Consider the following 60,948-nt stretch of genomic DNA (forward strand, 5'->3'; position numbering starts at 1 on the left):
GATATCTGAACAACCGTATTATTATAATATCACGTGGGTGACATAAGAGAATGTTAGAAATAATAAAAATAGTATATATCCTCAATTTATGTTTACAGCTACTTGAGTAAGATGTATGAAATTGCTGAAAAATAGAGATATTTGTAAATAGAGGCCTTAGTAGCTCATGAGATAACGAGAGATATCTGAGTAATTGTACTGAATATCATGTAGGTGACCTGCAAAAACAATTATATTGACAACACTATTAGACATCTTTATACTATATTAAATGAATTAATGTAATAGTTAAAAGATTAACTAGTTACAAGTAACTAGTAGACGTGTATTTACTAGTAGCCAACTTATATTTCATCTTGTAGCCAGTTACTAGTGGCTAGTTTTTCTAACTTCTAGTAGCCAGTTACTGTAGTAGCTCACTTTCTTACTTCTACTAGCCAGTTACTCGTATCCAACTTTTCTTACTGCTAGTAACCAGTTACTAGTTCTAGGAGCCTGTTACTAGAAGCTAACTTTACCTATCTCAACAGCCTCCACCCCCCCCCCCCATAGATATTGAAATGGTACAGTTTGTTTACATGTAAAAATCTCGACTCTCGATCTGGACATGAATTTAACATACTTCAATTTCTGAGGTCAGTAGCATGTTTAAGAGAACGTTGTAGGCAATTAAAGTAACGATATCAGTAGTAAACTGAATAAATAATTTACGGTACCCTTTTTCACAGAATGTGTTTGGAAATAAGGTTACCGTAATTAGTCCAAAACTAGCGCATTTTTTGTGCTACGTAAATTGCAGTTTTTTGCGTGGACCCTGAGGTCCACGCAGAAAATATATAAGCGAGGTTAAACCGGAGGCTATGGGGAAAATTTAGCCTGCGCATGAGCTAGTCTGGTTCCTGTGCGTAATAGGTTGCTCAGGGAACCAGGCTATTACATGAATCAGGATCAGGATTCTATGCTATATGCACACATAAGTTCAAAGGCGCTGTAATTGTAAAGTTGTCGGTAAACAGTAAAGAAACAAAGAATTCCTTTTAAAGAAATGATCGGCATACCGGTATATGAACTGTCAGTATTATGAAATAAGTTAATGTTATGCCGAAACTACAACAGGCATCAAATAGCATAATTTGCAGTGTTTTGTTGTTTTCCGAAAACTTCCCGATTAAAAATTTTTAAGCATTTAAGTATGATTGAATAATTATGTGACTGTATATAATAGATGACTGAATAATTCTGTCACTGTATAAAAGTTAAAATCTCAAGAAAATTACATCAAAATATGAAATTAATTTACACATATAGCTGTCACTGCATAGTTAACAAAGTAGTGCAAAGCGTAATGTTTGCGCAAATAGTAGAATTCGCCGAATGCCTGATACTATACATGCAGTCTTCATTAATAAAGATCATAATTATTTAAGAGGTATGAACCTAAACTCTGAGATAAAAAGTCAGGGCTATACTTATATAATACAACATACATACAAATTTAGTGGCTAAAAGTAGGCGGCTAGAGTCGGAGGAATCTCAGATAATCTTAAGACTTTCACGTTTTCGTTGGAAACACATGCATATGGTCCACGTATTGCAGTCCTTTTTTAAAGGACAGCAACTTGTTGTTACTATAGATGACACTCTAGTTCCCAGGTAGTCCATCCGAACTTTTATGTCTGACAACATGTATATCTCACTTTTATAGATGTATAATATCTCGTAAATATTGTCTTGAATCACGACGATATTGCTATTTTCCATTCCGAAAGACATCATATTATCCTACATCACTGACTAAATCTATATGCACGTACTTTTTAATATGAATTATATAAAAAAAAGTGTTAAAAAAATAAACACAAAAAAAAAAAAAAAAAAAATGAAATAAATAATTCGTCACGAACTGTGAAATTGACGGATATTTGATCCCTCTCTTACAGGTATAAATTGAATAATGAACCGCGTGAGCGAATTTCAAAACGCAAAAGCTGACAGCAATATTATCGATTTATGTGGGCTCATTTTCTTTTGCAAGCGATCTTTCTACATATATATACATATGTAGAACGTAAATGAACGGCAGTCAGAGTTGAGTAGCCTCCGATAGGAATATGAACGAAGCGAACCCACAGAATCAAGATGCCAGGATTTCTCCGGAAGGAACCTCACTGCCCGGTGACGAGCGACATTTGCTGGCGTCTTCAAACATTAAAATGATCAGAAAGTACGTACCCGTCTTGACCAAATCGAAAGCGTCATGCGCCTCGAGAAGATTGCGATTCGTGTATCTTATATGTGGGTGCCTTTTGTTTGCAATATCTCTGGTATTGATGGTGGCCGGTACCATTAGAGTCAACCAATGCAACAGGGATGAAGAGGTGAGAGAGAGAGAGAGAGAGAGAGAGAGAGAGAGAGAGAGAGAGAGAGAGAATGTGTGTGTGTCTTTCCTCCAAAAATTACTTGAGTATTTATCATGTCACTGTTGAAATTTTACATTGATTGATTTCAGGTGGCTTGGAGTGAGCGCTTTATCGAGGAAAATGTCGGTAAGTAATATCCGCTTCTACTGGCAACATAAAGCTAGATTTTCCTTCATTTCCGGTTAATTAACGCCGGAAGAAAAATTAGGGAATCTTTGCGTATCGGGTCGCAGTGATAAAACACTCGATGCATACAAAGTTATTGATTTAAAAAATGCTTGAGAATAAAATTTCAAATAATTTGTTTACATTATATTCTTCTTGCATTTTTCGATTTTTTTGGATGTTCTTTTATAATAAAAATAAAGCATATTATATAAGGTGGTCTGGGACATCTGTCTGGATTAAAGTACATTAAAAATAAAATACTTTCACCAGTTTAGAATTTTCAAACTTTACATCAAAGAATACGTTTTGAAAATTTAAAAGTCCCAGCGGGATTCGAACCGTTAGATGGCAATTTTGGGAAAGAAAAAAAATTATTAGATTATACTAGATTTTAGTGTTTATATCGGTAAAAAATACGTCATAACATGGAGGTGTCCCTCACCACCTTAAGTTTATTTATTACTTACTATATGCAATCGCACTGATTAACATTAAATGTTCTGTGCATGGTTTCATCATTATTCGTTGGGCATACATTTTCGAGGTTTCCGTTGGTCAGCAGATCCCACATATTTAAATGTTCATCGAAGTAAACAGCATGTCAAGAGTATACTTGGTAAATATAATAGATTATCCACGAATTTGCGTTTTCACGAATATGCACAATTTACAAAATTCACCCAAAATTGAAACCTTCGAATATTAACTATATGTAAATTCTAAAGATACAGAAATAGCACAAATGCCGGTAACGGTTACGAGACACATACAGCCTCTCTTAAGAACGTTGGATGGTTGTTGCCATTATTAGGCTATATTTACCTCCTTTTTAAGATCTCTGTATATAGGAAAAATGTTCAAATTTTAAAACAAAAGTTATATAATGGGACTTTTTTTTGGCTAAATAAATGCTTATGGCCCGAAATATCATATATTTTAATAGAGTAGGGAAGATCTGATGATTAATGTGTTGATCATCCAGCCTCCTTAATTTAGGAGTGATGTCGATACGGTGTTGAATGTGCATGTTTACATGTGGTCATATTTCCAGTTTTAGAATTCAAGATTTTAAACGAAATGGTCAGCTAATTTTAGGACGCATAAACAATACAGATATATTTTTTTTCATTTATTTATAATGATACATGTAACAAATTAATGTGCACATGAATTTGAAGTATCGAAGTATCGAATATATAATAATAAATATAATAGTAATAAAAGTAGTAATGGCACCTATTATATCAGTCGATTTAGTATATATGTAAATAAATAGAAAGTTACAAAATTATTATTCATACATCATCTGGCAAAATCGTATTTTTTTTAAATAAATGATAATAGTATTATTATTAATTGATCAAGATATTCTGAATAAAGAGAAATGTACATAGGTACAGTTGTTATATTTGTATACAGTAAATATTTGTGTACAGTAAATATTCGTGTACTGTAAATATTGGACAGACGATATGGTTTTTCTGAGGTAGATCGTTTTAATGTGTATTTTTTTTTTTTTAAAAATCAACACAATTACATAGGTTCTACTAAGTTTTAGTTTTGAAAACTTTGAATCGATCAGGTTTAATATATCGTGGTCCGCAAATGTCGTGAGCCTCAATCTATTTGTTCCAAAATCAAGTGCAATGTGCAGTGATATCTTCTAAAGTTGATTATGGTGGGGTTTTTTTGGTGGTTTTTGGGGTTTTTTCAGAAGGGGGGGGGATAAAAAATACGAGTTTCAGTACATTCATTAGTTTGATTTTTTCGAGCAGATAATCTTAACAACACAGATTCAATATTTTTACATAATACCCAGATTATAAAAATGCGTTAAACACTCATGCTTTTCATTGATTAAAATTGCAATATCAAGATTAAATATTATCACACTCGATACCATGATATAAGAATGACCTTTATTGACTGAATAAGTCTGTACTTATTTCTTTGTCTGTAGTATCATTAAAACAAAACTTTTGTAGATTCAACTTTTCATACTAAATAAATAAATAAGAAATGGAACGTTAAAAGGAAAGTTTTGATTTCAGTACCTGTAAATTATTGCTACATGTTAAAGGGACTTGGACGCGATTTTAGATCAAATTTTTTTTTTTTTTTTTTTTTTTTAATGTATAAAATGGTTTACTTGCTCATTTTGAATGATTGACCAAAATTTGAATGTTGGAAGTCAAGTTATAAGAGAGATACATTGATACATAAGAAATCATTGTTATGTAAACAAAGCTCAAGTCTTATATTTGTTTACAAAAAATGTAAAGTATGGAATTACCATTTCTTTGACCAAATGACATGACTTGCGGGAACAATGTAAACTGATTCAACGTGTTCATAGATAATACAATAAACAGAAAAAAGTAACATTTAATTGAGACTTATTCCAGTAAAAATAAATGTAAACCATAACAAAGCTCAAGCTTTGTATACAGAACAAATATTTTCAAACTCTGTATCTTGCTTATAACTCAATATTTGACTATCAATTTTTGACAAGCATTAAAAATACCCATATTAACCATTCTAAAAATTAAAATTAGAAAAACAAAATTCAAATTTTGAGCTCAAATCGTGTCCAAATCCCTTTAGATTGATATTGTAACATTTTTTGTCCTGGGTTATCGGTGATGATATATCAAATCAATTTTCCTCGAACTATACGAGTTTATTATGATTGGTATAGTAATTGATTAAAATTGCAATATCAAGATTAAATATTATCACACTCGATACCATGATGTAAGAATGACCTTTATTGACTGAATAAGTCTGTACTTATTTCTTTGTCTGTAGTATCATTAAAACAAAACTTTTGTAGATTCAACTTTTCATACTAAATAAATAAATAATAAATGGGCTAATGTATTAGACGGGCTTTCTGTGCCGTTTTTCTATACCCGGTTCCTATTGAGAGAGAGGTACTCGGTGTCTCAATCTTCTTCAGATTTACTACACCAAGCACCTCGCCTCATTTCCCTGGGTTTCTTGCCACTAGTCTTTACCTGACCCTACCTCTCTTTCTATCTTGACCTCTGTACTCCATTGTTCTCTGACGAGTCTCCCAGATTCTTCAGGACAGTTGTTTATATACCCCTGGAGTAGTCCAGTCCACTCCAGATCGAGGTAGTCGGGTCATTCCATTTCCCCACCAAAATCTAATTCATTACAACGTTTATTTTAATAAGGCATAATAAATACAATATTATTAATCGTTTTGCTGGCAACATTTATTGGAAATCTGTGAATGTTCACTGTTTTACTGTCAACCGACAGATCAATTTATTGCCACAAACAACTTCGCTCTTGAAAAACCAACAAAACAGAGTTCTGACCGCGTGACAACAGCTGCCGATGGGTACTCTAGGTTAGCAGTGGATGGAAACAGCGAAACGTGTTCACAGACAGGTAACTTCCGGTAGATATCAACAATAAAAAAACCCAGAAAATCAGCATTTAACTGAATAGCTTTGTTCCCTAACCCTTCTTTAGAATTTTCAAATTTACAAAATGTCTTTAACAGCAAAACATTTCACTGCGCACAAACACTTAAATTTTGTATAATAAATTAAATCTAATTTAGATGAGGAAATATCGCCAAGCTGGTGGGTTGATCTACAGGCTATCCGACCAATCGAGGCTGTGATAATCAAAGGCCCTAATGAAGGTATCGGCAATATGCTGCAAATTTAAGGGATCAGATGGCCATGGCCATTTTTAGACGACAATAGAAACCTCCTAGAGATGAAGAGCTCTGTTTAACGATATAGAACAATGTTCAAAATTTTAAGTAATGATATTTTGAATTTTTCCTAACTAAATAAAATGATAACTTATAGTCAAATACATCATATTAAAAATCTTATGAGAGGTCTAATGAATAATTTTTCGACCATCCAGACTTCTTATTTACTTTTTAAACGAATCTCCGATCTAAAGCAATAATGGGAATGTTTCAGAAAACCATTAAATGCTTTGGAAAGAGAATCACCTAGGTTTAGTAAAAAGGGGTGTGGAAAGGGGTCGATTTGTTTAAACTTTGTACATGAATTAAAACAATGTCTTGACTTACAGGTCTTCAAAATATAAGTATATCGATTCAGAAGACAGAACCAAGTTTCGCCGATGTCAATTCCAAGAGTGGGGCACTTTGTTATCGACAGAGTGAGATCTCGAAATCAATCATTACTAGCTGTGGCCAAAACACAGACGGAAGGTGGGGACATTGTTACGTCATAATTGGTAGTAAAACTAGTCAGAAACGGGGGTTATTACCAACGGGAAGTTGGAATTTAATTGGAATGAAGTTGGGAATGCAAAATTAACTGGTCCATTAAGCCAATCAATGCAAGCTCTGTTCAGATCTTGGCACTACTTTTGTCGAGAATCAGTTTCACCGTCTGCAGGAAAAGGTTCTCTTCTGATGACAGATTGTCAAAAATATTTCACAATTCTTTATACTTTTTTTTATTTTGAATAGAAACTTGTAGATTTAAAACACTGATCAATTGAAATGAAATGTTCCAGTACATAATCATAAAAAAATGGAATGCTTGTGAGCGGAAAAGTGTCCCTCCTGAAACGTTTTCCATTCTCATGTTTAAAAAATCGTTTCTATTCAGTCACTCGGATCATTTTCTTTATGAATATAGGCTCTACGATTACCAATAATCAATCAGCAAAATTGTGCAAATTATGCATATCGATTTTTATTGAAAACATGTTACCAATATTTATGGAAATGGCTTTGAATTTATAATAACATTTGACAAAAAATTTCAATGGGATTTGAATGCTACATATATAATCCTTGAGGGATATATTTAGCAGAAACACTCTAAAAAATCGGTTAAATTGCTCGTATGTTTCGAATCAAGTCACTTTATTACAATATTAAATATAATCTAAAAAGTATTTTAAGGTTCTCCGATCCTCAGCCTCAAAGTATCATTTTCATCCTAAAAATGTTAAACTTTTTTATCCTTTAAACTTTTAAAAATGAAATTAAAAAAAAGAAAGTCTTTCAATTGATAGTATCCATGAATTTTACGAAGTTATTGCAATTTTTCCCACAATGAATATTATGAAATAAATATTGTATTCAATTTGGGATCAAATTTGAAAAAAGGTTGTACCGGTGCAACGGTCGCTTGAACCCCTTGACCTCTAGGTATTAGGTCTCCGTGGAGCCGCTCGTTGAATGACTTAGCGTATATATACATGTTCACTTCAAGATTAATTAAATTTGTCTAGATTTATGCGGATAAAAAAATTCCGGATGATTAAGAGTTATCGAACATTGCTAAGGATCAGAGATTGTTAAGATCTTTGATTTTCCAAAGAGAAATTACCGAAGGAAGACAAACGCCGGACTGATTTTGAGGAGTTCAAATATGGTCGGGATGATAAAAACCAATAAACAGCTGATAAAGCTCGAAGGCATTATTAATGCCATTGTAGGTTTGATCACGCCCGACCATATTTGAGCAAAGAATGATTTTTTATTATGATATTTATATAATTTTCAGCAATTATACGATGAAATATTAAAATATAGTCATTGAAAAATGTACAGGGCTATACATTTATTTTATTAAATCGATTCGTAGTGTTATTACAGACAACGACTTAATTATTACATTGTAAAAAAAAAAAACTCCCATAAGTACTTCCAGTTCTTTGATGTTTAAATGATATTAGTGGTCAAAGAAAATTTTGGGGACGGGGAGAAAAAAATCCTCATCGAGTATATTCATTTATTACTTTCTAAAGCTTATTCTTTTTAAATTTTAATAATTGTTTATTTTTTAAAATTTTAATCATTATTGTTTGTTTCGTAAATTTCGATACTAGTATCGGGTTTACAAAAAAAAAAACCAAACCCCCCCCCCCCCCCCCAAAAAAAAAAAAACCAGCTCCATGAATTTACGCAGTGACTTTGAATCTAATCTTTTCATATACGCGAAAAATTTTAAATCGATGGTTTTTTTTAATCTTTATTGGTTTTTTTCTTCTATTTTTCAAAAGAAGAATATCCATAGAACGTAGAAAGATGTGTCCGTAAGACAATTATACATGAACGTGTATAAGATAGGTTAAAAAGGTTACACTAGTACCACTTCTGTATTTATCTATAGATTATCATTACATGTGTCAGAATAGACTAAAGTTAGTTTATATTCGGGCAAACCTAGTGCTTATGGGGGTTAATAAAAGGTATACACTGTATAAATAACAGTTTAAAGGGGGGGGGGGGGGTTGGCTTGAGGTTGAGGTTAAAAAATGGCCAGGCTAAGACAAAGTCGTCCTTATTCTATATTAAGTTTTTAATATTTTTTTTTTTGCTTTGTTGTAGATACGTGGTGATTCGAAAGGAAACAAATGAAAACAATGCTCAGGCATTGGTGCTGTGTGAAGTCCTTGTAACACAGAGGGTCTAGCTTGGGTTTTTTTTTTTGCTTTATATTTGCTTTTGTTGTCTTTCGTGAAAACAACCAAAGAGAAAATAACAACCAAATCAAACGAATCAATAGCGAAAAAAAATTACCGCTGAATTGGAAGATACAAATCGACCGATTCAAATAATGAAACATCAGGCGAAAAAACTTTTTTTTCCCATTTATTGGATTGCAACCACATCAGAATGTGTTGTCTTATGGTGTCATATGCATGTTACTCGATCAATTTAAAAGAAAAAGCGCCCCAAATGATAGACAAAAGTCTGGGATGAGATAAGACGTGTTCACTAGGCGTCAAAGGTACAGTTTAATTATAGTAACACAGCCTGCCTAAAGGTTACTACGTATAAGATGCGATTGAAACGCAATAGATAAAGATGTCACCAAAAAACCAACGTTACATTCAGTTCTTGGTATCAGCACGATTTTATCTCTTTATTTGAGTGCAATATGATACTAGTTATCGCGATGTTTTACTACATTGATTAGTTATGGCACGTGTTTGATATAACTTACGATTCATGCACCAATCTTCTTGATGATGAATATTAATATTAGACTAATATAATGTTAGTTAAACCTGTTTTCTGTGTTTTGTTCTTTGTGTTATCTATTAACTTTGTCTTTCATTAAAAATTGAACTGTTTGTTTCAATTAAGATTCTTTTCAATGTAGTCCTGACGAATTGTTCTTTTTTTCACATAATTTGGAATGTCGTGCAGTGCTTTCAAACACACTTCATATCGAAATTGAAATTAAACCAATCCTTGTAAACGGTTTTGAAACGTTGTCAACAAAACATAACTTAGGTACAGACTTAATAAAATCAATTTTACATTGTGATTCTTGTAAACGGTTTTAACAACGGTACATCACTTAGGTACAGACTTAATAGATTCAATTTTACAATGTGATTCTTGTAAACGGTTTTAACAACGGTACATAACTTAAGTACAGACTTAATAAATTCAATCAGACATTGTAATTCTTGTAAACTGTGTTAAAATGTTGCAAAAGTTAAGTACTAGTACTGAGTGACTGTTAATAAATTCAACCAGACACTGTGATTCTTGTAAACGGTTTTGAAATGTTGTCAACGGTACACAATTTAAGTACATGTTCATTTGATAAATTCAATCAGACAATGTGATTCTTGTAAACGGCTTTGAAACATTATTAACGGTACATAACATACTTGATAAATTCAATTGTACAATGTGATCATGTAAACGGTAATAAAATGTTGTCAACGGTACATAGCTTAAGTTCAGACTTAATAAATTCAATCAGACACTGTAATTCTTGTAAACTGTGTTAAAATGTTATTAACAGTACATAACTTTACTTCAGACTTGATCAATTCAATTTTACAATGTGATTCTTGTAAGCGGTGTTAAAATGTTGTCAACGGTACATAACTTAAGTACTAGTACAGAGTAATTATTCATAAATTCAATCAGACAATGTAATTCTTGTAAACGGTTTTGAAATGTTGTCAACGGTACATAATTTAAGTAATGTTGTCAACGGTACATAATTTAAGTAATGTTTATTTGATAAATCCAATCAGACAATGTTTTTTTGTAAACGGTTGAAATGTTGTCAACGGTACATAACTTAAGTGCAGATTCAATAAATTCAATCAGGCAATGTTTTCTTGTAAACGGGTTTAAAACCTTATCAACGGTACATAAATTAAGTACAGAATTGATAAATTCAATCAGACAATTTGTGGATTCTTAAAAAAAAATTGCCATGGAACTATTTCTAACTCAAGAAAAGGAAATAGATTGGAATTTCGTAACATGGAATCCACGAGTAGGTCAGCTGAAGTGATAAGGCCCGGCTTTCTTGTCACCGTCAGGGACGTCTGGCGACATGATGTGGCAGGTGCTTGTTTTGGTTTCAATCTGGACTCTCACAGGGGTAAATGCCCGAACACTGAGTGAGGACCAGGCAGAAACATTACATAATCTTCATAAACGTAAGTACATGTACATATATATAGAATTTAACATGTTTTTAAAAGTCATGTCCTACTTCAACATGTTAAACAGTAAAGATAGCAATACTGTCATTCTGTGAATTTTGAATCTACTTGGTGGGTGTAAATAGCTCGCCCAGTAAATTCAAAAGTTATAGTATGATAATACCTCCAACGTCTTTTTAACGAGTGCAGCATCGTTGAAATCGTTTTCCTGTGATTGAATCTGCTCAACAGGCTCTAGTGTTTGCTATGACGACCTTGGATGCTACAGCACGGGAAGTCCCTTTTGGAGCATCCATCGGCCCCTGAACATCCTCCCTCAGAGACCAGAGAAGATCAACACGAGGTTCTTCCTGTATACTAGATCGAACAGAGGACATTACACTCAACTCGTCGCCAATGACTATGACAGCATTCGGAATTCCCACTTTGATAGAACGAAAGACACCAAATTCGTATCGCATGGATTCCTCGAAAATGGTTTCGTCGACTGGATGGCGGTACGTCGCCGTTGTAAATAAAGCATGGTATTTTAGACTGCATTGGAATGTCAATTCCGAGTAAGTTTATCCATTTATTTTTCGCAGAAAATGAAGGATGCGTTTCTGAAGGCGGACGACTTGAACGTCATTCTGATTGACTGGGGCGGTGGGTCTTCATTCCCATACACCCAGGCCACAGCTAACACACGTGTTGTTGGAGCGGAAATTGCTAAGCTCATCAAAGTCTTACAGGTAAGACGGAAGAAAAATACAACCGTAACTATATAACACAGACAAACGTATGAATTCCCAATTGAGTATACATGTGGTATTTAATTTTGGGCTAAACTGTTGTTATATGATCATTCGAGAGGTGTTTTATCATTCAGAGAGTTTCCAATGCCGATCCAACAAAGATCCACGTCATTGGACACAGTCTTGGCGCTCACATTGCTGGGTACGCTGGAGAAAAGACGCCCAACCTGGGGAGAATCACGGGTAACCTATCACAGTGATCGGTCTCTTCTGCTTCACGGTTATAGTTATTGTTTATGCTCCATGGAAAATGCCATTCTTTTATTATTATATTATTATTTTCCAGGTCTTGATCCTGCTGGACCCTACTTTGCAAACACTGACATAGCTGTCCGCTTAGATCCTTCAGACGCAATTTTTGTTGACGCTTTACATACAGACTCCGAGAACTTGGTCCCAAACATCGGTCAGCACACGGCAGCAAAATTTGCTCTTCTGTGGACAATCTAACTTGGTCTCTGTGTACGCTCGGCTACTATGAATATATTATTTTTGATTGTAGGATTTGGAATGATGCAAGCTGTGGGTCACGTGGACTTTTATCCAAATGGCGGCAAAGATCAACCCGGATGCAACGCCGACCCAGTAACCCAAATATTGATACAGGGAGGAATATATGACGGTTATCTTAACTATTCAAAATTTTTCTTCGAAATACTCCAGGGTGGACCTTCAGGTTATATCTTATCTTTATTCGTTATATAACAATGTTTCAGGGACAAAACAATTTATTGCATGCAACCACTTACGAGCTTATGAGTATTTTACGGAATCAATCAACAGCCAATGTCCATTCGAAGGCTACAGTTGTGATTCTTTCGAACACTTTCAGGTACCGCCTATATGCCATCAAAAATCATTTTCGTATTATTTCGATCTTGTTTCCAAGACGTGAACTGCATTTTTGTGACCCATTTTCAGGATGGCACATGTCATTTAGACTGTACTGTACCAGGCGGTTGTGGTAAAATGGGTTACCATGCCGACGAGTTAAAATCTGTAAAAAGCGCTTACGGCAAAAAGTTTTTTATGAAAACAACATCACGAGCCCCATATTGTGGTGAGAAAGCATTTCAATTGTTTCTCGTTTTGAAAGAAAGAAATTGGTAAAGAGAGTGAGGAGAGAGAAGTAATTTCTTCCCCTTCTTTCTGTTGAATCTGGTGTTCAGAATATCACTACGCTCTCCATGTGACTTTGGGCAATCCATCGGGCTCCCATCAATGGCGCGGTGAACTCAGGGCAAACATACATGGCACGAACGGGCAACTTGGTGAAAGAGTGGTCACCGACGAGTAAGAAAGCTACCAAACTGGTCTTTATTTTTTAAAACTACGACCGATTTTTGAATATTTTTTTTTAATAAAATGGCGAATTGAAAAAACAATGATTGGTTTGCATTGTAAACCTATCACCATTCTTCATTCGTAGCTATGTCTATTTCAACCCCGGCCAGAGCTACTCGTTTCTCATAGCCGTGCCCCACAACATCGGCGAGATTCGCGACGTGTCCCTGCATTGGGTTCATCACGGCATCAGTATCAATCCATTCCAGTGGAACCCATTTCATCTCAGACACCCGGAGTTGTTTTTCCAAAGCGTTGAAGTTGTAGCCGGAGATTCTTTTCAAAAGTAAGATTTGCAGAACAAACACGATCTCGGCTTATTTCATATAGATGATCAATTCATATTTAACCAACCTTAACGTCTTGATCAACAAGACTAAGTGACAAAACCATTTATTGGACAAATTATGATTGAAGATGCAGACAATGAGTACCGAAAAAGGGCTAAAGGTCTTTACATGTATATAATTAACTGGGTCTATCAGAACTGATCAGTAACGCAACACACGATTTTTACTATTCATAGTCTTTATTGACCATTATTATACTTTCATGTTAAATACTGATATCTGATTGGTTCAGACGCAGTTGATAATCCGTTCTATTACCCTCAGCGTTAGCAACACGCTTGGCAACGAGTAACACAACAAATTGTTACATGCGCGAAAATTATGCGCGTACGGTTCACCATAGAATTCAGGCCACTTCTATATAAAATCAGTAAAGTTTTCTTGAAAATCAAGACATTCAGTATAATAAAATAAATAGTGCCAGATTAGGAGAGTAAGAGTTAAAATTGACACCCCTCGAAAATCATTGTCAACATCCGCTTCGCGTCGGTTGACAATGGTTTTCTTGGGGTGTCAATTTCAACTCTTACCCTCCTAAACAGTCACTATTTATCACGACATGGCACACTTCATATCAAGAGAACAGAAACAAATAATCAAATGAATATTCATGAGCTATATAAACCACTACCCTTCATTAACACAATCTTGAGCCCAAAATCAAGGTTTAAGGGGATGTGGTCAAATTATTTACAATGAATGTACGCAACTTTCGATAGGACGATGCAAAACCAGTTATTTGGTGAAGATTGGGCTTTGTTGTACACAGCTAAATATTTACATTTACTTTCTTTCCCTCTATTAAATTGCATTGGTTGATTTGAGTGATATTTACGCATAACACAGAAGACCCAATCACCAAAACTGGTGCGTAGGAATACATTCAGTATTCCTTCAGTATTTCTCGAAGAACATGACTGACTCTTCTCGCGACTTCAAACCGGATCACGACCTGATATTATACTTACGCTGATTATAATATTTCATTGATGGTTAAATGAATTCAATTGATTAATTTCTTAGTGTACAAAAAGTAAAATCATTAAATCACAGAAAGAAAAATAAAATTGTGTAATTAGAATTTAAAACGCTGTGCACTATTTTTGTCAGCATAATTCGGCTGTTCCAATGACTCTTCCGTTAATTTCGCATTACTCGTTGAATAAGTCAGAGCTTTTCAAAAACAAATCATATTTGCGGGAAGGAAATAAATGTTTAAAAACGTAAATATAAGCATTGAATCATTATTTTTTGAAAGATGTGGTCTCATAACTGCAACGGTGTGTGCAAACAAATTATCATAACGCGCTAGCGCGCGTTATTCAATTTGTATGCACACACCGTTGCAGTTATGAGACCACATCTTTCAAAAAATAATGATTCAATGCTTAAATGATCAAACTAATATGGACAACAAACTGCGACGCATAAAAATTAACCACAATTGATCAACAGATTGACTAACGACCACACTTTTCATATTTTAAGGACACTGGATGGTCAACAAGTTAACCATCAGATCTACCTATAATTTTAGAATGATGTTTTGGCTATAAACTATTATTTAGTTAGGAAAAAATCCGTAATTTTAACCTTTAAAATTTGGGTATTTTCTATATTTTTATATGGAGCTCTCCTTCTTAAGGAGAACAATACAGTCTAAAAATGGCGACGACCATCGAGCCCTCTTAATGCTTATTTTTTTCTTTTTCATCTTTTGTAGAATTAAATTTTGTGGTACAGGTGGAACAGAAAGCAATTCCCAAAGAACTCTCAGTACCAAATGCTGACGTCACTTGATGTATCTGTATTATTCAGTAGAAATAAACAAACCAACGTTATTCAAACTTGACTTCGATTATAGGGGAATGTATTGTACACCATCTGCCTCCTTTTCCCTCGATGTCTTGCAATTAGCTAATTGCAGATGCAAATACCGTTTTACAAATTTTATTTCATTCAATCGGCTTCAATTGAGGAAAGAAACAGTGACTTTGCAACATTTATTGGCAACAAAACATGATAACAGTTTAAAACATAAGAATACGTATATGACATAAATAACAACGTACTTCAAGCCCGCTTGAGTAATGATTCTTGACGTATATTTGAAATTACTGGTAACATATATATAATTATTAAAATAGTGTATTTAAAGAAATACGTTTTTTTAAGATTAATATATGATTTTACGCCAAGTCCCATTAACCTGCCTTATTTACAACGAATTTTCTTTGAAACGACTTTTTTGAATTTATGTGCTATTTGGTGTTACAGTTTTGTGCAATTCTGACAACCGGGCTTGTGATTGGTCAATTTTAACATAACGAAATGACGTCACTGACAGACACGAAATACTAGACTCAAGCGGAAGCATCACTATGTTGTCTATCTGAAAGCCAGAGGCGACGTACAGAACAGTACACCTTACATTCACACCCCAAAGCACTGAAGTGCGCCGATAGTATGATACCCCTGTTCTCCGCCTTCCTGATCACCTGTATCATAGCAAACAGACAGTTGTCAAAACGTTTAAAAAAAAATCTAATTCAAAAAGGCGCTTGACTTATTTTTTTAATATAGTTTTTGCAGAAATGATGAATATATTTTGATAAAAAAGGTGAGAGAAAAATAAAGCGCGCAAAAAGCTGTTGCAGTTGATATCTCCTACGCCACTCCTTGGCAATAAACACGCCCTATTGTATGCGCCCCCTGTTCCACGGGTTCATTCCCTACAAAAACAATGAACACAAATAAACACAAGCACGAAACACAAACAAGTAATGCTGTGAGATGGATATCGGTGCAAACACGCCACACTTATCACACGTTTGTCCTGAAGACCCCCCCCCTTTCCAACCCCCCCCCCCCCCAAAAAAAAAAAAACAAAACCAAATCTGTAAGAGTGTAATGAGGGAGGCGTGTTTTGTGATATCCAACTAGGATGGGTTTCCAATAGAGATAGTCCATTTGACGATTTCTTTAAGCAAAGTATTAATCCGAGGTCCCGTAAGCCAGTACTGGTCCGATTGTGAGGTAGCCTTCCTCTCCTTCATTCCCTTTAGAAATAAGGGTAGGTTATTTTAGATGGCAACCTATTAGCATTGTGGACGTGTAAAGGAAAACAATACTACATATTTCATTTTAATTGTCTTCAAGGACCATTCTTGCATTGAACTAATGTAATGTTACCTTTTTTGCTGGAATAGAATTAATACAAGTATTGCAGTTATAATTGTACGTTAATATTTGAAAACTTATAATAAAACTATCAAAATACATTCTAATCACGAGTTAAAGTGAACTATTGTTCATGTATACTAAATTATAATCAAATGAATGTTTTTATGTTCGAAAGAAAAAAATACTAAGTAAATGAAAAATTTGTATGCTTTTCAAATATATTTTATATTCTCTCAAATATTTCACCAAGCTGGCGTGCATGTCAACCTTGTAAGCATCGCAAAACACTAACGTCTAAGTAAGGAAATGAAGTGCAAAATTCACTTAATAAGGCTAGATTCTTGTAGACATTTTAGAGTACTTTTTAGCCTCCATTTAAAAGGCAGTATGCTGAACTCCAATATAACTTTTAAAGATTTGGAATTATGTAAATTATATATCAATTGGTAAGAAATATCTACTCGTTAGGGTCTAGCCTCCTTAAGTTACACCATGATTTTGTTTTTATTAAATGCATAAATTTTTCTTATTAAGTAACCGTTTTCAATTTTTTTTTTACCAAATATATCTGAAAATTTATTCTCTGCTGTGGACATAATTCAGCAAAAGACAAAATGAATAGCTCACCTGTATCTCCAGCGCGAAAAGCAAGAATTGGCAGGTCGTCTTTGTACGTGACAAAGCCTTCGTCGGAGCGCCATTCAAAGTCGTTGCTGTCACAGTTACAAGACAATGATTTGTTTGTGCATGTTCCTGTGTCACCGCATGCGCAGTTACCACTTCCCGGCTTTGCTCCGGGGAAGTAAGTCGCAGGAGTGTTGTACTGGTTGAACTCGCTACTGCGATTTGTCCAAAAAGTCGTCCAAGAATCCTTTTGATGAGGGTTATGAATGACCGCGCCTTTACATTCCCATCTCAGGAACTGCTTACAGAATTTTGATTGATCAATGATGGCAATGACGTGATCAGTTGAGACTTCATACGTCACTTTTGCAAGGTAACTTCCGGCCCCTTCGTATCCATTTACATTAGTGCGCGATTCTTTGTCATGGCCTTTATAACAAAAAATTGATGCTGAAGTTTCAACTCAAATCATATTTTATATTTTTTAACAGCTGTGCATGGGTACAATTCTGTGTAGTCTTAATATGCAAAAACAATCAGATTCTATGTTTAAAAGTGGGGACTAGGTTATAGGCAGTGTTAATTACCAAGATCTCTTTTCAGTACTAAGTCTGTGTTTCTTACCTACTACCGTTACTCCTATCCCGCCTTCAGATTCCATATCACAATACAGCCATACTGGCTCTAGTTCCGGCTTTTCCGAGTACAAGTCCCTCCGTTCAGGTTTTAGTTGAACCATACCGCTATCTACCATCCCCATATCTCGTAAATTACTGCATGTGGCAGCTGATTTGAAACATAATATTCATTGAATTTTAGGATTTCAAAAAATCCTAAAATCTGCTGTTTGTACAGATATTTAAATTTTCCACGTCTATACTAGCAAAGTGCAATCATTGTATTTTAAATCCAAACTAAATGCAAAACGCGTTAACAAATTTTTGATATAATTTCTATCTTTATTCTACCTCTAAACAGAAAAAAGTTGACGTGATTAATGAACTATGTACCGTAAGGTCTACAAGGGAACGTGTTGCAATCCTCCGTGCCATTGCTCGTTCCTTCGCAAGGCGCCGTCAAATCTCCATACGAAGTCTCGTTACAATCTCGGGTCCGCCATCTTACACCTGTTCCACAGGTGGCGCTGCATCTCGACCAACCTGACCATGACATCCAGTCTCCAGGAACTATTGAATGTATATAAATAATGTAACTCACTTTCTTCTGGAAAAGATTGCAGAGTTTATTATTGAAATAGAAAAAAAACCTCAGTGGTGTGTATTGGAGGAGAATAGAAAATACAGTTTATGACATGTCTAGAGAGAAAAAAGGTGGAAAAGCGGAGATAGAAGGGTGGCAGGAAGTTGGCGGTGGGAGCACACAAAAGGACACAGCTCACATACAAAGCTATCTGACTTTTTTTTTTCAAATACACATGTATAAAACCTATATAAAATAAAAGAATAGATTAAGTTGATGATTCTTCCGCGATTCAAAAGTATGCGAACAATTATTTTTAAACATGCTTTAGAATAAAAGTAAAAACAAGATTCACTCAAGTTGTCGAACTGTTGTCTTACTAGGGCATGGATTCTTCCCACAGTCCCGTTGTTCCTCGCCCGCCCCCGCGCACTCTGCCCCTCCATATCTAGGGCCGTCACATGACCTATTTCTGTACTGCAGCCCGCCCCCGCACGTCACCGTACAGTCTCCCCACAGGGACCAAGTCATCCACACTCCGTCCTCTGTCAAAGCAACATAACAATATGGCGGAGATTCTAATCAAACGCTTTTAAACAAAGGCTCTTTAAAGTGAACATCAAATAGGTCTCGACAGCACCTTCACCTGTTTAATACTTCCAAAATAATCTTAAGCTAATTAATGTAGATACCTGGGTGATTGATATTAATAGTTAAGTATTTTAAATATTTGTGTAAAATTTAGACTGAAATATAAACTTAATATTGACCACCAATATAATCATCGCCAAAACAAGGTTTGCCGTGGTGACAACCCCCCAACAGGGTACATGTATACTGTACGTAAACCACGCCGATCTTTCTATTATTTCGGAAATTAATTCTGTGATGGAACCAAAAGCTAGACTGCATTTATTTTACATAAAAATATACATTTCATAGTTTAAGCTCAAGAAATTGTAATACCGGTATAACCTTACTATAAAATACTGATTTTATTATTGTTGTAATTAAATCTTGCGTACTGATTTTAGCAATATACATTGAAATGAGTCGATGACCCAACTAATTTAATTTTGACCACGTCAAAACAGTATTCTTTGAAATATCGCATCTTTTGAGATGCAACTTATCTCTTACCTGGGCAATTTTGTGAGTTGCATGTCTGGGTCTCTTCCCAGGCGCCAGAACAGTTTTGACCACCATGGAAAGGACCATTACAAGCACGACTTCTAAGCTGTGACCCTCCCCCGCATGTGACGTCACACTTGCCCCAATCTGTCCAATCCGTGAACTCTCCATCCACTGTAACATTGTCAGCGTTAAAGCAATGCAGTGCAGAAATATCAGTATAGACTTGAGTCATATGTAAACATCCAACAGAAATATATTAATTCACATTTATGCATTGGCAATGATAGAATTCAAATTGATTCATTCGGTATTTCTTATTCGATGTGATATATGATTTACTTCATTGATTTTTTTTATAATTGTTTTTTTTTCTTACATGATTTGAATTAGTAATTAAATAAATGCTTGATTTGAAAGAACTTTAACAAGTTTGTTATCTTAGAGTGCTAAAAGCAGGGAACACACAGTGAATTGCGGCCAATTCCTGTAAATTCGCGTTTCTGAAGCGCGATTTTACAGAAATTGACAAAGTTGTGGACATCTATCTATAAACACTCAAATCAATAAAACAAATAAATTATCAATGGTCTTGAGATCTGAAAGAGAAAAACAGTTTATCCGCCATCGTCTCTGACCAGGACACGGTTGCGTATTGCACGCTTGAGAGCTCTCATCGGGACCAGTGCAGTTTGCTCCGCCGTGAAATGGACCGTTACAGTCTCTGAAGCGTGTCTGTATTCCTCCGCCACACGACAAACTACATTCTCCCCAGCCAGCCCAATCCTTCCATACTCCATCAACTACAATTGTTAACAGTATTTCATTAATATTTATATAAATGTTTAAGAAGGCTCGACGGTGGTGGTCATTTTTAGACTTTATTTACCTCAATGAGACGAAGAGCTTTATATAAAGATGTAGAATACTGGTAATACTCGGATTACAAAGCTAAAATATTTGGATTTTACCTAATGATAGTTTAATAAACCATCTCTAAAAAAATTTAGGGTCAATATGAATGGTATGTTGACCACATGCCACCTTTATAACATCTATCTTACAATGTAAGTTGAGAAATACTTCAATTGAATCGTTGGACTACTGTACTTTAGGTACCTGGGCAAGGTTGTGTGTTACATTCCTGATAACTGTCCGCTGGACCTGTACAGTTGTTCCCTCCGTGGAATGGACCGTCACAGTCCCGGACTCTTTTCTGAATCCCCCCTCCACAAGTGACATTGCAGGTGTCCCACTCCCCCCAAGATTTCCATTTTCCGTCAACTAAAGAATTTGTCACAGAAATCAGACATGATGCATTGTAAGAAAGGAACAAGCTCCTTTTAATCGGATATCTATAGATAGAACAAGGAAATAAATGTACTTACTTGGACACGGATGCGTATTGCAGGTTGACGATTCTTCAAAGGCGCCGGAACAGTCCTTTCCTCCGTAGAAGGGCCCGATGCAGGACCTATTCCGCCACTGGACCCCGCCGCCACAGGTCACACTACAGTCGTACCACTGAGACCAGTTACCGAACACTCCATCCACTACAATCAAAGGTTTTGTATTTTCTTACTGTGTGAGCTTTGTCTCTCAGGGGGCTAATTTGGAATTTTTAAAAAATTATAAAACTATAGTCAATAGTTTATAATCCATAAATCCAAAAATTTGACCCCTGTTCTGGTTCGTGACAGAGATGTAGTCATTCAAATTTAAATCTCGAAAGCTAATAAAGGTTAATGCACCGTGTTCCAAGAAAGGACCCACCCAATAATGATTATAAATATAACATCCGGGTAACGCGTGTACTTGCGTCCATGTGAATACAGTACTTGGTCTTAATTGCACACTACAGGACGTTTTGTCTCAGACCTGGGCAGTGGTGTGTATTGCAGTCCCTGGCCTCGGTGTCATTCCCGGAACAGTTCATTCCACCATAATACGGCCCATCACACGTACGATAGCGAGACTGGTTTCCCCCGCCACAACTCTCACTGCAGTTATCCCAGATAGACCATGGGTTCCAGACCCCGTCAACTTAAATAAACAAACGTGGCGTTACGTATTTTTATTTTAATTCCGAGTAAATAAAGTATTGGACGGTAATCTTACTTGGACATGGGAAATCGTTGCAACTGCTAGAATCCTCCTCTTCACCCTCGCATGATTTCCCGCCAAAATAAGGCCCATCACAGGTTCGGTTACGTAAGCGTGTTCCGCCCCCGCATGTTACGTTACATGTGCCCCAGCCACCCCAAGAGAGCCAGAGGCCATCCACTGCAACAATTACGTAGTGGCCAAATTACTTCATAATAAAATTGTTGTGACAACAAATGCGTACACATGTATACATGTGTATAGTATACACCAACACTGTGCCTGCTCTACGACCTTGTATGATACATTGAAAGCAACTACTTCAAACTAAGACACGGACAAAAGACAACAGTCATTTGTGTAGTAACATTCTACAGCGTGGCAGCAAATACTAAGCGACGCTGACGAACGATACTGACTTGTCGGAAATCCAAAATCAACCATGTCACAAGAAACCTGAAACAAATCGTGGGCTGATTTTATGAAATGACGATGACAGGAGGAGAAGATGGCTTAAGGTAAGTGACATTGACTCTTTCTTACCGGGACATGGGAACGTGTTGCACTCTTGTGTATCATTCCAAGAACCGTTGCATGGGGCACCACCGTAAAATGGCCCCGTGCATGTGCGTTCACGTGTCTGATTTCCACCACCGCATGTGACATCACAGTCCTTCCAGGGACCCCAGTCATCCCAAACCCCATCAACTATAATTCAAGCGAACGAGAAAGAGTTGTCTCTGTGATTGTGATGGCGAAAAAAATTCATTTTCTTTTTTGTGGATATCAGAGAAAGAAAAATTGTGGAAAGTTAGTTTGCCTGGACAGTGGTGATCGTTGCAGGTTCTGTTGTCTTGAAAAGAGCCGTCGCATCCACTTCCGCCATAGAAAGGTCCGACACATATACGGGATCTGCTCTGCTTTCCTGATCCACAGGACAATGAGCAGTCTGTCCAAGTCGACCATTCCATGAAAACACCGTCCACTACGCAAAAAGAACTTGATATTACGAAGTGTCATTTTTTAAGGATACATATGTCAAAAATTTCCAAAAAAAAGAAGATCGATGTTATGGCTGAATACAGATCCATTTTGACAAGACCTTGTACTTTTGGTAGGACGTGACTATCTATTTCTTGCTTTAAAAGAAGTTGAAAATGACGCTCTTTTAAACAAAATATACACCGATTGCGTAGTCTAAGCTCAGGAGCCAGAGAAATCTTGATTTCAAAGAGCCATGGCTGAGTGACCAGCAATGGTATAGACAGGCCTATGTCACATTGCTGTTTGACACAGCTACCAAAAGTCCAAGCTCTTGTTAAAATTGTTCTTTTATTTCATTCACCAGGGCAGTGATGTGTATTGCATTCTTGAGAGTCAGAATAATTCCCCATGCATTCTTGGCCGTTATGATATGGACCATCGCACGTTCGATTTCTGGACTGAATCCCTGTACCGCAAGTCTTGCTGCATTCCGTCCAGTTTGACCAAGGGTTAAAAACGCCATCGACTAATATGGTTAAAAAAATAGTTTAATACATGTGTGTATTGCAAAAGACATCAACCGTCCATTCAAGATATTATCTTCAAACTTTTAAATTCTTACTTGGACATGGGAAATCATTGCAGTCTTGATGTTGAAGGGAATCTCCGGAACAGTTCTTCCCTCCAAATTTGTTTTCTGTGCAGTAACGATACCGTTGTGTTTGTCCTTTTCCACAAGTCTCTGAACAGCCGCCCCATGAAGACCACAAACTCCATTCGCCATCAACTGAAACCAAAAGTTTCCTTCAAATCTTACAAGGTTATTCGTTATTCATACTATCTAACAAATGATATTCGTAATACGTTAACCCGCAACAAATACAAATTTTCGTTCATTTAAGAAATAAACAGCAATTTAAAAAGTTCGCCGGGATAGTAAGTTGGTTAGTAACGTGATCAAATACTGTGAAGCCCAATGGCTTCTCAGAAGATTTGATCACACACCAACCAACTTCATATCCCGGAGAACTTTTTAACATTGCTGTTAATTACTTATATTTACGTTTGAAAAAGACAAATCGTTCAGAACTGTTAAAATAATCGAGGTTTTATGTTTACAATAATCCGAGCGACAAGCAATAAGCGCGCACTATGATCATTGTGACGTCACGAAAACGTTCATTCAGAATTGAACGTTTTCGCTATTCTATAGGTTCATATAAGGAAGCATTACCTGGACACGGGGTTTCCCCACACACCTCGCTGTCATTTCTAGGACCTTCACAGTCTTTACCACCAAAGAACGGACCAATGCAGCTCCGAGTTCTGTTTCTCAATGACCCACCACACGAAACAGAGCAGTGGCTCCAAGTTAACCATTCAGTGAAAAGTCCATCCACTGAAAAGGAATTCAAGTAATATGAATAAAACACATTAAAACGTGTTCCAAATATATCTTGAACTAACAATACTACTAGTAGTATATGTGATATATAACATAGGTACCTGGACATTCTTTAGTGAAACATTCTTGGTTTTCGTTTTCCGGTCCTGTACAGTTACTTCCGCCATAATATGGTCCATCACAGGTACGGTTTCTGTACTGGATTCCAACCCCACAGGTACCGAAGCAGTCTGACCATGCTTGCCAGGTGTTCCACAGTCCGTCCACTACATAAAACACTTATCTACGACTACTCTATAGCAAAAGCTCAATTCTGAAGGGTAGCACTGACAAAGACCTTTCCTCCCTAGCATGGTGTTTATGTAAAAAGTTGGGAGTTAAAAGGGGTTAAGCTTGTGTGCAAAAAATAGAGACATAGCAACAGAAGCTAGTGCAACAAAGGTTTTCTTATCTGACATATGAAATAATTTCAAACGTTTTAATACAAAGAAAACAAATGCTTGATAATTTCAAAAAAGGATATGATGCTGTATGTTGACAGAATTAACACTGGATAAACAATTTGTAAGTTGATAAAAATATACATATATAGTAATAAATGCGCACAAAAGCGAACAATAGCAATTGATGGTCGCGGGTACATACCAGGGCAGCTCGACGGATTGCATGGCATTGTTTCATTGGAAACGCCAACACATTCTGAGCCCCCGTATTTCGGATCCTCGCAAACGCGTGTGCGATACATAAAGCCTCGTCCGCACGATTTTGAGCAATCTGACCAATTTGACCAGTTTAACCAAAACCCATCGACTAAAATGAAATGTAAAAATGAAAATCACATGTATAAGTATACGTCCTATAAGCGGGGTATCCAAATCATTAACGGAAAAGAAGAAGAAGAGGTTGGATATATACTTACCGGGGCATGGAAATGTGTTACAGTCTTTTGTCTGACCCCAATCTCCGGTACAATTCTTTCCTCCGAAGTATGGGCCCTCGCATGACCTATTCTTGGACTGAGTACCATTCCCACAAGTCAAGCTGCACGCTGACCAGTCGCCCCAGGCCGTAAACACCCCATCAACTGGTACCAAAGCAAACAAAAATAAATAGTTTACAAAGAAGAATATTAGGGAGGTTTGTTAAATTCATTTTAACTTCTTAATGAAAGGGTATTATACCTGGACATGGAAATGTGTTGCAATCTTGTAATTCTACAGACGGTCCTGTACAGTTTTCTCCTCCAAACAAGGGTTGTTCACAGCGTCGTCTGCGCCAGATGGATCCTCCACCGCACGAGACGTTACAGGAGGTCCAGTTTGACCATTCGTGCCAGTAACCATCGACTACGACACAGCACACAGCAAAAACACGACACGGCACAGCACAGCACAGCACACAAAGCACACAGGAAAAACAAAGTTATGGAACATTTCAGAAATCACTTGCCTTTCAATAAATCTAACAGTAAAACACTGTTTTCTAATCAAAGGACTAAGTGCGGTTTTATGCATTTTTTGCCCCCAAAATCAAAGTTTTAGAAAGAGCTTTAAAAATAAGGTAAAAGATAGTTAAAATCATATTGGAAATAAAGGTGTAAAAGGTTATCACCACAGTGACGTCATAATGTAGATATGACGTCATGAAGATTGCATTATTTTGATAAATTGATGTTTTGTAGCGAAATATGGGTGTTTTCCGATGGTTTTTCGACTGGGAAACATCGAGCGCAGGCTTGCTCAAGTACCATATTTTAGTATAATGTGTATAACTATCTGAAGAAAAACATATGTTAAAATCGCACTTGAGCAGACCTGCGCTCTATATTTCCGAATGCAAAATATATAGCAAAAATGAGAATATTTTCATTTGTTTGCATATTTGCGAGATTTGGGCCATTTAGGTGACGTCATAGATACACAGCGAATGAGTAATGATGACTAAAATCATTATTAAAGTTATAGGCATCCTCTATACAATGATTTGTAAAGATTTTATTTTTATACGATACTATTTAAAAATTGGTTGAAATCGGGGGCAGATATTTGATCATACCGCACATAGTCCTTTCCAAATATTTTCAACGTTCAATTTAACGCTCGATCATAATTATCGATCGGTGTATTGTAAGTGATTTTCTGAAAGAATCCATGATATTTCAATCAGGGGAAAGGTAAGAATAAGGAATAGCCACGGCACTGCAATTCAAAACAGTATCTACTATCTAAATCCTTACCCATTGGGAATCACCAAATAAAATGTCAAAACCGCATTGGAAATCATTACCTGCACAAGAGTGAGTGTTGCAGGTTTTAGTTTGGTTCCAATCCCCCAGACAGTCGCTTCCATTATAGAAAGGGCCCGCACAGTTACGGGAGCGGACTTGCTCCCCAGTACCACAGGGACGACTACACGATGTCCACGTGGTCCAAGCCTCCCAAACACCATCAACTGATAAGCAAGCAACAGCAACACAGTGCAACACGGTGCCAAAAGCAGCAATTGATTTTTTTTGTATGTTTCAAAAGCAACATGTTTTAAAATGTAGAAAGCCGTTGTTTGATAAAGCAGATTTGAAGCTGAAAGCGACATATTTTCTACTCGTAATTCTTTCAACAAACCGCTTTTGTAAAGCAGTAATTATTTTATGAGGACTTCTGAACAGAATGTCTCCTTACTTGGACAATTGAAAGTGTTGCAGGTAAGGCGTTCTTCTGTGGGGCCTTCACAAGGATCTCCGTCAAAGAATGGACCATTGCATTCTCTCCTCCTCGCCTTCTCCCCTCCTCCACAGGTAACGTTGCAAGAGTCCCATTCAGACCATGGTTTCCATACACCATTAACTAGAATGATCGTGATGGTCACTTTAATACAGATTTATGGGGAAGTTAAATTATTATTAATATCTTAAGTAAAAATAAAAAAGTCATACCTGGACATGATGCGGCCACACATATCTTCTCCTGTGTTTCGTCTCCCGTGCAATTCATGCCCCCGTACCGCGGACCCACACAAGTTCTGTTCCGCCACTGGGTGCCGTTTGCACACGTTACAGAACAATCCGACCAATCGGCCCATGCAGTCCACACTCCATCCACTACAAAAACAAAGAATCCCTCGTTCGATCTCCTGTTTAAAACCTAGGAATTTTAAAGAACATACCTGTAATTGCATAAGCAATGTTTATGTACCTGGGCACGGGTGTTCGTTACATTTTCTCGATTCCTCTGAGTGTCCTATACACGTTTCTCCACCGTGCAGAGGCAAATTGCATTCTCGAGTGCGATTCTGTATACCGCCACCACAAGTTACCGAACAACTCTCCCATCCATTCCAGGTCTTCCACGAGCCATCAACTAAAGTGACATGACGGATAATGCAAATAGACAGAGAAATGAATTATGTTAAGCGGTATTTACAGCCTATAAGCCATGCATCGTCGTTTCTTTATCAGTAAATTTATCTTCAAATTGTAAACTTTTTCTGTCGATCAAATGCGTCTACCTGGACAGGAAAAGGCGTTACAAGACTCGGTTTCATCCTTTGGTCCATCGCATTCTTTTCCCTTATAATATGGACCTTTGCATGTACGGGAACGGTTTCTTGTTCCGTAACCACAAGACACGGTGCATTCACTCCACTGCATCCATCCATTCCACACACCGTCAACTTTAAGGGGGGAAAATTCCAGCAATGTAGATAAAAAAATATTGTTTAAATCATTTGATGGTTTTAGAAGTAGATCGTAGACTTACCTGGACACTCTTTTGGAAAGCAATCTGTTGTTTCTCTGTAGTCTCCTGAACAATTCTGTCCCTCGTGGAATGGTCCAAGACAGGAACGTGTTCGATACTTGGTTCCATTGGCGCAGGATACGGAGCATTCAGACCAAGTGGACCATTCTCGCCAGATACCATCCACTACCACATTGAATTAACATGCAGCTCATAGTAAATGTTAGTAATGTCGGACAGTTAGTACTATACTGGTTCTGCGCACTTGAGAACATATGTGAGCATGCAGATCTGTGTTATAGGGCGTAGCAATAGCATGAATTAAGAGGGGTTGGAGTGTCGGGATTTTTTTGCAGGATAGACTGAAGCTGGAAACGGTTAAATGTACATCAATTTTACCCGAGCATGAGAAATTATTGCAAGTCTCAACTTGATAAGCACTGCCTAAGCAAGAACCCCTCGTCGTGTCGCACTGCCTTTGGCGGGAAGTTTTCCCGCCATCACATTGAGCAGAACAAGCTGTCCATGCTTCCCACGTAAGCCATACGCCATTTCCTACGAAAGTCAGGTCATGTGATACAACTGATAAATACTAATAGGGATTATTATTTTACTTCGAAAAAACCAAAACATAACATACTTTTGAAATTACACTTAATTAATATTAAATGTCAAAAGCAGTTTCTAACGTGAAAGTGGCACTTATCTCGTGTAACTTTAAAACTGGAATTCTGTTTGATACTGTGAATTTGCAACAATAGAATGGCTGTTAGAACATATTTTTTATCTTCTAAGCTAGATAGTCAGTGAGTGATAATTTTTTTGTGAACTTCTGTGAAGGCGCAGAACAGTGATATTGTGGTGAAATCAGTGAAAAGCGAGTTAAATGTATTTATACCGATAAACACATTTTCCATATCATTAATTCAACATTCAACAATTAAGTTTCCTCGAAAAAAATTTAAAAAATAGTTGTACGTAATTAACGTCGAACATATTTCATAAACTGTGGTAATAGATTAACAAAGTTTTAGTGCACTTTGTTATTATGCTAAAGAAAAAATGCACATCTATAGAAATATGACATACCTGGGCACATTATCATTGTACATGGCTTATACTCAATGTCGGTATCGGGACACTCCCGGCCACGAAAATTTGGCGGAGGGTGGTTACAGACACGCGTGCGCGTGCGAGTTCCGTTCTCACACGTGACCGAACAGTTTCCCCAAGAGGACCACAAACTCCAAGCACCGCGTACTGAAAAGAGAAGTTTATGATGTTGTAGAATCAATTAATTAAAGTTCCTTTTAAGATGTATGACTTAGAAGATTGTTTTACCCATGCATTGAACCCCGGCCATTACTGAGCACTGGTCCGCTCTCACTCGCAGACATTGGTGGAGAAACGATTCACTTCCGGTACACTCCAAGGAAACAACATCTAAACTGTCAGATTTGCCGTACTCGCCGTTAGTCAAAACTAAATAGTAAGAAGTGTGAGATCGTCAGAACAATTTCTTTTTTTTTTTCTTCAACATGGTCAAGAAATCAATCTCTTGAAATAATGTTCATAGTATATTCCATGTCTTCATAGTCGAGTCTTTTTTTTTAGATTAACACATTCATATGCAGTCCGATTGAAACCATCCCCTCTCCGTCCTTTCTGTGGTTTTAATCAGACTGATTCACATGCATGCGAACCTTTCATTAAATTAAAGAAATTCAATACATCTTGAAATAATGCTTTTATTATAATATCATAATAAGGCTTCACATTGTAAGTAATTCCGCCTAACCTTTGTGTGCCCCCAAGAAGCCCCGCTGTTTACAAGCCGTGTCAGCTGACCGTTGGGTCCACTTCTTTCCACAAACCTGCATCCATTTCTTGGAATGACTGTGGTACATCTCCACCCGGCCCTCTCCGAATTTTTCTCCGTCCCTTAGGCGTACCATTCCTATTGAAAGAAATAAAATGGGGGAGAAACAATGACCGAATAAGTAAAATAAGCTATGTACGTATAATTATGTGAAATCACAGGAAACGTAGCGATTTTTTTGTATAAAAATGCATGTTTTTTCTCATTTTTTCCATATATAGAAGACTAAGAACACTCAGCAGTACCATTGCACGGAACTGAATCACAAGCCATTGTTTCGTTGACAGGTCCAAGGCAATACCGATCAACTCCGGGTCTTCCTCCATTCCCACATGTGCGTGTGCGTGAGCGAGAACCTTTGCCACAGGAATTGAGGGTCGAACACTCGCCCCATACTCCCCACTCATTCCACCCTGAAACATTAATAAGTTAGAACGTCGGCATTAAAAGAGGTACAAAGCTCGTGTGTCTTGGTTACTAAGGAATCTCTAAGCATTGAATCTACATCTTACTTGGACATTTTCTGAATTGACAGGCCTTGTAATCCGTGTCCCGCCCGTAACACTTAGAGGAGGCGAGATCCATCCCACTGTCTAAGTTTTTGCATTTTCGTTGTCTGATATGGTAGCCATTGCCACAGGTGGTAGAACATTGTGACCACTCAACCCATTGAGCCCAGCCTAAACTTTCCTCTTTTTATATGAAAAGACCAAAGAACAAAAATCACCAAAAATAGTAAAATGTTACACAAGATATGACTTTATTAATTTGTGAAATTACATGCATTAATCTATTTATTTGTTTACTTTTAAATTATTGATTGATCTACTACTTTTTGCGTATTTTTTCTCCAAACTATTTGGGGGGGGGGTCATTGGAAAGATATGTTTTCTAATCATAGTTATATAAACCTTTGATATCACATATGTCTCCTTTCCATCCATTCTGACACAAGCAGAAAAATGTTCTGTTCCCGGATACAGCAGAAATCGTATCTAGGCAACGGCCGCCATTTTTACAGGGATGGTTACCGCAAGGCCCAATTGCATCCTAAATATTGAAAACAAATTTTTGCGTCATCCACTAACGGTTATATTTATTTGAAACGTGTAACGAATTTCATTCACTGTTATAAAAAAAATCTATTGACATTTCGTGGGAAGATACTTAAGAACTTGGCATTAACACAAAATTAATGTTATTTAATGCAACGAATGGGATAAAGTTATATTACTTTACATGTATTTATCTCATGTTTTATGTGCAAAATCCAATTTCAAAGAGTACTTTTTTCATCTAAAATACAGTTTTACTAGAAAGTATTGTTTTAATGGGTTGTTTCACTGGTAAAACGACATAATGTGATATTAAAAAACATAGGTAATCAAAGATTACAGAGCTCAACGAGATGATTCATCATATTTATATCATGAAAATCAATCTATATTAAAATATTGTGTGTTATCCTACAATATTGTATCAAATCATATGATACAATATTATATCATACCACATTTAAATTTCATAGTGCATTGTACGATACAAAATTTATAAATACACTACTATACTGAGTACAATACAATATTGTATCATATGATGCAACACAATACTGTATCATATGATACAATGTTGTATGATATGATGATTTGTGTAAGTGATATTTTATTTTGTTATACTTTCATGTTAAATACTGAAATCTGATTGGTTAAGACGCAGTTAATAATATTTACTATTACCCTCAGCGTTAGCAACGCACTTGGCAACGGGTAACATTAAAAAATGTTACATGCGCGAAAATTATGCGCGTACGGTTCGCTGTAGAATTCACGTTATTCCTATATAAAAGCAGTAAAATTTTCTTAAAATTTTTAAAAAAGATTTTAGCTATGTAAGTTTCTAGAGATCTATGAATCACAATTGGTTTTCTTAAGAAACAAAGGAAAATTACTCGGTAGATGTAAATAAAAATAAAGAAGATCGATCGATTGAAAATACATTACAATCATACAGTTTAAAAGGTAATTTTTGCTTAGCTTTTTGCAGCACAAAAAAATTTTCATTCATGCCTTCAAATTTTCTCAAAATCTTGCTGGTACAAAGGACTGTAAATACTGCAGAATATTCAAAGAGTATTTACATCCACTTTTTTCTGGTAAAAAAAAAACCTTAGTACTACTTAACTAATTTATGAACAATTCTGGATCTTAAAAGCATGTTCAATAGCAACTTTAAGTGAAATTTGCCCGAAGATGAACAACAGGCCGAATCACCGACGGGTAAAATAAACCGCCTCCAAAAAGACATTTCTAACAAAAAGGTGTATTTTATTCTTAATTATTCATTTTTTTGTTCAAATACAAATATACTTACAATTCGTAAAATAGAAAGTTAATGTTTAACATTTAACTTTTGGAGTTAAAGTTTCTAAAACCTTTTCATCGAGAGCGTTCAAAAGTTTTTGCAACATTAAAAGCAACAGAAACGGACAACAGAATTATTTGACTTTTCATCTGTGTTACCTTTCGATTATTAATGAAGTATTTGTTAATAAAAAATGCTAACTTTATATGTGTTTATATGTGTTACTTAGGAGAGATTTATAGAGGGAGTAAAGATAAGACGCTTTTCCGCGTGTTTTTTGTACATATACGGGCAATGAAGAAAGCGTGTAGTGTCAGACAAAATTCATATAATCCAATAAAGCGTGTACACCATCAAATGATTTTATATAAATAGTGCCTGTTTGGGAGGGTAACAGTTGAAATTGACACCCCGAGGAAACCATTGTCAACCGACGCGAAGCGGAGGTTGACAATGGTTTTCGAGGGGTGTCAATTCAACTGTTATCCTCCCATACATGCACTATTTATTTTATTATACTGAATGTCTTGATTTTAGAGATTTTCTTACTGCTTCTATATAGAAATGACGTGAATTCCACGGCATTATTTACGCGCATGTAACAATTCGTTGTGTTACCCGTTGCTAAGTGTGTTGCTAACGCTGAGGGTAATAGAACGGATTATCACCGGGGTCTTAACCAATCAGATTTCAGTATTTAACATGAAAGTATAATTAATACTAATATCATTATACTATTGTATTTTGGTTGAATACATTGTTAATCTTTGTACTTAAATCTAACGTATACGCAAATACTTGGATATAGTTGTATATGGTTAAAAATTATCCCAAATTAGCCTTTAAAAATGATTTTTAATTAAATTGAAACAGAAATTTTTGCATTGTAAATTGACCTTCTTCTCTGATGGGTCAATATGAAATAAATGCATCCTTGAGACATTTCTGCTCGTCGGCGATTAAGATTTTATCTCTGTTTTACAGAATATGATTATATAAGATATTTAAAGTAATATAATTATGTGGTTTTTCCAAACTTTCATTCGTTTTTTGCCATTTGTTTTTACGGATTACTTAAATGGCAAAAAAAATATCAGTCTTTTGTACCGGTCCATATAATAAATGTCTTAAAGGAGATGAATTATTTTTTTGACTTTGATAATGCCATTGTCTGAATAAATTTTCGTAATAAAATATCAAAACTTCAATTAGTTTCAAACGAATAGCACATTTCATTATATACTAAAAACACAGAATCTAAGATATTTTACCGGGTTGATGGATATGGCTTCCTTAAGATAATACACTGTGCCGGTCGTGCTGGAGTCGTTAGCCAGGTCCTCAGGAAAATCCTCGTGAGTGGCATCGTTTAGAAGACACTGTCGGGTCTTGGACGCAAAGTTGAACGACTGACACCGCGCAGTTCTGTGGCACTCCATCGCACACTGAGTAGCCATGAACTTTGTCGAGAAGTTGGAAATCTGGTGGTTCCGAAACTCATGTCCAACGAATGAAAGATTTGAGTTCACATTGAAAGCATAAATTCTGGAATCTCTCTGTATTTCTGTAATTTGACTAGAAACGCGCGTGAACAGCAGCAAAAATAAAAGAGTTCCCGATGCTGTCTTCATTGTTTGGCGTCTCGTCCCTTGTAGGGACCTACCTTGAGTAGATTTTCCTAAAAAGTATGTGGTTTTTCTTCTATTGATGACGTATCATCTTCAATTATTTATTTAATTAGTGCTACAGAAAGAAATAAACAGTAGGTATAATTGATCGTAAACCTGGACCGTGTTAATTAAATTTTGCGTCAGGGTTTCAGGCAGTGTACAGACTACCAGAGTAAGCCTCCCGTATTGACTACCTTTATGCATATTTGATGACTTACTTGGCTTTGTACATTTGCAGGTAAAGGGGTTGTTGTTTCCCAAAGAATCAAAGATTTTTTTACTGCTCAACTTGATTGCCATAGGTTTTTCGGTAGTATTTTACCGAAAATCTGGCACTTGCTTTTCTCTTCTCTACATGACAAAAAAGGAATCGAATGAAAGAATCCATCTATAAACAAGACTTTCAACTCAGTATATCTGTCATATATAATAAACAGGATATACACAGTCGTACATATGTACAATGATACAGGGAAATTTGATTCATCATTTATTGAAATAATCAATAAATAAATATCGTTATTGAAATATATTATATGCCTTTTTGTCGCAATAACTGCCCCTGGTGTTATTGATACCATAATAAACGTTGATCGACAAGAAACTTGCAAGAACGGCCTTTCTTCAGCCATTTTTACCTTCTAGGAAGTAACCCCAACTCCCCAACCCCCTAAAATCTATAAAATATATTTGTGCACTGCCTAGACCAAATACAGAGCGGAAATAGAACAGAAAACAGCGCAAAATTTCCTTGATGCGGGAAATTTGTAATACTATTATTTGTATAGATTTATTGAAATACGAGCGCGTGAGGTCCGACGGACAAGAAATTATATTGGTGTGGCCCTACAATACTCTGTTTGATTCGGTCTTGATCCGGTGTTGTATAGCAGTTTTTCCCCCATAGTAGCTTTCCCCCCCGGAAAACCTACTATATAGTAGCCTTACCCCCTGGGGGGAAAAGCTACTATATAGTAGCTTTTCCCCCATAGTAGGGTTTCTCCCTCACGTTTTTGGTTCAGATTTTATAAAAAATATTTATGGAAATCCAGTAAGGATTAAAATCAATGTTTCTACACTCCCAGGTTGCATACATGTATATCTGCATTCATCTGTACAGGTTAAGTTTCGTTTTGCCGATTTATTATTTTTATAGACAATGCTGAAAGTTGAACATGTGTGTAATGGAATTACACATAGAACTTAATTTAGGTAATTTAAGAAAAGTAATAAAAGTTTTACAAGTTATACACTTATATGCATAATTATGTGTTCTGAAATTGCATCAAACGAGAATGTTTTAAGAATTTCTTGATAAATTTATCAGACTGTTTGTCTGTTTTTGAAAACTTCATCAAGGCTATGTAAACCTCTGTTTTAGAGAAATTTTATTTCCGATGTTTCAGAGCCCGATTTTTAAAATCCTATTATAATAATTATAGTGCATATTCTTTAGGGTCCAATGTCTCATAAACTAGAGATGACCATATCACCATATTTTTATAGTGGCAGTGGTTTAGGTGGGGACCCGAATCTCAAATTCTAGAGATGACCAATTAACCATATTTTCACAGTGCTAGAGGTATACCACTAGTAGATGACACCGAAAATTTAAGCCCCCATGCAGGGTAGGAGCCTTTGTTGTTTTCGAGGCCGATGTTTGAAATCCAATTATAAAGAATATGTATTTTTTAGGGCCCCATATCTAAAAAACTATAAATGACCACATGAACATATTTTTACGGTCATTTACAAGTAAAACATCATTTAAAAATACACAATCACTCGTATATGTCTTTATCAAAATGATTGAAAATTACGTTTAATTTTGCTGCTTTTTTTTAATTTACGAACAAAATTTTTTAAAACGGTACGCGGGTAAAATTCATTATTCTTCAAAACATCTAATCAATTCATAAGATGACTAATGATATACCCGGTAATAAATAATTAGATAAATAAATCAATGAACTTTTATTCATAAAAGGAGAAACCGAAAATCAAAAAAAATAAAAATAAAATAACCAACCTAAGCGCATATACGACTTTTTTTACTTGTTAGTTGATTAGAAGAACAAGCTTGTATTTAAAAAAAAGTCAGCTCATCACAATATATGTGTTGGTTGTTTTTTGTTTTTGTTTTGTTTATTTTAATTACCCTTGTTTAATTGTTCGAAGAAATAATATAGTACACATTGGCAAGTAAATCTTTATTACAAAAATATGAAACAAATAGTATAATTTTTTAGGTAATTGAATCGTATATCTAGATTTATATAGCATCTTTTTCCAAATTGTATATTTATAAATCACGTTGCAAACTTAAAAGTGGAAAAATTAGCAAATAGTGTGTGACAATATAAACATAAAGTTAGTTCAGGTTCCATTTCACATTTTCCAAAGTAACCAGGAAAGATACCGACATTGTTCTGGTTGTGAAGACATTTCATTGTTGTTTAAAATGTTTACATCATAATATCTCGCGTTTCGTAGAAATGTGCTTAAAAATATGAATATGCGTAACTTTAAAACGAAATGGTAAACACTAACTTTAAAAGCATGTGTAAATTTACACATGCTTTTAATACATAATTAAAATACCCCTTAACCATGATTTAGAACCCCATCAATCAAAGTAAAACTAAAACATTTCAGTTTCTCATCATATCATTGCACCCTGTCTCCCGTTTGATATTTAGAAGAACAAATATATAATTGTTTTTAAGATCGTCATTTCTAACAGTATTAATTTAAAATTGAAAGCCTTTTGGACGAAGGGAGAATTACATTTCCACTTTTTATTCCCTTCCTCTACAAAATTAAGTCAAGATTGGTCAGTTAGTTCCCTGGGAGAAGCTTATACATTGAATGATGGTAATACATTGGAAAATTAATGTGTTCTCACGTGTTCATAACGTCGAAGTCAAAACTGTAGATAAGCATCGATTAGATGAAAAAGATTCGAGGTATTCCGTAATCCGTGTAAACGGTGTTCCAAAAAGGGGTGAGAACAGGTGAAATAAACGATGATGACACATGCATGTTATGAAGGCGCATGCCTTAGTTCATATTTGGGGTTGAAAAACCATGTATTTTATTCTATGTATTAATAAATGCCATAATTATCCTTCTTTGTGAGAAATTAATATCATATCAGTTGTTGCAAATTATTGTCACGAATGGTCCGCAATAAACATGGCCGGAAAGTAAAAATGGGGGAAAATCCACTATATAGTAGGTTTTCCGTGGGGGTAATCTGGCTATAAAAAGGGGGAAAGCCCACTATATAGTCAGCTTTCCGTGGGGGAAAAACTGCTATATAGCCATTTTTCCGGGGGGAAGAACTGCTATATAGCCATTTTTCCGGGGGGAAAGATGGCTAGGGGGAAAAGGCACTATATAACACCGGCTGAACCTGAATTCGAAAATCACCGTCCAAGTATAAGGCTGGATCCAACTGACGCTGTGATCGTCGACATCATTCTCCTTAGTGAATATAATTTTCTTGTAACTACATGTACAGTGGTCATTCTGGCCTCGTGTCTTGCTTGCTTTTAAGGCAGACTCAATTACAGCCTTGCTAAGCTAGGCCTTGTTTTCGCATTGCTTATATATAATCATTTTAAATGTTAATTGTTTTACATTATCAGTTTACTATGGAACAATTTTTTATAATTATGACAAAAGATTATCTTATAGCTAATTGATGAAAACGCCGATGTTGTTTGGGTGTTTTGTTTTTTTTTCAATTCAGTGCTTTATTTTCAACGATGATGTACTGGAATCTAGCCATTGAATAAAAAAATTATATTTTTACATGGGGAAAATACCATGTAAACAAACAAGTACTTTACACAACCCTAGATCATTCGTAAAAGATGCAGGTTTAGTTTTTATGTGTTTATATTTGTGCCGTGCCTTGCATCGTGATCCATTTCCCCCCACCATCGTTAACAGGTTTACTTTTTGTTTGAGGGGACAAGCTCTCACCGATGGACTACCCGCCACGAATATCAAAAGATCCGCCACATCAATTTGTTAAATCCTTCAAAACTAGCTAGAGACTTGGTCACAGTCTGTCTGTGTTACTTGTTGTTCAATGAAAGCACGTTTTTAACAGTCTGTTGTTATTTTTAATTCTTCAAATACTGTAAAATCATTTATATTCGTGGTGGATTCACTTTCGTAGATTTCGGTGGCATACGGAAAACTTATCTAAATTTGCACGATAATAAATACACTGAATCATTGGACAAGGTTATTAATTTCCTTCAAAGTCATACTTTTCTGTGTTTGAAGTTTTCAAAAGTCGAGAATTTTACAGACAAAGTTATAATGAACAATTCTTTACGACAAATAACGACGTATTATATACACCATTGGTGTTGTAAAACTTATGTCGGCTTTTGGTAAATTCTCTTTTGGCTGGTTGTTTGGGGTTTATTGGTTCAATTTTCGTGGTATTCTAACTGACAAAAACGAAAACAAAGAGAACACACACCAAATTATTGGTGGCGTAATTGTCATAAATTGAAACATAAAAATTGACCAACCCTTTCCTCTTAGATAAATTATAATCAGAACATGAATATTTTTTTCTATAATAAAAAACATCTCGCTTTTTTTTTTATAGTTTTTTTTAAACTCTGTACAGTTATATTGTGTATTAACATAAATAAATATATGGTACATGTATTTCGAAAGGATTGACATTTAGAAGGAAATAAAAGATTAAAGGAGTGTGTCGTCTTCTGATAACAAATAGTGCACATTATGACGGCACAGATAGCAATCCTGTTGACTTTTGTAGGTAAGGATCATCAAAAATTAAGGGAGTAAACCCTGTTTATCAATAAAAGAATAATTCATTCATGATGAAAGATTTTTCTTAGTTTATTATCATTGATAATATTTATTCGAGCAATTGTGTTTTTAATAGATGGTAGGTATTCTAATTCATTTCATTAAAGAGTTTTAATATTTTTAATTTAAAGCCCTTGTATGTACGAGTACAACAGAAAACCCGTATGAAAACAAAACAGTGTGTTACAAATATGTCGGCTGTTTCAACAACCTCCCTCCGTTTGACAACGCTGCTTATGACTTGCCACGCTCGCCCGAGGAGATAGGGACAGAGTTTTTGCTGTTTACACGGAGGAATCCATCAAATCCAGACCGTCTGGATTATGTATCCCAATCCTCTGTCGTCAGCTCTCATTTCAAGAGCAGTGCCCAGACCAAGATCATTATCCATGGATTCGCTAACACAGTCAAAACCACATGGTTATACAAAATGAAACGCGCGCTTTTAACAAAGGTAAAAAAAATGCTTTCTTTACTAGTATATTGCTATCTTCTATTTATTAAAAAATCCAGTATTTCGTTGCATATCAAAAATTTTCAATGACAACAACCATTCTTTGATATATGATTGTATCAACATAGTCTTTATAGGCATTTACCTTTCATAAGAAAATAATTACATTTTTCGGTGTCTTTGCCTGTGATAATACTCCGTATCGATTTTGTAATATACAGTCCAATAACTTCAAACGACGTATAATTGGGGCGCCAGCGGTGTTTGCCTATATTTAAACATTTACTCGTACAATGACTGAAAATTATATAAATATAAGTAATAAGGACTCATTCTTTGAATATTATGAGGTGATAATTTTGGTCGGGGCGTGACCAAATCTATCATAAATCCCTTTGGGCTTTAGGCGGCACGGGACAGGTTTTTTTTTGATACAATTCATTGTAGCGTGTCTTCGGAACTCTGTAACTAGAATTTCATCAGTTCCCATTCAGCACAAATACCTTTAATTCACTCTTTATAAGACCAATCATCAATATCTGAAGAAAATTACTAGTCAAAACCTGTAAAATTTACTATTTACTACATACTTGTTTTTATGAGATTTTGACCCTTTCATATTTTGCCAATATTTCATTATTTTTTCAGCTTTTTAGACCCCCCCCCCCCAGCTAATTCCCTGCAAAGGGTTGACCTTCCGTACCGCGTGCATGTTGCACCATCACATGTCAGAAACTTAGCGGTGTATAGTTTACAATGTCCCATCCACCTACTTTTCGTGTTATTTTACCTCCCGTCTGTAACTTGCAATTTCACTGTGTAAAGTCAACACAACAGTCATAGCCGCAGGTTTCGCATTTTACTTCTGATTCTCATGTACCTAACATATGGGGCCTACATATTGCATATCAATTTCAACAAGAGACACCCCTCTAACTAATGATAATAATTAAAAATCATTTCATGAATTTTAGCAACACGCATAAGCCTTCAAGTACAGCAACTCTCAATTTTACAAAAATATTGACCAGGTACTTTATCCGAAACTGTCCCTTGCTACCTTATGATACTAGATTTGATCATTCGGGCTTTATAATAGATTTGATACCTTATCTGACAGCTTGTTTTGATGAGCAAACTAGAAAGTAACATTCCACAGAAAGTGCAAGCTTTTGTTAAAACGCTTCTATCTCCTCATAATACTCAAAGAATCATTCCTTATTCCTTAAATATTACACACAGTATTTTGTATACTATTATCAAATTGTTCAGGACGTAATCGCATGAAACAGACATTTTGATTACTTTATCAGAGTAAATTTTAAGTAATTCTTATGACGGCCAACTTAGGCCTTTATTGCGCAATATTCAGTGCAGCAGAGTGTTTTCTCTACATTGGATTTTTAAATATCGAACTATACACATATCAATTTTCCTTAATACTTATTATACGAAACCTTAATCTACTTTTAAATCTTTTTAGTACTCCAAAAAAAAATATCAGTGTATTTTTATATTTTGAGATGCTCCCTTTTGAAAACTTATAGTAAAATTATTGCACATAATATCATAAGTTAAATCATTGCACATAATATAAATACTGTTTCCCAATCCAAGCAAAATGTTTATCGCTGCATTTTTACAATTTGTGTACGTGCCTAAAATGTGATTATTTAGTATATAATTCTTAATTAAATGAACCTGTATTTTAAGAGTTCTCTAGGACTATCTAGATAAGGGATTATTGCTGAAACTTTGCAGTTACATAATATCGGTGCAATATACATATGATATGAAAATAAAGAGTTTTTGTTGTAGTTGTTACACAAAAAAACCAAAGTCGGTCCCTTAACTACGTTTCACTAAACATAATCTAAATATGGGATGAAACAAGCCTTAATTTAATAGTTAATTAACAGCGACCGTGTCGCATCATTCCATTCCTTTTTTGTGCATGAAGCCGATCTTCAAAATTAAACATTTGATATGCGTAAGGTATTTCATTGACAGGGAGACTACAACGTAATCGTCGTGGCGTGGGGGGCGGAAGCCGCGGCCCCCGACTACAACCAGGCCGTCTCCAACACCAGAATGGTGGCCACCCAGACCCGGCTCATCATCGAGGGGCTGGTCCAGGCCGGGGGGAGGCTCGCTGACATCCACCTCATAGGTCACAGCCTGGGGGCCCACACCGCGGGATCCACGGGCAGACAAGTGGGCGGCAAAATTGGACGAATCACGGGTAAGGTGATGACAAGCCAAAACACTAAAAATCCCTAGGAATCCTTCGTGCCCAAATAATCGTGTAGTTTGCAAAAGTTGGTTTCAAAACTTAATTAACTCCCCTATATTTTATTCTATAAACAGATAATGTGGTCTGATCTGGTTTTTGGTTCACCTGAGCTGAAAGCTCAAGTAAGCTTTTCTCATCACTTTCTGTCCGGCGTCCGTCTGTCTGTAAACTTTTTACAATTTCGACTTCCTCTCAAGAACCACTGGACCATTTTCAACCAAACTCTGCCCTCTTTAAAGAGAAGTTAATTAGAATTATTGAAAATGTGTTGGTAGTTGTCGAAAACCTTCTTCTCAATAACCATCTGACAAGAGAAGCTGAATCTTGTGTGGAAACATCCCCAAGTATGGTAGACTGCAACAAGGGGTCCCGTCTTTTCATAGAAATATATAGGGTAAATCTTTAAAAAGTTTCTTCTCAAAACCCATATTAGACAGGGAAAACTGAAACTTGTGAGGAAGCATCCTTAGAAAGTTGAGATTCAAATTTGTTAAAATCATGATCCCCAGGGGTAGGATGGGGCCACGATGAGGGGTCGGATTTTTGCAGAGGAATATATAGAGTATATCTTTAAAAATATTCCTCTTAGAAACCAATCAGGAAGGCTGAACTTGTATGGAAGCATCCTCAGATAGTATAGATTGTAATTTGTTTCAGATCATGATCCCTGGGGACAGGGTGGGGCCCCAATTGGGGGCGAATTTTTGCATAGGAATATATAGAATAAAATCTTTAAAATTCTTCTACTAAAAACCATTTCCTTAGAAAAGCTGTAACTTTAGTAAAAGCAACCATAGATAGTGTAGATTCAAATAAGTCAAAATCCTCAGAAGTAGGGCGGGGCCCAATTTCGGGGTCCAATTTCACAAAGGAAAACATTTTAAATTGATAAAAAAAACTTAAGTACCAGTCCATATTAAATTCAGACAAATGGTGATACATGTAGGTTCTCAGATTATGATGATATTTCACATACTGGTTTTTTATGGTCCAAATATAGTGTATGTAAAATAAAAATTAAATTCATGAAACGTTGCTATGGAAATCAGTTAAAGATAGTTCCCTTAGCAACGGAGCTGAATTTGCTCTATGGTTTTGGTATACTATCACCATTTCAGATGTTAAAATTTAATCTTTAAGAATCAATCTGATTAAACAAAATCTGATATCTTAAAGACATTATATTATATACTATAATCATCACCAAAATAGATTAAATAGATAAAGGAATTTATTTCTACCGATCCTCAAAAGATAGGTCATTTTCAAATTTTGCTGAATCAGCGTTTTAAGCAGTTTTTAGTCAATTTTAATTGAGTAAAGCAAAAAAAGTCAGATAAATATGCATGGTAAGTATATTCAAAATGAATAAATAGGAGATGAAATAATTATATCTACTTTTATTTCCGTGGGCTCTTTCTTTAATATGCCCGTTGCTAGGCAACAAAAAATGGTTGTTTTTATACTGAAAATACAAACAAATCCCTTTAAGAACACACATTTTAGAAGTTTTACTGCATAAATCAGATAAATGTTATGAAAAGATTTTTTTTCCACCAATTATAATATTTGTAGGAAACAAGGTTGTGTTGTGTCCTTGACCCAAGGTCATGTGGACAAGTTCAAGGTCACTTAAATAAAAAGTGTCTGATCCATATATTTCTTTTGGAGTAACATGATGATTAGGAATTTCTATATCACACAAAAACTGTTGATGGCCCGAGGTGTGACAAGACCTTGACTCAAGGTCATTTAGATAAGTTCAAGGTCACTTGAAGAAAAAGTGCATTATTTGTGTCCAGTGAATAGAAACTGGGGGAGTTTTCACTTCATACAATTTGTCAAAGATTGCAAAAGATCTGAATGTGTGTCATCATCTTGACCCAGGGTCATTTAGGCAAGTTCAATGTCATTTGTTTTAAACTATGCATAATATTTTCTTTGGGAAATGTATCAATACTATGTCACAATACCTCTAATATCATGATATAATAGAATTGCGAAAATGTGAATTTTGCTAAATTGCCCTTTTTTCATTTTCTTTAACTACCAGTGGTTTGTCAGACCATTTACTGTCTGTTTTTTGACATTTTAACAATTTGTTTAACTTAGCACACCTGAATAGACCAATAGGTAATTGATATGCAGGTGATGGTAAGAATGTGATATCTGTTCAATACCTTACATTTGGGCGCTTTCAATCATGAGCCAAATATTAAAATTTTGAACACATCGATCACTAAATCATGCAGAGCAATTGTCTTACAAGATTTTCAGTTCATTTTTATATATTTCTTGAAATAATTTGCAATTAAGGAGAAAAACTTATCTAATCCATTAGGCACAGTATTTTTTTTTAATAACCTATGTACATTTTTTGTTTGACATGAATTTAATTATATTATTATACCTGTGATTGAGCTATTTAATCCTATTAAAGAAAATATGAAAAACAAATTAAATTGAGCTTCCACATTTAATTGTTCTTCTGGAGAATTTCAGCAAGTAGGAACTATGAGGATGATATTCATATGAAAATACATGGGGTTCAATATATCAGCATGGTTTTTGGTCAAAGTATCAATTATGTATTAATTTTACATGTAAATTGTATTTAAATTACTACCCAGTGGTGTATTGGTCAACCGATACAATCATTATCAGACAATAATTTTACTTATTATCGTACATAATATCTGAAGAGACTGTTCATGTAGATTATTCGTTAAAAATGGAGTCTTGCTCACCCCTCATCCCATTACACACAATCTTGTACATCAATTCAATTGAAATGATACCATGTTATCATAAAACAAGAATGAATTAACAGGGCTGGATGGTTGAGGTCATTGTAAGATAGTATTCACTGGTATTCTTAAAGGGCAGAGCTCTTTATAAAGATATTTAAAAAATACTGACGTTCACCAGCTGAAATTTAATGATTTTCTTTAGCTTAGCACGTCATATCTAAAAATTAAAGGTTACTAAGAGCTGATGAGTAATGTGTTAACCACCCAGCTTTCTTTTAAAATCTACAGATATTGTCACAATAAAAACACTTTGCATAAGTTATATACATCTATGTATCAAACAATTTCAGTCCTTGTCACAAAATGAGTAATGTTTCTATCTCAGTCAATTATGTCATTCCTACTGAAATTCTGCAGCTGTTTCGGCCTTAGCAATGTTCAAAAGAACTGCATCCAAATCATCATCACTGATATCTGTGGAGGACGTTTTTTTCAATGCAGAAAGTCTTGAAAAAAAAGATGAGATTTGACCAACAGCCAAATATTGGTTTGCACTGAATCTTTTTTCTCCATTTTCATTTTTAGCAACTCTCATGTTTTTAGCGACAACTGATGGATGTACCTTTGCTCCACTACTCTCTCCTTGCAAGAATATATCACTAAGATATGATTTCAAGTCATCTGAGAATCTAGCACTTTTTCTCTCTTTTTTCAAAGCCCAACCCATATCAGACTGCACACACACTTGCTCAGTGACCCCTTCTCCGGTTTTAGAATATTTCAGAGTATCTTCTGATAGTGTACAACATGCATCCATCCATCTCATTTTTATATCATCATAAGATGACCTTGCTTGGAGCTGGTAAGTGTGATTGCCGATTAAGCAATGGTTTTGCATCTCACTGTATCTTGTGAAGATCTGGGTACATCCTGCTTCAGGACAATTAAAAGCATGATCATCTGAAGAATCAACAACATCATTGCTCTCTTTGGGGTTTTGAATGTGCCCAACTGATCCAGATTTCAAAACAAAATCAGATATAATTTCTAATTCTGCCAGGTCCTATAATTAAAACATGCAGTGGTTAGTCATGTATTTGAAAGATTTCCTTAATGTTTGAATTGCATTAATTAAAACTGTAAGAGTAGTTGAACTGGTTTGACTTCTAAAGCTTGATGTCATTATAAACATTTCAGTGTACTGTAATAAACAATCTGTGTGCTTAGTGCTGCACATACATTGTTACACTTACATTGTTTTCATGTTCAATAGGCAACTGCTTGCCTGTGCCAATATTGAAGGCCCTCCAAGTTGTTAGATGCTTTGGTTCAAACTTGACATTTGAAATCCTGGTTATGCCCTTTATTGGGCACTTAGCTGTAGAAGGAGGAAATCCCTGGAGCTTAACATGTGCTGCTTGACATCCAGTTGTTCCTTCATACAGGTCTATGGCAGACTTCATGTTGGCTGCTGTAAGGATGTTATATCCTGATGCGACAACTTTGCTAAACTTCCCTCTCATGTGGGCTATTTTAGCATCACAGTAGGACTTCCCACTTTGGGCCTCACTGTAATCGTAGCGGTCTATGAACACTCCTGAAATGAATTATATATATAAATATATATAGTATTCATGGTAAAGAAAGTAAACTTTTGACTGCATGATGCCTTGCTTCAATAAAGGTACCTCTCTCTCTCTCTCTCTCTCTCTCTCTCTCTCTCTCTCTCTCTCTCTCTCTCTCTGCCTGTCTTACTCATAAAATTAATTCATCTACAAAGCATTTACTATACTTAATCCATTTGCTGTGTCAGTTATTAGGTTACAAATGCATATATATTTTTAATATATGACTTGGAGGATAAATAAAAATTATTTACCAGTGCGCCTACTAATGCCTGGTATGGCAAGCCATAGATTGCCGCAATGGTAGCACCCGGCATTATCACTCCGAATAAATGCCCTTGTTGTACTGGGAAGTTGCAGTTTCACATGATGAAGTGTGTCTTCCAAAAGACAGGCAACCGCTAACCAGTCTTGACGCACTCCATCCAACATGTGAGCGAATGTTCTATGCTAAAAAACAAAAAAACTTAACATGAGTTTGTAATGCATTAAAAGATTGAGTAGACCTAAAATTCTTTATATAACAATGTGTATTTTTATGCTGCATGCATGATTTCATAATGCATCACTACATTGTAAGTCATTTTATATTGATTTGCAAATGTACAATGTACATGACTTTTATTCAGATTGAACTGATTGTGTGTGCATGCTTATTAACCCATTGGCAAGGCTGCTTGGAAAGTAAAAATACAACTTATTGTCAAACAATATCATTTAATCCATCAAAAATCATGAGAAATCCTATAGCCATAGAATTACCACATTAAATTGTTCTCACTAATCTCACCTTTAAATTTGAGTTTTCATCCTTGTAAATGCACACAGACACGTGCCAATTTATGCCCTTCTGGCCATACCAGTCGCTCTGTTTTTCTCTAAATGTAATTGGTAAGAATTTCATGGCCCAGTCCATAATAATAAGAATATCACCAGGCTGGAGATCTTGCAGTGTGTGTGTCCTAGCAGTATCCTGATTGATAGTTCTAATTATGTGGCTTTTCCATTGAAGAATCTTTGTTACCGCTGCATCAATATCCATAAACAATTCTTCTCTGGTGTTGGGGGAAAGATCTGTCAAATTAATCATTATTTTAAAATCAAACTCAATCGAACAAAATTCAATATTTTTAGTATACACTCAGTGCCATGTTTCACTTTCAAATCTTATCAAATTGATAAGAATTATTCATTAATAGCAAATTACCTGCGAGATTGCTCAGGATTTCCTTCAAATTTAAAACTGCTTTTGGAAGTAATTGGCAGCGGTCGCAACCAACATCATGTTGGTGGTCAGTACATGCTTGCTGGAAATGAATGTCAAGCGGATCACTTAGAGCATGGTTAATGCAATGATCACTGCAGTGGTCAGTCTGCATAGAAAGAGAAAAAATAATTGATTTAAATTAAATTACCTCAGTTAAGCAAGTCCATTATGAATAACAAAAATGGATCAAATCTGATATTATAATTTATTTAAAAAAGTCCCATTTAAACTTGCCACTTAATTTTACATTGGTAAAGTGTAACAGTCATATTGAATATGACAGCAATAAAACATATTATTTTAATACATTGCAATTATATACCTGTTTCAAATGCATTTTAAAATCTGTTTTCATATAAATTCTACTGGATGCCAAGGATTCTTTGCATTCCTTCAGTTCCATTAGCAATAATCCATCTGTTATGTACTTTTCCACATCTACAATACAGTACATAATGAAGTCATAATACATGTTGTAATGTAATTATATTACCGATTATCACCGTAAGAGTAGAGGATATGAACGTCTTTACTGTTTGAAACACGCTTTTGGTTATGAGAATTTGTCAAAGATACATGTGCATTTAGCATTCCCTTGATTGGTGACATTTCCATCACATACCGTAAGTGTAAAAAGTCAATATCAAAGAACTATGGTATAAATTCTACAGGAAGCTGAGGAGAATTTAGCAATTTAATCTATATACACGTATTGTCTTTCATGAAAAATAAACTTTACAAACCTGCAACTACTGATAGAAGCACATCATATGAGCTCTCTCCATCTGCTGTTATATTGTCCAGACCCTTCAGATTTGTGCGCCTTGAAGCGGGACAAACTCGAAGAATATGGAACAATGTAGACCTAGACAGAGGAATAAACTCTGTCTCTTCACAATATGCCAGATAGAGTTTGATCAGAGTTGAGTGCCAGACTGTTCTGACCACCTCTGGAATGGACACAATGCTGCCATCCTCTAGTCTCATCTCTTTAGTACCAACAGAGGAAACCTGTTTAATATAAGTTATATATACTAGTTAGGTCTTGCACTTTTTTGCTCTGCTACACATGTAATATCAATATTTAATTACACAATTTAAAGTATTATGAGTTCATGCATAAATGAAATTGCAAAAATTACAATTGCACATGTTTGATTGTTTAATTACTGTAAACCAATTACTACCCCCATAATTTTTTTCTGGGGGGGGGGGGGGGAATGACCTCTTTAATCCCTGCAAACAAGTAGTCACATTTTTTTCACAGGCATGTTTGGCCGGTAACTGTATTCTAATAAGTATATATTAATAAAAGTTTAAACTTGTTTAAATGGTACCATATCACTTTATGCAATCATTGGAACTCAGGAATATTTATCACACAAGGATAATACTTGGTTTATAGTACATTTATTTGATCATCATTCATGATCTGAATTATTATAATTGAAATACATGAAATACATGTTATAATTATATTTTCATATTTTATTGAATAGCACTTAAGGAGTTCAATTGAAATGAATATATTAATTAATCATTTTGCCAATGGTTTTGGTTAGAGAGAATCATGATTATTTTTGCAGACACAGAGAGCTGCCATACACAAAGTGAAATCATGAGTGAAACCTTAATTTGCATGACCTGATACAGATTTATCATTACATTGAGGTACATAATTGCAAAGAACTGCATGATACATACAAAACAATTAATAGATACCTGATGAAATGCTGGATTGAAGATAAAATCCAGTGCATGGTCCAATTTCATGAGATCAATTTTCTTATGAAATACTGGTTTCTGTTTAGGAACCTCAGCACCTGTAATAAATGGATTAAATGTAATTAACAAAGCTAATTCTCAACATGTTTTTACTCACAAGTTATTTGGGCACAAAATGAAGCAATCAAATTAAGGAATTAAAAAACCTAGAAATATATATCAGTTTTCTAGCTAATAATGAATTACACTTATAATGTTCTTAAAGCACACATTGGCATGAATATAACACACACATTCAATACATGTGCAAGTCATAAAGTGATGAAAGTGAATTACTATACCTTCAGAATGTTCAACAGCATGTTTCCTTGCCTCATTTATAGCATGCATGGTGACTGAGGGAATGATCTGCTGAAGCTGTTTTTTTGTATGAGAGCAAGCAATCATGGACAACAGTCGTTTCTTAACAGCCTTGTCTGTGCTTTCACAGTACAGTTTAACAACAAGTTGATCAAGTTTGCTAGAGCTTGTTTCTTGCTGCTGCTCTGGCTCGTGAATGAGCTTTAACAATTCATTTCCCTGTCCTGGAGCTATACCTAAAATAAATAAAAAACTGTGAATATGGAGCACAAATATAATATATGAGAGACAAAGAGAAACAGAGAGACAAATATCAAGTCATTGTAAGATAGAGATATACATTTACTACTGCTAGTATGGATTTTATATATAAATGAATAAAATTTTTGAGAGAGAGAAAAAGAGACAAAGAAAGACAGATCTAAAGTCACCATAAGATAGAGAGATACTACTACTATTTCAGAGAGAGAGAGAGAGAGAGAGAGAGAGAGAGAGAGAGAGAGAATGAATCTTGATTCACAGAGCGATAGGATATTATATGAATCAGTTAAAATAAATATGAGAAAGAGAATCTTGATTCACAGAGAGATAGGATATTATATAAATCAGTTCAAAGTTAAAATATATATGAGAGAGAGAGAGAGAGAGAGAGAGAGAGAGAGAGAGAGAGAGAGAGAGTCTGAGCCAATAAGAGAAAGACAAACAGTCTGAGTCAGTGAGAGAGAGAGAGAGAGAGAGAGAGAGAGAGAGAGAGAGAGAGTCCTATTAGAGAGTCTGAGAGAGAGAGAGAGAGAGAGAGAGAGAGAGATAGAGAGAGAGGGAGAGAGAGAGAGTCTTAATAGAGCATTATATAATTAACTGTGTTACAAAAAAGAAATAAAACATACTCTCAAGAACTAAATTGACTGCTTCTGTGGCTTTTCTCTTAAGCAATCTTGTAGTGGAGGGCTTAAGGCTGTCCAGCCTCTGATGTACTTTGAATTTAAGTGGGCTCATCTTCCCATGTCCAAGCAAAGTTACAGCCTTATTGAAAATATCTAGAGTGTTGTTATTTTCTTCACTCCAAGATGAGGATTGTGATGATGGTTGAGAACCAAGAAGCTGTCAAAATTAAGAAAATCAGTTTTACAACCAAAAATCTATAACGAGAGCTATATTTTTACTACAACTACTGAATAAGTGTAATTTAGTCAACATTGTTAACAAATTTTAAACAGTTGCATACATATATATTAACTTGATTTAAACTAACATCCATTTACCTGGTAGGTTTTATCATAAATATGTTGTTAGTACATGTCAAGTGAATATTGCCCAATAAAAATTAAACAAGTAATTTATGTCGTACATTTTATTCATATAATAAATTATCAGTGTTTTGATAGTAAAAGTTAATTAAATGATGAGTTGATTTTGCAATGCTTTATAAGTACACCACGACCAAAGTTGTAATCAGTTCAAGTATAGTCATCACAGATACTTACACCCACTGAATCTTCATCAGAAAATATCTCCAGGTGATCATCAGTTTTCCAAATTTCATTGTTTTCTTCCTGTATAAAAATAAAACTTTCAATTAAAATGCACCATTATTTTATCAATCAGGTTCTAATTAAAATCATGAAATACATAATCAAAAAATAAGGAAAGCTGATTATCTTTACATGCATATTATTGATTGTCAGCGATTTAACCAAATTACACATACAGTGATATAGGATAAAATAAATCATCATTGATGATTTTAAAATAAAAATATCCATGTGTACCATATCTACATTAACTTCCTTAGTGTCCTCAATCTTTATTGGTGTCAATACATCTGGATGTGTACACTTTGGTGGTAACTGTAAAATATAATAATTAACAACTACATGTAAAACTTAATGTATCCAAAGCAATTTAATCTAATTTAACCACATTCAAACTATAAATGAAATAATTGCATATATATATATATATATCCATTCCTCTTATATTACTGTGTCAACTTTTCATATCTTACTTCATTCTCAATCTTGTTCGAATTTTCCATCTCCTTGTACAATTCAAATCTACATCTCCGACAAATGCCTGGACAGTAAAAGAAGACTTTGAAGTTAATTTAATGGCAAGATTTGCTTATTAAATTAAAGGTTAAAAAAAAATTTAAAAAGATATAAGTAAATGTAAATATATTGAGAGCATATTACAGCATTTTCTGAAATAACAACAATATTTACATAACACTATACATCTATAATCAATCTTAACACAATCTGCACAAATTAATCTTGAAAGCCCTTTATTTAATTTAGGGAAAACAATTTTTAAAATTAATATTTTATCTTGAACAGTGTTGAGAGTTTAAAAAAATAGACCCCCTGGGGGATTTGATCCTGGTAATATTAAAAGAACATCACTTTTTTTTTTAAATTGAGAGTGAATTATCCTGAAACTAACCTGATCCAACAGGCACTAACTCTCCTTTGTGCTCAAGGATGAATCCAGACATTTGTGGTGTCACTGGCCGTTCCATCTTTCCATTGTGAGAATGGTCTGGATATGAACACTTCACACTGTGTCTTTTCCATTTTACACCGAGTTTTGCACGATGATTAGGGCATATATTAAAATTATTCAGAACAGGTGAAAATAATCCAATTCTGAGCAGAAGTAAATGTCCCTCAGATGGAATGCTGTCCTGTCCAAGTTTTAAAGACCTAAGATGCCCACTCATTGGCGGATCCAGAGGGGGGGTTCCGGGGGTCGGAACCCCCCCTTTCTCTGGGACATATGAATTTTTTTGAAAGCGTTTAATGCCTATTTAAAGACAATTTTTCCCATTTATAATAGAAATACTGTAATTATCTCAAATAAATGCTTTTAAAATTGCTTATTTAAATAATTTCGTACTACGTCCCATAATTTTGTTCTTATATTAAAAAAAACCCTATCGATTTTTTATCGAAATAAAGTACATTGTACTCCCCTTTAGCATCCGGTGTTTACTACACTGAGTAAACATGTGGAAAATTAAAGAAAAAATACATAAAACTAAGCAGTATTATAGATTTATAATAACATTTACAATGTATTTTCTACTCTATTTCTTTTTTTTTTAAAATCGAATAATATATAGTTCGTACAGTTTTGAACTGACATTAGTCATCGAGTAAAACGACTTAACGGTTCAAATACAAGTACACGCATTCGTTTTACTTTAAAATGCCGCTTTCAAATGTATTGTTTAGTTAATTAACCTAAATAATTATAATAGATGAGTTTTACTTCGTTTCATACGAAAAATACAAAGAAAACTACATGACCCGCTTATGCGGGTTATGCTATTTTTCTGGAATGCTAGCTACCTTCATACCCACTTTTAAACACAAAAGAAAGCCTTTTTTGTTTTGTTTCCAAGAATCGGAAATTCTGTTACAAACATACCTTGTAAATGGTTTATATGTAAACCATTATGAAAATGCACAACTTTTCAATTTTTTTAAAAAAATGCTCGCGTCTGTACCAGTCCGGATGATGTAGCGCACCCATTACAGAGGTCACATCAAGTTCCCTGGGACGACAATTGCTTTTACCATTGTATTACACACGTACCATCTTTTCAGCAGATAAATTATCCCCATTCTTTTGTCATATCATGTCATTTAGACCTTTATTTAAGAAGGCAATCAATAGAAATCAAAATCGATAAATAGTTCAGAATTTAAAAACATCAAAGACATAAAAAAATTTACCAAAATATCCATTTATTAATAGTTTGTTATAATTAGTCTGAGTTGTGTTTTGTTTCTTAGTGTTTCTTTTCTATCAAGCATAGACGCACTGAATTTATCATTGCTGGAAAGTTAGGTTTCTTAAGGCTACCCTTAGCAAAAACAAATGCTATATTTGCATTGAAATTTGATTTTATTTGTCTTGAAAATGCATTTAACATTGAAAGAGCATTTATTTTTGATTGAAAACATTTCAACAGGCTAAAAACCATTTATTTAGAAGCGATTGAATTAGTATTGTTTTGAGAAATACAGATTCAATGCATTTATTTTGCATTTATTCTGGATTGATATGATGTCATACAAATAAAATTCCAAACATCAAGTGCTCCCTTTGAGAAATTGTTGATTGAAATTGTAGTTCTTTTCTGGAGCATTTATTTGAAAATAAATGGTAATTAAGATTGCTGCATGTAGAAATGTTAGCATTATTTATCATTGACCATTCGTGTAACTGGTCATTAGTGTTGGCTGTTCTCAGCAGGAGTTATGATGCTGATAAAAACCACGTGGTTACTTCTACGTCACATTCTCATCAAATTCAAACTTACAGGCTTTAGAGTAGCCATCTTTGATAAAAGTGATTTGCAATTTGTCATCCTTTCCTATGGACAAAACAGTACAATCATGCCATGGCAAAAAGTACTGTTGAGTTTTAAAATGATGGAGACAGGAGTGTTGTATAGTAATGTGGTAGACAAGTGATATTGGAGATTGCATGATGGCAGAATGATTCTGAAGAAGATGCCATAAGATGGATCTATTGTTTTCTCTGGAAGTAAGTTTTTATTATGTTTGTCAATTCATTCTTTGTAATTTTGTATATTCTATAATGTTTAACTGATATATCATACAATATTAAAAATACCCTTTAATAATTAAAAAAAACCCCAACTTGTATATGTAAAAAGATGCAAAGATAAATCAAAAAGTCAAAATCAGCACACATATATATAAGCACAGTAAATTATTTTGTGCACGTGAGTCTGTTTATAGAAGATATTATTGATGGGGTAAACATATAGAATATGACATCGGACAGTTTTTTCTTAGTCAACATAATATAGGTCAACAAGCAAGTCAATGTATGATGGACTCAGCTGCTATCTATCTTCTCAAGTTTCACCTGGAAATTAGGGGGGGGGGGGTTATCTGCTGCTTAATCTGCTCAAGTGGGTGTTTATCATATATGCAATCTGCAAGTGCCTAGTTATAAACAAATAATACTAATCAAGATTATTTGAATTTAAAACAATCAGTGTTCTGTCATTGAACATTTGAATGAATGATTTTATTTTCAAAATCATTTACACACAAAACTTAATTCTTTTAAAATGTTTTAATATCTTTCAGAGTACATGAACACTAAATATGAAAAAATGCCGTTAGATCCAATTCCGCTGAAGACCTTCAACAAGGAAATACAAAGCAAAATCGGAAACCTGAGACATGAGACGAAAGGAAAAGCAACACTTGTTTAATGAAGTGCCTTAATTTGTGGATAAATGTGATAGATCTAATGTGGGACAAAATTTGGAGTCAAGTTTATACATGCATATAGTTTGTTTTAATATTCACTGGATTTAAATTTAACGCTGGATTAAACAGAAAACTCTACAAAAGACATTCCAGATAAGTATATCTGTACAAAAGAATAAAGATAGATTTGATTATTTCACTATTTGCCAATTTGGGGCATGTACATTATGCAGTGAGACATGTTACTGATAAATATATATACACATGTATTAAATACTGTGGAAACCAAATGTATTCTCATATGTCAAGAAAAGGGTATTCTTTCTTTTTTAATGATTATATAATATTTGTAGGGCCAAGTTTGATTTTTGTTAGAAGAATTTTTATAAATTTTTTGGTCACTAGATTTTTTTTATCTACTATTCATTATATTTTGTAGCCTCTTTAATGATTAGAGATTTGGAGTAAATATGCATTTAGTTTCTCTTATTTTGTGAGTTTTATTGCATCACATCAATGTTTTCATTTGTATTACTTTTTAATTTTTTTGTGATGTCAAATCAATCTTTTAATGACATCATATAAATGCTTTCTTTTATAACATATGTATTGATTGATTTTGCATTTTTCTGTGATGTCATAAAAATCCTTTATCTCATTTGCATTTTCCGGCCAAATCCAGCCACGTTCAATCAAAAATAAATGCAAAATAAATCTAAAACCAATGTTAAATGCTTTTTCAATGGTTTTTTTCTCATGCACCTCAGTTAAGAGTTAAGTAGATTCCTCTACTAATCAAAATCCAATGGAAATTCAATGCTCAGAAAATAACTCAAAAATAAATGAAGATTCAATGGATTTGTTTTTGCTAAGGGTAGGTATAATGCAAATCTTCCTTACCTAAACCAAAAAGGCAAAACACTCAATAATGCAATGCACTCTAATGTTGATATAGATGTGAAATAGATAGTGATGAGATAAATGTTTATTAAATACAGTTGTATACGCACGGAAAACGTTCAAAAAGTCCTTGTTTATAGACAAATGATGAATTTTGCACCTATTGATTTTCATCAAATGGAACCCCCCCTTTTCCAAATTGCTGGATCCGCCTCTGCCACTTACATCTTTTGAACAGTCAGAAATTTGAACAAATTCTCTTTCAGATGGGAAAAACGCTGATAATCCGCATGTGATGTTCGAAAATGCAGAAAAACTGCATTTGTTTTTAAATGCATAATTTGGATGACAGTCGTCTGCCATTTTTAATGGACGGAATCTTGTTTCTAATTCAGAAGAGTGTCACAAAGGGAGATAATCTTAAGGATTAAACTCCTATTGTTTAGACAGTTGTAAAAATCTTTTAGTAATAGAGCCCACGGAATTTTAATATGAAATAGATAGTTTATCATTTAAATGAATATATTACACACATGTCTTGTTAGCATGTATCTGGTCTTTGTAAAAAATTAAACCCAAAGCTACTATGTATACTATAGAAATAATAGGCATTGCAGAAAAAAGTCAGCATACTTTAAAATGCTCTCTTTACTAAACCGCTTAAGCAAATTCCTTGAAATTTTAAACATATCATTTTTTAATAAAGTCCAATCCAAATTACACTGTAAAAGTTTATTTCATGATATACCATGTATCACATTTTTTAAAGTTTGTCTGGTTTTTATATGGACTGGTACTTAAGTGTTTTAAGGTATGGTTTTACTTATATACAAGCATTTTGACAAATTGTGAATTCTATAGATTTGTTAAGTACACTTTGGCCCCTGGACAATTCCTTGGCCTCGCAAGGGGTTCAAAATTTGATTTATAGGTTTATATCTTTTATAAAAAGTTGTTTAAGAAATTCTTGAGAACTGCAATGCTCAACATGTAATATAGCTATTATATCACCGTGTTACAAAAGGGGCTTAATAATAAACAATTATAAAATATCCAAGGGGGAAATTCAACTATTTTATACAGAATATGTTCAACTACATATTTTGTACAAAAAACTCCATAAAGCTGATTTTATTATGGCTGTTGTTGCTCATGTGAGCTATGTGACCCATGGGCCTCTTGTTTTAACAATATTTTCTAGGACTGGATCCAGCTAAACCAGCCTTTGAAAACCACCCAGAAGGAGTAAGAATAGATTCCTCGGATGCTGTTTTTGTGGACATTATCCATACTAATGGAGCGCCCATACGTCTTGGTGGTGCTGGCTTAATGGAGGTGTCAGGTCACGTGGATTTCTACGTCAATGGAGGAGAGAGACAACCAGGATGTCCCAACCTTGTCACCGGGACGTTTGAACAGTTATTCAGTCGCAATCTATCTGGTAAAAAGAATGTATTATTTTTATCGATTCTTTTTCAACTGAATGTCGGTGTTATGTTTATTACAAACTTGCAGTGGTATATTATATAATTGTTTTTTCATTATTTGCCGTTGTTTTTATGGAATAATGTTCGTGTGCATTGAATATTGGTGACATTCTCATACGAATGTGTTCTTATATAATACAATTATTCCTTCACTATCAGGTGGTGTTTTCGATTTATATTATATTTAAGTTAGTTTAAGATAAGGAGTAATTTTTTTGTTACATGTTGTATGTCCTTTTTTCCATGATGAAAAATTAAAAAACAAAAACAAAAACAAAAAAACCAGATCACAAAAATAGTCATGTATGAAAATAGAATCATCATCTTATAAAAAATCACAATATATAAATGTAAAACATAATCACAAAATATGATAAAAAGGAACCTTTTTATCGATCATGAAATAAAACCACATTAAAGTAAAACAAGAGGCCCAACGGCCACACAACTCACCTGAGCAAAAATAGCCACAAGTTCAATTATAAAATCAGCTTTATCTAACTAAATAAAAACTATCTGAAATTTAGTAGAGAATGTCTTGTTTAAAAAGGATTTATTATTCACATTTTTCACCACATATACCTATGCTAAACATCGGGTGCCTTTTGATGTATCAGTGATCGTTGTTTCAACAATTTAATAATCAAAGTACTGAAGTACTGAAACCGGGCTCTTTTGGTGTGTCTTTATGCATATTGTGTTGTAAAGACTGAAAATCTCTCTCTCTCTCTCTCTCTCTCTCTCTCTCTCTCTCTCTCTCTCTCTCTCTCTCTCTCTCATGCTTTTAATGTCGGCAATGCGTCAGAGAGCGACCAAATTTAAGCGGCTATAAACAAAAATAAACAAAAATATGTCTGTCTAGTAGGAAAAAAATCAACAGTTGCTGCCTTGAATTTTGCAACAAGCGTTATATGTTCAATTCCCATTTCTTCAACGCGCAGCAAGGTAGTTCATGGAAATTCGTGCGCATTGTTTGTCTCCCAAATGCATAGTCTTGTTTTTAAAACACGTTATTAATAAGAAAACTGAAAAAGATAAACAATTCTCTCGAAATTAAAAGAAAAGAAACAAAATGCCAACACTTTTGACAAAAAGTGGCTCTTTGTGTAATTATTTGGTATAGCGGAAGCTTTTACTTTGACGCTGTTTGGTTTTTTGTTTACTTTTGAAGTTTGCTATTTATAGTAACATTGGCGATTTGCCTGCTTACAGCCAGGACTCTGCTTTCAGCAGAGCCCGGCTAAAAATACACTCTGACGCATAATGATATTTTAAATTGTATCCTTAAAAAAATATTTCTTACTGATTTTAGATATAGTCATATGCTGATTTTATAACCTCTCCAGAGTTCCCGTATTTAGTTTGGAGGTCATTATTTCATTGATTTAAATCTAAACTATAATCCTCAGGAAGCTTCCATTAAAGAAATATCATTAAAAATTTTCAAATGAATAAGTTGATCCCCTATTGGACCCGCTTTACCACCGCCGATCATGATTTAAACAAACTTGAATCTACACTACCTGAACATGCATTCAAACAAGTTTAAACCTTTCTGACCGAATGGTTTTTTAGAAAAAATTAAATTAAAAAATTAAATTGAAGATTTTCTCTATTTATTTGTATATATGAATAAATGCCCCCCCCCCCACCCCCTCCTCCAGTGTGGCCCAACCTTACACCCGGGGATCATGATTTGAACAAACTTGATTCTACACTACCTGAGGATGCTTCCACACAAGTCTTAGATTTCTGGCTAATGATTTTTAACAGCAAGAACAGCTGTTTTATAAAACTGGATTAAACTGGTTATCTCTTATAGACTGTTGAGACGAGGATGAAAATATAATCCATGAAAAATAACTCTTTTTGCTTTTAACAATAAAATCAACTTTATTATTGAATAATTGTAAAACATGGTGTTTTTACAACAGGTATGAAATACATTTTTAAACCGATAACATAGAAATCAATGTTTGGGAACTACTTATGTAAATTACATGTAAAATCATACGCAGTGATTAGGTTGTTGCATTTAAAGACATTTAAAGATTACAGAATTTTAATTGAAAAACACAGTAGAATGTAAATATTTTGTAATGCAGGTGCACTTACAGCCGCGTCATGTAGCCATAGCCGGTCTCACGAATACTTCACCGAGTCTATACTAACTGATCGTCCCTTAACAGCATACCCATGTGACAATTATGTAAGTGGTTTTACAGGCGTAAACGTTTAGATTTCAGGTTTTTTCCACATAATACATGTACACATAATACATTTAAAACGTATAATTATGAAAATAAATTTATTTCCCTCCGTAGAGGATCATGATATAAAACATTGTTTGCTTGCGATTAAAATATACTACGTTTTTGTTGTTTGTAACCTAATTATCTGATCAATCATATCAACCTTTGGATTTTAAAAAAAAACACCAACAAACCAAATTTAAAACAACAACAACAATGACAACAACGGTGAAATTAAACACCCAAAATCCATACAAATTTAATACGAATTTGTAATACATGTATGTTCTCACATTTTTAGATTAAAAATGTATAAATATACAATGTACATAATAGGAGAAGTTTAGCTCCGGAGGATGCAGAACGTGTCGACGGGTAGGTTGTTCCCAGCTTGGATTGAACGCAGACGTAAACTCAGGACGCGGGAAAATGTTTCTTGACACCCTCAGCATGGCACCCTTCTTTGGTAAACTTAATAACCCATGGAAAGGTTTGGGCCAAAGGTGCTGTTATTTTTTAATTTGGTTTGTACAAAACCAACAAAGTCTGTTCAAAACCCTCTTGTGACTTAGAGTTAAGTAAAATGCAGTCATCGGAATAAAGTAAAAGCATTTTCTTGCAGGTTATCATTATCTTGTAACCGTAGTGTTTGGGACGCGCGATTCCATTGGTCAATTACTACTAACAGGTCACGATAGTGCTGGCCAAACGCATCTAATTCATATGACTGGGTGAGCCTTTACGAACAGAGGTTCAATTAATATTATGTTTTAAAAATTGATAATTCTAATTTTCCTTTTTTAAAGCAATATGAGCTGTAATTTTTAGAATTTTATTTTGTTGCAGAAACATGCTAGTATGATAAGTCTGCATTTAACTTAAACTTTTATGGTAAATAAAGTCTGCAAATAACTTAAACTTTTATGGTAAATAAAGTAAATAAAAAAAATTCATTAATTTTTGTCAGAAGAGAGATTTCTCTTATAAGGCATATGTAACAAAATCAATTTATGTACAGGACGACAATAATTCAATTTTGCTCCAATAAAGGCTTTACTCACAAAAATACAGCTTACAGATATTTAAAACCATGATTTTTTTAGTCATTTTAAAAGAAAAACACATTTTCGTAAAAAAAAAATTTCAACATAAAAATTGCAGCTCATATTGCTTTAAGAATATTTATTCCCAGAGAATCTTGTTGTAGGATTTTAGATAGAAGATTTCTTTAAATTTATTACTTTGGCTTTGCAGTTCTGAGGTACAATTAAGAGCAGGAATGCCTCATGCCAAAGTAGTCATTTTGGAAAGAAGATTTGCGAATATTAAATCTATTGATGTTGTGTATGTAAAAAAGAGAGGATTTTTGTTTGGACTTGGAAGAGTACTAGATGAAATAACTTTGACATCTATTACTGTGGAAAATATTCAGGCTAACAATAAGTAAGTTTGTATCTTCACTTGCGTCCCTACTGCCATTATTTTTCTTTCAGTTTCTACTGAGGTAACGAGCTTTCTAAGAATGAATTACAAGTGTATGTTTTAATTCATTATGGTAATTTCTCAGTTGATATAAACTTGAAGGACATAATTATATTATGTTAAATTACTTTAAAAAAAGATTTTATTTTAAGAATTCGAACAAGTAGAATTAATTATTCAAGTTATATTTTTATATATTAATGATATATTATTATTATTATTATTAAAACACTGTGATTCTTTCTAGATTCACGTTCTGTTTGGGAGGATTACGATTTCCGGATAGAGTATCCGTGACCACCACTCAAAGATCCGCCTCCGGAACTTGTTAAATCATCCTACATAAAATAATAAAAATATACTTAATATATGTAATTTAATAAAGAAACGAGATGATATCTAAAATTGCAAACGGCCAAGCT

General features: G+C 34.7%; 5 protein-coding genes across 7 annotated transcripts; 3 read left to right on the forward strand and 2 right to left on the reverse strand.

Moving 5' to 3' along the window:
• Positions 1 to 2,029: 2,029 nt before the first annotated feature.
• On the forward strand, positions 2,030 to 9,736 carry LOC105329275 (uncharacterized). The gene is made up of 6 exons (XM_011430467.4): positions 2,030 to 2,378; positions 2,510 to 2,546; positions 5,880 to 6,011; positions 6,187 to 6,270; positions 6,678 to 6,819; positions 8,959 to 9,736. The coding sequence occupies exons 1-6, from the start codon at positions 2,112 to 2,114 to the stop codon at positions 9,041 to 9,043; spliced, it is 747 nt and encodes a 248-aa protein (XP_011428769.3). The 5' UTR covers positions 2,030 to 2,111; the 3' UTR covers positions 9,044 to 9,736.
• Positions 9,737 to 10,884: 1,148 nt separating this feature from the next.
• LOC105329276 (pancreatic triacylglycerol lipase) lies at positions 10,885 to 15,380 on the forward strand. The gene is made up of 11 exons (XM_011430468.4): positions 10,885 to 11,045; positions 11,283 to 11,548; positions 11,636 to 11,782; positions 11,920 to 12,028; positions 12,132 to 12,251; positions 12,348 to 12,467; positions 12,562 to 12,677; positions 12,767 to 12,905; positions 13,015 to 13,138; positions 13,275 to 13,475; positions 15,263 to 15,380. The coding sequence occupies exons 1-11, from the start codon at positions 10,940 to 10,942 to the stop codon at positions 15,327 to 15,329; spliced, it is 1,515 nt and encodes a 504-aa protein (XP_011428770.3). The 5' UTR covers positions 10,885 to 10,939; the 3' UTR covers positions 15,330 to 15,380.
• Positions 15,381 to 15,528: 148 nt separating this feature from the next.
• LOC105329277 (A disintegrin and metalloproteinase with thrombospondin motifs adt-1) lies at positions 15,529 to 33,822 on the reverse strand. 3 transcript variants are annotated; one of them, XM_034456639.2, is made up of 33 exons: positions 33,415 to 33,822; positions 30,694 to 30,832; positions 30,295 to 30,474; positions 30,028 to 30,195; positions 29,702 to 29,860; positions 29,245 to 29,385; positions 28,993 to 29,163; positions 27,925 to 28,089; positions 27,674 to 27,838; positions 27,361 to 27,525; positions 27,102 to 27,266; positions 26,848 to 27,012; positions 26,456 to 26,620; positions 25,351 to 25,515; positions 25,089 to 25,253; positions 24,815 to 24,979; positions 24,271 to 24,435; positions 23,999 to 24,163; positions 23,387 to 23,551; positions 23,126 to 23,290; positions 22,601 to 22,765; positions 22,324 to 22,488; positions 21,796 to 21,960; positions 21,556 to 21,720; positions 21,066 to 21,230; positions 20,797 to 20,961; positions 20,316 to 20,480; positions 19,687 to 19,851; positions 18,927 to 19,091; positions 18,357 to 18,533; positions 17,971 to 18,132; positions 17,350 to 17,775; positions 15,529 to 16,271 (listed from the first exon to the last, which is right to left on the reverse strand). In XM_034456639.2, exons 1-33 carry the CDS (start codon positions 33,772 to 33,774, stop codon positions 16,207 to 16,209), a joined length of 5,778 nt encoding a protein of 1,925 aa, XP_034312530.2. In that variant the 5' UTR covers positions 33,775 to 33,822; the 3' UTR covers positions 15,529 to 16,206. The 3 variants fall into 3 exon arrangements, with proteins under 3 accessions (XP_034312530.2, XP_065922172.1, XP_034312531.2); XM_034456640.2 differs by lacking the exon at positions 15,529 to 16,271 and adding an exon at positions 16,426 to 16,598; XM_066066100.1 differs by lacking the exons at positions 22,324 to 22,488; positions 22,601 to 22,765; positions 23,126 to 23,290; ... (1 more) ...; positions 23,999 to 24,163; positions 24,271 to 24,435 and having other exon boundaries at positions 33,415 to 33,821.
• Positions 33,823 to 38,524: 4,702 nt separating this feature from the next.
• On the forward strand, positions 38,525 to 59,794 carry LOC105331424 (pancreatic lipase-related protein 2). Its single transcript, XM_034456656.2, has 7 exons — positions 38,525 to 38,623; positions 38,808 to 39,130; positions 41,141 to 41,372; positions 56,507 to 56,746; positions 58,898 to 59,001; positions 59,381 to 59,510; positions 59,667 to 59,794. The coding sequence occupies exons 1-7, from the start codon at positions 38,587 to 38,589 to the stop codon at positions 59,777 to 59,779; spliced, it is 1,179 nt and encodes a 392-aa protein (XP_034312547.2). The 5' UTR covers positions 38,525 to 38,586; the 3' UTR covers positions 59,780 to 59,794.
• LOC117685789 (uncharacterized) lies at positions 42,705 to 51,860 on the reverse strand. The gene is made up of 14 exons (XM_066066102.1): positions 51,593 to 51,860; positions 51,156 to 51,223; positions 50,920 to 50,997; positions 50,635 to 50,703; positions 50,038 to 50,251; positions 49,132 to 49,386; positions 48,788 to 48,888; positions 47,809 to 48,076; positions 47,388 to 47,503; positions 47,006 to 47,171; positions 46,589 to 46,872; positions 46,053 to 46,248; positions 45,427 to 45,770; positions 42,705 to 45,236 (listed from the first exon to the last, which is right to left on the reverse strand). The coding sequence occupies exons 1-14, from the start codon at positions 51,666 to 51,668 to the stop codon at positions 44,574 to 44,576; spliced, it is 2,898 nt and encodes a 965-aa protein (XP_065922174.1). The 5' UTR covers positions 51,669 to 51,860; the 3' UTR covers positions 42,705 to 44,573.
• Positions 59,795 to 60,948: the final 1,154 nt, after the last annotated feature.

This window comes from Magallana gigas, chromosome 7, assembly GCF_963853765.1.
Source record: "Magallana gigas chromosome 7, xbMagGiga1.1, whole genome shotgun sequence".
Taxonomy (NCBI): Eukaryota; Metazoa; Mollusca; class Bivalvia; order Ostreida; family Ostreidae; genus Magallana; species Magallana gigas.

Excerpts from the sequence above, each read along its gene's own strand:
- LOC105331424 (XM_034456656.2), top strand. The coding sequence starts at position 38,587 with ATGACGGCACAGATAGCAATCCTGTTGACTTTTGTAG. Across the intron at positions 39,131-41,140 it reads AACGCGCGCTTTTAACAAAG|GGAGACTACAACGTAATCGT; the intron begins GTAAAAAAAATG and ends TTTCATTGACAG. Across the intron at positions 59,511-59,666 it reads CAGCATGGCACCCTTCTTTG|GTTATCATTATCTTGTAACC; the intron begins GTAAACTTAATA and ends ATTTTCTTGCAG.
- LOC117685789 (XM_066066102.1), bottom strand. The coding sequence starts at position 51,668 with ATGGAACGGCCAGTGACACCACAAATGTCTGGATTCATCCTTGAGCAC. Across the intron at positions 46,873-47,005 it reads AATCCTGAGCAATCTCGCAG|ATCTTTCCCCCAACACCAGA; the intron begins GTAATTTGCTAT and ends TTAATTTGACAG. Across the intron at positions 45,237-45,426 it reads CTATTGAACATGAAAACAAT|GACCTGGCAGAATTAGAAAT; the intron begins GTAAGTGTAACA and ends TTTTAATTATAG.
- LOC105329275 (XM_011430467.4), top strand. The coding sequence starts at position 2,112 with ATGAACGAAGCGAACCCACAGAATCAAGATGCCAGGATTTCTCCGGAA. Across the intron at positions 2,547-5,879 it reads CTTTATCGAGGAAAATGTCG|ATCAATTTATTGCCACAAAC; the intron begins GTAAGTAATATC and ends GTCAACCGACAG. Across the intron at positions 6,820-8,958 it reads GGCCAAAACACAGACGGAAG|ATACGTGGTGATTCGAAAGG; the intron begins GTGGGGACATTG and ends GCTTTGTTGTAG.
- LOC105329277 (XM_034456639.2), bottom strand. The coding sequence starts at position 33,774 with ATGAAGACAGCATCGGGAACTCTTTTATTTTTGCTGCTGTTCACGCGC. Across the intron at positions 27,526-27,673 it reads TAACGCCTTTTCCTGTCCAG|TTGATGGCTCGTGGAAGACC; the intron begins GTAGACGCATTT and ends ATGTCACTTTAG. Across the intron at positions 21,231-21,555 it reads CAATACACACCACTGCCCAG|TGGATGGAGTGTTCGGTAAC; the intron begins GTCTGAGACAAA and ends CTTTGATTGTAG.
- LOC105329276 (XM_011430468.4), top strand. The coding sequence starts at position 10,940 with ATGATGTGGCAGGTGCTTGTTTTGGTTTCAATCTGGACTCTCACAGGG. Across the intron at positions 11,783-11,919 it reads AGCTCATCAAAGTCTTACAG|AGAGTTTCCAATGCCGATCC; the intron begins GTAAGACGGAAG and ends TTTATCATTCAG. Across the intron at positions 12,252-12,347 it reads GAACTTGGTCCCAAACATCG|GATTTGGAATGATGCAAGCT; the intron begins GTCAGCACACGG and ends TTTTGATTGTAG.